Source organism: Numenius arquata, chromosome 3, assembly GCF_964106895.1.
Source record: "Numenius arquata chromosome 3, bNumArq3.hap1.1, whole genome shotgun sequence".
Lineage (NCBI taxonomy): Eukaryota > Metazoa > Chordata > Aves > Charadriiformes > Scolopacidae > Numenius > Numenius arquata.
Genome location: NC_133578.1, coordinates 25,039,780 through 25,111,868, shown reverse-complemented (window position 1 = coordinate 25,111,868; position 72,089 = coordinate 25,039,780). Strand labels below are relative to the sequence as shown.

General features: G+C 37.6%; 1 protein-coding gene across 2 annotated transcripts; it reads left to right on the top strand.

Annotated features, from left to right (window-relative positions):
* Positions 1-23,034: 23,034 nt before the first annotated feature.
* Positions 23,035-61,984, top strand: LNPK (lunapark, ER junction formation factor). 2 transcript variants are annotated; one of them, XM_074145216.1, is made up of 12 exons: positions 23,035-23,116; positions 25,549-25,590; positions 26,798-26,985; positions 30,408-30,466; positions 33,682-33,722; positions 40,392-40,472; positions 40,561-40,612; positions 46,777-46,986; positions 52,155-52,260; positions 52,959-53,029; positions 54,161-54,331; positions 61,014-61,984. In XM_074145216.1, exons 1-12 carry the CDS (start codon positions 23,090-23,092, stop codon positions 61,202-61,204), a joined length of 1,239 nt encoding a protein of 412 aa, XP_074001317.1. In that variant the 5' UTR covers positions 23,035-23,089; the 3' UTR covers positions 61,205-61,984. The 2 variants fall into 2 exon arrangements, with proteins under 2 accessions (XP_074001317.1, XP_074001316.1); XM_074145215.1 differs by having other exon boundaries at positions 23,090-23,116; positions 25,546-25,590.
* The last annotated feature ends 10,105 nt before the right edge of the window (positions 61,985-72,089 follow it).

The window sequence follows — 72,089 nt, the reverse complement described above, 5'->3', positions numbered from 1 at the left end:
GTAGAGCCTCCCTCAGCTGGGCCCCAGTTCAAGCTCTCCCTGGATGACGCCTTGCACCTTTGCAGCACCATGTCCTGACTCCTTTCTGGTTTCGGCCAGTAGAAAGCTCAAACTCCAGTTATCCAGTGTTGAGAACCAAAGTTGTAAAAGAAAACTCACTGCTGGTAACAGCTGTATACAAAGCAAGAAACAGACCTCAACGTGTAAATGCGGGCATCAGTTCATCCCTTCATCTGCAGTAAGGATTTACTTTTATTGACCAAGGTTACATCTTCAGCTCCATGAATGAAGAAAAGCCTTCTGACCTTGGATCTTTCTCTGCATAGGTGGAAAAAGATCACTATCCCTGATTAAAATATTTCCCCCTCTTTACAGTTTCTGTCAACCACTCCACAATGGAAATCCACATGGAGGGAAAAAAGGGAGATGGGGGGTGGGGAGAAGGAAGGTGGTGGTACATAAAGGGAGTCTGAGCCCCATGGTGTTTTCCTGTGGGACAAATATTTCACTCCAGCAGAACATGCCTGTGTGTGGAAAAGCTGGCAGGGAAGAAAATTTCAATTTCAAATTCCCCTGAGCAATCAAAAGACAGATGAACAGAAACAGCAAGTGAAAACCAAGAGTCTGACTTTCGTTCAGTTTTGCAATAAAAGATTTTATAGTGGAATCAACCAAGATGTATATCAGAATTAAGAATCTAGCTTTGAATGCTTTTTGCTTTCCAAGAATCAAACACAGTTCATTAGTATTAATAACCTTTTAAAAGTAGTTGATTTTTCCCAGGTATCTCTTTCACGGCAGATGAACTTCTTCTGGTTTCATTTGGAAAGTCAACACATGCCAGTGATACATATGGCATGCACGTTTGAAAGAGTATTTTACAAAACAGCAGTGATGTGTGCTTGCCTTTGCTTTCTGAACATATGTTATCAGTTTGCTTCCTGGCTGTCTGTGTGACATTTTTAGATTTTCTAACTAGCCATTAAAAATCTAGACAAGCCCTGGGTCCTTTTCTCTTTCAGGTGCTGATTTCTTCCTGGTAATCTTCATCTGATTATTATTTACTCACTCTTATTCCTTTAACAGTAAATTCTGGTTTATGGGAGTTTATTTGCTAACTGAAATTAGGTGATGTATGGTTATAAGGCACAATAGGCTGGGAGATTAAATATGCCACATGAAGAATTATTGCAGCATCTCTATTTCCTGTAAGTTCATCTTTGACCATTAGTGTTACTGTAATTCATATTTTTAAAGATCCTGGTTTATTTACACTTACTACTGCCATAAAGCAGCATTTAAAAGCCAGCTTTCTATTATTTTTTCCAATGTAGTTGTGATGCACTGATACCTCACTGTGATACCTATAAAAAGTACTATTCAGCATGTTGTCGGTGTTCTACGTCACAGCGCTTCAACATCTACCTATCCTCGTTTTGCTGGCCTTCAAGTCTTTCCCTGATAACTTACCTCCTAGTTCTTTCAGAAGTTTCTGACCCACCAGATACTTGAACTTTCTTTTTCTTATAAAGATTGAACACTCTTAGGACAGTATCTAGTGCCATATGTTGTTCAAGACTTTTTCTCTGATGGTACTTGAAATGGAAGGACTCTTCCCAAAGTACTTCCCTGAGATAATAGTTCCCTTAGAGAACATTGTGTTTAATAACTGCACTTCAAAATGATTTGGTATACTTTTTCAGGAAATGCAGAAGGCCTAGTGCAGCTTTATTGCATAGGAGCTCAGTCTGTTGACCATAATAGGAGTTCCAATTTATGGGCAAAAATGCTCTTAATGACACATATGATTTCAACATACACATTTGCTTTTGATTAAACTCTGTAACACATCGGTACACCCATGTAGAACTGACATTTGTCTTTATGAATCTCATGTAAAATGACACTTTGAGTCATGCATAAGGAATTTACAAGAAGAACATGACAAAACAATGTCCTTTTTGTGAATAGAGCCCATATTGTAAGCTTTTATTGCTTTACCAGTAATACATAATTAAATATGTCTACAAAGTCTGGCTTTGATCCTGGGGTTTTCTTCCCTGGGTTTAAGCTAGATACAGTTCCTGTATCCATGATACGACTGCATACTAGGTATTGTTTACGTCCAGCCTGTACTTTTAAAATCAAGTCTCTTGTGAATTCATCGTTTTCCAAACATAATCTCAAAGAACTGTTTAAAGCTACAAGACATTAAGAATTAAAGTCAAAAGCTCTAAGAAGAGATTAAGAGTGGAACTTGATTGCAGATGGACAGCAGCAGATGAGACACATCTTAAAGAGCAGTTCACAGCTGCTAAAAGGCAGTATGTACCATGGAGCATGTTCCAGCACAGCCAGGTTGAGCTACCTACTCAGAACTAGCAAACCAGGGGCTCCTCCACCGGCACAAGAGAGGAAGTTCATCCTCAGTGAGGTTATGGAAAAGCTGAGCAAGGAAAAATTACTTGGAATTCCATAGAAATAGAATGGAAGACTTGTTAAAAAAGAATTTGTTCATGAATCTTCATCCCTTCCATGCCATTGCTTTGCCAAATTCTTCTTAGACTGAAAAATTATTAACAGCTGACACTTTTTTTTTGGTTTTAGTTTGTCCTGAGCAATCTCTTGACTGAGAAATTCTATGGGGCAAATTAGAACAATTTTGGTTCTGACTAAGGCAACTAACTCCATCTTTCCACAGTGAGAAGTGGCTTGATTTTAAGGAGTATTCAGCATCTGGAGTTCCTTCATAAAACTTCTGAAGGTAATAAATACCCATTTATTTTCTTGACAAAATTTAGTCTCCAGTGCCTCTGTTATATTTTGCTTCAAAATATTTATTTTCTAAGGCTGATTGATTATAACTATTTGATTCAGACTTCTTGAGCAATTAATGTCACTTAGAAATTGATATCTCACACGTACACTGACTGCAGGTATTTTGCAATATTTACTCCAAATTTCCTGTTTTGCAAACATTCCTAGTAGGACAGTTAAAAGAGCAAACAGAAGAGAGGATGTAAATGCTGCCAAGGAGAATTTGCCCAAGTACTGGTACATCTGCAAAATCCCCCTCCTGCTCCATATTTTCAAGGCTGCAGTGTCTTACTTCTGACTTCAGAGACAGCCAGGCTTTGTATGGCAAAATGGGGAATAGGAAAGGTGATGGCAGTGAAACTGAGTAAGAGAGACATCTGCGTCACATGTATGGAAATGGAGACACTTCTGTATCATTGTAGAGCTTGTTTTTCTTGGTTGGTTGGATGCGTGGGAAGAGCCAGAGGCTGGGGAATTCAGTAGTACCATCACAGGTGAAATGCTGAGTGTTCATAGCCTGTTTTTCCTTCTGGGAAGACTGTGAGAGCTCTTAAGGAGGATCTCGGGCTCCTCAGAGTAGCAGCCTTCTTGCAAAGAAACTTTACCAGCACAGCCTCTTTATACAGCAGGAAATTCAGGAGCGTTTGATGAAGTTAGTAAAACTTTCATTTGTTTTTATGTTCAGTTTTTATCCCATATTCAGGTTTGGTTTCTAATTTCCTCTGAAGAGACAACGCACAGCACCAGCTCTATTGGTCTACGGCAAAAGATGGAACCTAAAATGGTGCTGAAGGCTAAGCTTGCAGGGAATCTGATGGCAGAAGAGGAAACACAGATGAACAACTGAAAATTAACTCATGACTCCAGGAAAACACCTGAATTTGCACAGTTACAGCTATCAAACTGTCTGCACGTGAGTTTTAATCTTCATTTTAAGTACTGCAAATAGTACTTCATACAGCTAAGGTTTCCAACACCTCCTAGAAGACCTCATTGTCCATTGTCCCTGATATTCAGACTTAACACTGTTCACACCAAATGCTTGTGTATCTGCCTTTGACCAATGTTTGAAAATTTCAGCACCAGAAGTTAAGCTATTACATTAATGAAAAATATGTTTTCCCTAGAGTAAAAAATAAAAACCCGATCCTAAAGCTTCTTGTTGGATGAACAATTTAAGACTAGCAGAGGAGTTGTTAAGTTAGGGATGTGCTTTTTTTTCCCAATTTTATTAATAAATAAGCCTCTTATTTCACAGATCCTGAAAGGCAATTGAATGGTAAGGGCTTAGTAGATAAATTCTTTAAAGATCCCATCTGCAGTGAACATACTCCATTGCCCCACAGCAGATGTGCTCGCTGCACTGCATCTATACATTTTAAAGAGGGGGTTTGAATATAGTTTCCCCTTCCCTTGCAATTGTCTGTAGCTGTAATTGTGAATCATGTGGATCCAGGCCACGGGACTGAGACCTGAGACAATGTTTCTCTTGAATTCCCAAGTTCACAGTATCTGTGTAGACAGTATGGACAGGATGAGGACATGGGAGGACTATGTGTCCTATGGAGGACTTTGTGTGTAAGAAGGTTTCCTGGTTTGAGGTAAAATAGAACCAACTTTCTGTGCAGTAATTTTACTTCTTAGCTAAGCCTTTTCTAACTCCCTGAAATTAATGGCATACTGCGCAGAAAACTGTTTGTTCTCAAGAGTGATAAGACCTGTGTTTATAGTCAATGCCAAGGAATGGTGTGCAGAGAGACTCCTGCTTATACTTATTGCTATAACAACCGAGGTCAGCTCACTTTGTTATTTGTCCCATTGGAGGGTTGGAAGAGGAAAAGCATAGAGGGGTCACACCTGTGGGGAGGAGTGGACAGGACAGGTGACCCAAAACTGACCACGGAGTATTCCATCCCATCTGCCCCATGCTCAGTATAAAAGCTGAGGGATCAAAGGGTCAGCCCTCTGTCTTCAATGGCCGGTGTCCGAGGAGGACCCTGTCTGTCCATCTGCCTTTGAGCCTCATCCGTGTGCCCCTGACTCCAGAGCTGGAATTCAGTTCCCAGCTGAGTCCAGTCTGGGACTTTCCCAGTGCCTGCTGGTGACTTCATCCTGGGAGCTTGGTACGGTTTTGTATATATTGCATCTATTTTCATTTTTTCGGACAGAGCATCTGTTCAGCTGAAACCATGACCGAAGGAAAGTTTGAAGTAGGTTTGTTTGTGATGCCAAGAAGATTAAGATTTAAAAGTAATCTGAGATCTTCATGTTTTCTCTCAAATGATTGTCCTGATAGTCTATTCAGATTATAATGCTTCTTTTTTTTTTTTTTGCTTTTGCTGGTTTTCCTTTCCATCTGCATCAGAATCTTCTAAGTACAGCCAGAGCAACCTACTATCACACATAGTGCTCCCTCCTGACTGCATTTCTATGCTTATTCTGTGCTTACATTTTCCTTATTTTTATTTTATCGGATTTGCAGTGCTTTTAACTTTGTTAAATCCTCAAAATAGGGATCTCCCATTTATCACTCTTTTACTTAATAAATAAAATGCCTTATATTGCTGATATAATGGGAAAACAATCTTCTCACATTATAAGAGAAGCAGAACAAACCATGTGACCATTCTATTTTTAATAAATCCCCTTTACATAGTTTCTTAATTCTGTAGGAAGCTGCTCTTGGTGTTATTCCCTCTAATCCCTTGAGCAACCAGATTATTTGTGTGTTGTCATACTACCCTTTTTTCAGTGTGTAACTTCCTTTTCCAACATTTTGCTTCAGTTTTACTTAGACTGCATGCAAAATGTTCTGATCTCTGCTTTTCTCCTTTAATCCTTCCAGTCCCTATTATATTGATAAATTTGACAATTTACATGAAAACTCCAGTAGTCTTCATATCTGGCATTTCTTTTGCTTAGGTGAGTATTTTTCAGGGTCCAAGGGAGCTGAGCTACACTTGTACCCCTCCTTCACTTCATCTGGAGAACTGAGTCTGTGGTCACATTTCCCCCTTGGACTTTAGACACCATTGGCACAAGTACTTTTTCTTTACCTTCTTCTGCACCAAAGCTATTACAGGACTTTTCTCATTTCACAGACTTCAGTTTCTCATAACCCTTAATTCTCAGCTTTTGTGGGAAGCAGGCTGGATGCTGGAAATTGTTAGTAAGTTTAGGGCTGACTTCTAATGTGTTTATATGTAGGTAATTTATTCCTATTATTTTAATTAAAGCTATGTTTCCTCTTCTTAATAATATCTTACCATATTATGTACATACAGTGGCCATGAAAAATAAAATGTGATAGGCTAAAGTTTGCCTGGGAACAGGAGAAGCAATAGACTATTCAACTGAGAGATGTATTATATAGTGAAAAGTACATGATTTAATACTAGCAGTATAAAAGAAACTGCACATAAAGTTGTCTCCTTCCTTATAGAAATCCGAGTCTACAAGCAGCCTGTGTGACATCTTAACATTAGCAACTGAAGTACGTGTATGAAGCGTGAAGGCTAAATACTTACACTTCCAGAAAGGCCATGGTTTTCTCAGAGGACAGAGAAGATTTTTTATTGCACTAATAGCTGGCACTTAAAATTAAGGAGTTAATGAAATATGGAGCAAAAACTGAATTAGGTATTTCTGTAGGAATATTTATTTTGTAAAGACTGCAAACATACCTGTGATTTATCCTAGATAACTCACACTGGAACTAATAGTTAAGCCTTGATCTGGTATTTTTTGATAGAAAAAAAAAGAACTCTTCAGCTTAATTTGAGTTTAGGTACTTCAAAGTGGGTATTTGCAAACTCAGAAAAAAAAGACCTTTTCATTAATCCGTCATTTTTGGAAACAGTCACACTAACCCACAACCACATACAAATACAAAAATCCTAATGGGACTATTTTCTTACTAAGCCTGTAATAGTTTACATTCACCTAATGGCCTGGGGTTATAAGCAAACTACTCAATTAGAGAATTTAGGCTAGTTGCCCACATATTTTAGAGCAAATTATCCCTTCACAAATGCAGAACCCCCTATATAAAACGCCTAAACAGTATTTCCTGTTAAAAAAAGCAAAAATACTATTCCCTAAATTCCCACCTTAAGCCTACTAAGTATTTCTCCTTATGCTAGTGTAGCCATTTTATGGATGAATATTTGTTTTTGCCTCACATACCTCAATCTAGACTCTTTTGCTGGAATGTTTTTAACCTTCCAAGCAGCTAAAAAATGCTAATGCAACTCTTTTTTTTTGTCTTGGAGTAAGATTTTAAAAAGTAGTTTCCCACTCCCCTTATTGGTGATACTGGAAGGCAGAGGTCTTCTGAATACCTGGCATTTTGAAGCTTCAGGGATAACAAATCTTCCTCTTCTAAGGGTACTTTGAATTATCTTTTAGCGCTTACTATTTCTTCTACTGCTTCTTTCATTTAAAAGAGAGGTCGATGCTTTCAGCCTATAAACACCCATTAAAAGTTCCTCACCCTATTATGCTGAGCTGCTGCTCCTAATTGCATGCAGCTGGCTGGAACATCGACTTCTCATTTCAAAGACAACGATTTTAAAAATATAATGAACCAGGTATCAACTCCTTGTAACATGTTTGCTTCTGAAGTGGAGATGTGTGGTTTTGACTGTGTACAGGGGACGAATGTCTCCCTCGCAGTGTTTGATCATAACAGGGCAAGTCCAGCTCAGGCCCAAAGTGGGTGATTACTGTTATGGGTCCAATGGCACCGGTGTGGTTTTGAGGCTGTGGATGAAGGGGTTGCCACCTCTGTTCCTCCCATTCTGCTGTCTGCTTTCACGGTCAGGTGAAATGACTTTCTGGGAGATGCAAAGTGAGCTGAAGGAACTGTTGGTTCATGGATCTGCAAATGCTTGAGACACAGACCCTTTTGCAAATGAAAATATTTCATGTGTGCCGTGACTGCTGTCACAATTGTGAGCACCACTGAAGTGCCCTTTCTCTTGTTTGAGATCTGGAGTAAAGAATGAGGGTGTTGCTAAGCTCTTGCCTTCGTGATCTTTTTGGAAGCTTATGAAGGCTTTTCCCATTATCTCAGTCAAGACAGAAGCTTTGTCCTCTAGCACAGAGCATGTAGGTGGCCTCATGCAAAATTCTGCTGAAGCCAAAGAGCTGGTTGTGTTCATCTGAAGACAAAATTTAGCTGAAAATGTGAAAATGTGTAATGCGATTTAAGTTAATAGCTGAAAAGCCTTTAGTAAAGCAATGAGATAGTGAGGAAACACTTGAATGTCCAAGGAAGACTTTAGAGCAGATGAGTCTACCATTTTTTACATGCTTAACATTTTCAGTTCTAACTGCCTCCCCTCAATGCTTTCTGTAGTCCACTCATCCTTAGAAGTAGAATCTGTGGGATTTCTTCACTATGGCACCCAACACAAGCTGACACTGGAAGGTGTGGGTGTTATAAAATTAGATGAACAGAACAATCTCCTGGACCAATGCACAGCTCAGATAATACAGCAGCAATGATAAAGAAAAAAACACATACGCTGTCTTGCGACTCTGCTAGTCTGCAAAAATTGTGAGGGGCAAGAGTAGAAAGAATTGATTAAAATTGCCAAGTAATGAAGAAGATTTTTTGCACAGACATATCAGAGGGAGTCAGGTCTTGGACCTGCGTTCTGTGTGGACCGCTACAACTGTGTAGAACCCTAATAAAGCTTTTGGGAAGCATGCAGCTAAAATATCCCATTTAGACTCTGATGAAGGATTAGGGTCTAATTTCATGCGATGCTCAAAGAATAGAGAAGATGTAAATTCTAAATTAAGGAAAGCATGTGTTAAAGAACAAAAGATGATGCCAGTGTAATGAAACTAATAATTACGCACAGCGTGAAGAAGCAAAGAAATATTTTAGATACGTCCAAATTAATTTAGCAAATAGATGTCAATGCACATACTTTTGATGGCAATACTAAAAAAGTGTCTTCGGGAGAGCTTTAAAACAAGCAGACTGCAGGTGGCTATTCTACGACCAGGCTGTTCCTGCTCTTAGGGAAATCAACAGAAATTCCACCAGTTGGGAATCATATACTCAAGAAAATTCTTAACATCACCGGAAAAATAAAAGGCAAATATTCTTCATTTTTCTTCAATGTGCCCATTAAACAGGATTTCTTTTATTAAGATGGAATTTCCTTATTAAAAAGTACAGTAACTTACTTGCAAAGCTAAGAATAATATCAAAGGAGTATGCAAGTATTTCAGGACTCAGGATCAGACCAGAAATTCTGGAGCAAACTGGGTAAAAAGAAAATGCCCAATCTCTCTGTGTGATAGAATTTGATTAAGGTTTATTGGCTTTTTACTACAATTTCCAATTTGACAGGCCCTACTAAAGTTAAAATTGAATCTCATATACAAAGCTTATGTGGTTATGTTTGTTATTAGCATTGTCTTCCCCAGAGATATTTGGATTTTGTTTAACTGAAAAATAAACAAGTTAAATGCCGAATTGCCTGGCTAAGACAGTTATATGATGTGGTCTTTTACTTTCATTATAAAGATTGTGAGTTTTGGGATACATGTTTAGGAGTTTGTGGTTACTTTACTTTAAATATAATTCTGTGGACTTATAATGTTTTTGTTCAATGTTCTGCTCTTTTTATATAAAGTTCTGTGTCCTGGCCAATTTATGGCCAGACTTATCCAATAAACAAGTTTGTAGGAATGCATTTATAGATTGTTAGAAATATGTGTGGTGCCTGCACTTCTCTCTGCAATAATGTAATGATTTATTTTTACTGTTAATTTTTAGTTATATTACAACAAAAAGGTAAAATAATTTGCATACATCAGAAGTTATTTTCCTAAAAAATAGAAAAAATAGGAAGATGCATAGGTCAAGATTAAAAAAGTAGCTAATGAGTATGGATGGATTCCTCTGCTTTTGACATTTTAAAAAGACTTGAGCCAAGCTCAAGACATTTTAAAAAGACTTGATTTCAAAGGTTAGTCAATTAGTTCTTTCTGAAAATCAGATCCCTTGCAGTATCTCACCTGAACCCACAAAACTTTTCTGAAAGTTTTCTTTATAAATCAAAGAGTATGCAAACAAGCCAAATAGGAAATCTTATGATTTGTCAATACATATATCAGATAGGCATAATTTAGTACATTACAGAATAGGAGATGGATAGTTGCACTGTGGAAGCTTCCAGGAATCCCAGGACCCAATTTGCTAGCCAGGGGTCATTCAAGCATAAAACAGAGATGGCACCAAACTGTTTATATCTTAAATATAGGGAAAGAAACAAAAGGCAGGTGGGCCATCAATAAGACAATATTGTTTTATTAGCAATGTGCCAAATATTGTTATTTTTCACTGATCTTCTCATTCGCTCTGGTGAAAATGAAGAGAGGTTGTGAAGTTTTGAAGAACAAATTGTTAAGACAGGCAGCTAGAAAAATGAGAATAAGTAAGTTTTCATTGTACATTAGGTTAAGATGTTTAGGATTAGCATCTATCTGTCTTAAAGTGAAGAAAATGAAATGAATGTGTAAAATAACTATCCTTCATAAAGAATTAAGGTCACCCGCAATCATAAAATGTATTATAGTAGGTTTTTTCTGCATTTCTGGCATGAAAGAACTGATCTAGTATTGATAAATGTATATTACTTAATAAAATAACCCAGACCTAACAAAAAAAAATATTTTGCCCTAAAGCAAAACTCCTAGACTTCACTACATGTTATTTCTATTTCCTGGTAACCTCCTTTATTCTCAACAGGACTCAATTTGATGTGCTGCTTGTGCTGGAAAATAAGCCTTTTCTAATGCATTTTACTCTATTTTATTTTGCCTGAAGAACTGAAGTTTTATTTCAGAATTTTCTCTTCCCCCACATCACATCTGCACTTTACCTTTGACTCATTACAGCTTTATCATTGGCTTTACTTTTCACTGGCTGATTACAGGTCCATTGGTTGATAATAGGTCAGTTTATGACTGGAATGTGGAGAGTACCCCAAAAACATGCAATAGAAACCAAACTCATTTCTCCAAAATTCCAGTTCCCAAATGTGTTTTTAGAATTCAAGAGACGTTAATTTTATCTAAGCACCTCTGTGTAGCCAAAGCAGGCTTGGAATGACTTTGAATCCTATCATTTGAAGTCACTGGAGTGATTACAGTAGAAGTTCTGCTTTTTGTCCATCTCCTATATTTATTTAATGAAATAGCTTCATTTTAAGAAGGGAAATATTTTTTTACATCCTTCTAATATAATTCATTCAAGCTCTGTTTTAGACATTTATTAGTATGACATGCTACAAGAAAATCATGTTGCCTGGGAGTTTTGCATGTGAAGGGACTGTAAACTCAGTTCTTAAATTATCTAAACTTGAAGCAGTAATAGTTGAAGTGAAGGATACTCAGTAGCTGAAATATGTTCTGAAATTCTGAACGCTTTTAGATTTCACATTCTTTGAAAAGTTATTTGAAAATCACATGTGCGAAAAGACTAACAGAGGTTATACCATTAAACATGAACACAAAGCAACTGTTCATTGTCCTTCAGCTTGCAAGATATATATTTGCTTTCAAGGGGAGCTCTAATATTTGTCATCTTTAACTGAATGAAATCACAGATACTTTTACATGTGGATTTTATTATATGAATTGGTTTATAAGCCTGCTATTTAACATGATTATATGAATTACGAACTGTGATTTTATTTCTTTTATAATCTTTGTAGAGCTTGCCATTATTTTTACATGTCTATGTCTGGCATTATGCACCTTTGAAACTGTGCCAGAAATATTTATTGTCCTCTTTCTGGCATTCTGGGACTCCGTGGTTCCGTTTGGTTTCCAACCAGAACAAAGCTTATTAACAGATTCAGTTCTCAGTACTTTGCTGAAAACAATTTTATATGTAAATTTAATACTTCATTAAAGTAGGCTCTTGTAACAAGCAGGAGTATGTACGAAATGCATTTAACGTAGGTAATGTTCTATCTACCATTTTGAGCAGTTATCAAAAGCAAAATATATGTACTAATTAGAACTTTCCTTCTCATTGCCTGTCTCCTCCAGCTTGACTAATAAGCAAGCACTAAAATGCACTCAGGTTGAACAGAACCGGGACACCGTCCCCGCACTTGCCTGTGCTTGGCACACACACGCAGCGCCTTGGAAGGGAGGCTCACTGCAGTAAGAATAGAACATTCTCATTCGCCCCTTGAACCACATTTACTTGGTTCCAAATTCCATTATTCTTAATCAAGTAAAAATCCTCCTAAGGTCAACAGGAGTTTCATTCAAATTACTTCATAATTTGGCCCTCGTTTTGTTGGGTTAGTTCCCACTTTGCCCAGTAGGCACAACCATATTAAAAAGGCTATTGGAAAGCATTCTTTATTTTATTTAGCTTCAAGGAAATAGATGTTAATAAAACTTAAGGATGTACTTATGTGTTTATTAAAGAGAAGGAATCCTGTTGAATCAGAACCCTAATTTGTTTAAAGAGCAAACTGCTCCAGGAAGCAAAAATAATATAGCTGACTTAGGTATTAGTACAGCTCAAGTACTTTCAGTGAAAATAATCACGCTTTCATTTGGAGACTAGGGAAAATTGATGCAGTATGGTTTTTTACAGAACATTGAGTTATTGTTTATACAGTCATTTTTCTAACTATAAACATATATTACTCATTATAACCATTAAAGAGTCAGAAGCCTGAAGTCATGCCCATCAGGGAAGGGAATGTACTTATATGTGTATAATAACTGCTTCTAAAACTTCATCCATGATTTGAAGCATAACTTATCTGAAATGGAGGCAAAACCATCTTTCTGCTTCTCATGTGACGATTTCACACTAGGATTCTTCTGTTTGTTCACGAGATCCTAATGACAGACTAAACACATGCATTTCAGAGGTTTATGAGAAATCACTTTCCTGATTCATTGTGCCACAAAAATAATCCAAAGTTTAACCATGTTCCTAAACATGTCATAGGAGATTTATAGTACTGAAATGAAGCTGAGATCGCCATTCCCACTTTAAACTTGAGAGTCTTTCAAATATGGAAAAGTTCACACTATAGGGTACCACCCAAGAGGCTTAAGACACTAGGATTTTTTAATTTATTTAAACTTTTAAATGTTTACATTTTGCCACAGAACAATAATATAAATAATAATAGTAATAAAAATAGTCACAATTGTAGTAATAATGACAATAATATATCAATAATAATAGTAACAGCAACTGTGACAGTGATAGTGATAGCAGCGGCAATAGCAGTGGCAATAGTAAGTAGTAGCAACAATAGTATTAGTAATGATAATAATTATTATTAATCAAAAGCAAAGGTTTTAATCACAAGAATAATTTATGGATTGGAAAAGTTATGTTGGATTTTTCTGATGATTGTATGCAACTGTTAAAAGTTATCTTTTGACCTGATGGATTACACATTTCTTTTTGAGGTAATAGTTTATCAGGAAGACTCAGATGCAAAAGACTTCATGAAAGTGCTGGAGCACTGAAATGCCCTACAAGATAAAATACCAAAAAGCTCAGGGAATAAGAGTCAGCTGGAAGAATACAGGCATCTGGCACTGCAAACATTACAGCTGGATCACAATACCAAAAGAAGCATATATTATATATATATATTATATATATATTATATATATATATATATATTATAACATACTCTGCGAGTCCCTTGTAACCTGAAATTCTTTCTTTAGGTCTTTTCCTAGTCCCAGTCCTAATTGACACTTGCAACAAAACAAGACAAGAAAATAGTCTGGAGCCATCATAATCAGGCATGTCAATTAAGAGTAAAGTGCAGGCCGATGTAACTTTTACCACAGATATGCCCACATGAGGAAGTTTTAGTTACATATGTATTTTCATGTATTGGTAAAAATGTATTGGTAAAAAATAAAATGTTCCTACATTGTTTTATCAAATAATTAACTTTTTTTTTTTTTTGACCAAAGCTGAATTATGCGGGAAATTCACAAATGTGTGTTAATTACTATGTATTTGTCATTTATGAAATGCCAGTGTGTGCTCATTCTGTTCGAGATGCAGAGGAAACAGAGTCCAGACCCCACGAAACACAATCCAGCGTTGGCATGATTCAGTTTTGGCTTATGCTAACACCACTGGCTGCGGCACATTCAGCTGAGGATGGGATGTAAGGACATCACGTAAGGATGTTTGGGATGCGGCAGCAAACCAAATGCTGTCACCAACTCCATTCGATCAACGGAGGTTGAATGGCTTTGCAGGTGGAGAGCAGAGCTACAGCAAGGAGTGCTGGGACCGCGTCCTGAACATCTGGGGCTTACTTTAATCACTGAGGTGCCCATGAGGCACGAGTAAGTGGCCTGAAGCAAAAGTTGTGCTCTTCAGGAGTCCCCTGTGGTGTACAGCAATAAGCACAGAATGGCTAACCAAAACTGAGGCTGTTGAGAGAGATTAGTTGTTTAGCTTAAATAAGTAAGTTTTAATTAGGATAAATTACTTAGGTTTATAATATGGTGTGATTTATGCTGTTTGCCTAGCTTTACTTAGCATGAGTGGCTAGATGTAGGCCAAAATAGAGTTAATTTTCTTAGTAATTTTCCCAGCAGCTGGTACAGTGCTGTGTTTAGTCTTTTACTATGAGAAAAATGTCAATAACACACGATAACACTGATATTTTGGTAGTGTTTCTCCCCAAGTCTGGGACTTTTCAGTTCCCCATGTTCTGCCAGTGAGAGCAGGTGCACAAGAAGCATAAAACCAGTAGATAAAGAGGCCACAACCGTCAGCAGAGACTGTAAATCAACAAGGTAAGAGCAGTCAATGGCCTGCCTGGACACAGAAAAAGAATCCAGTAAGGTGTTAGAAGATCCCACACCAAAAATCACCATTGGACTAAAAGAGGTGCGAAGAGTGTGTGAGGGGCAGCTGTGTAGATCACAAGGGTATAACTGCCCAGGGATTCCTTCACTCAACATCCCTCTCCAGAGGCACCCAGTCAGCTGATCCTGCTGCTGTATCTTCCAATTAAATTATTTATTTTTATAAAATCCGATGCCTGAGATTCTGCTGCGGGAAACCTAGGGTCTAGCCTGAAGGAGGAAGCATGGCCAAAAGAAAGTGCGTGTGTGTGTGTGTGTGTGTGAGGAGTTGAAAGGGGGACCCAGCTGGGTCACTGGAGTCACCCACTGCAAAGGGGCTCTGGTCTGAGCTGTTAAAGACTCGGGTGGTGTGAGTGCAACTCAAATGGTATGTGAATGCTCAGGCAGCGTCTTCTCTAACAGGGGCATATTACTGCAGCTCTGGTCTGAGCAGCACAGCGTACAGCAGTTCTGTCATCGATCAACAGTGCAGTGAAAGAGATGGTAAGATGGTGGCACACACAGAACATAGTCAACAGTGGTATGGGTAGTGGAGTTTGTCATCTTAAAGCTATCTACATATCCTCATTTGCTGCAATCACATCCCCATTTGACATGTAAACAATGGTTCTGTTTCAACATCTAAAATTTCCCAGGATCTAAACGAGTTAACCTACATGCCCCGACTAGCCAGAGAAGCTCAAAAGGATCTGCTTTGGGAGAACACTGAATATACTTTGGAAGTCTAAATTAAAAACCTCATGTAAATACAAATTAGCAACACTAAGCTTCTCTAAATCAGATAGCATTTTCCTAAGGATGTGTAGACCCGTATATTTATTTTGAAAAATAAATTGGACTACTAAGCTACATATATTGCTAACATATATGAGTGTTACGAATGCCACCAAGGGAAAACTCAAAGGCAAAAAAGTCTTAGGGTGTGAGACCAAAACATTTTATAAGAAGTTTATTACTGATTGTTCAGTGTTCTGCATATAGAGGGACTGAAAGTGCTCAATGCTATCTGCCATGCTGTGGAAAATTCTGGAGATGTACTCTGCTGTTAGAGTGGTTATGAAGAATCAGATTAAACATCAATCCCATGGATAATGAAGGGTTTTGAAGGGAATTTATTTAGAGTTTTAAATACTCTGTAGGGGGCAGTTTTGAACCAGATGAATGAAAATTTTAAGCTGACTGATTCACAATTATGGTTTTATATTCAGTTTTATTATCCTCACCAGCTACATGGGCATAATTTTCTCTTTAAGGTAGATCTTGACTCTGAAGCAAACAGGTAGCTGCATGCCATCATATAACATCACATAGCTGGGAGACTTAATCTGCATGAAAAGTTCAATAATGGTAGTTAACGATAGATTCATAATTGTATAGCAGTGATGAGAGCTTTATGGAGGAGGCTTGCATAAAAATCAATTCTACAACAGGGCTCAAGGACACAAGGAGAGTCTGGGATTTCCCTCACAATTCTGCTTCAGCCCTGAATCAGGGGCTGGATTCTGTGGTGACTTGAGAATGTTTATGACAATTCTGGAAAAAAACAGGGGAGAAGCTTCTTGGAGATGCCAGTACTGGCTGCAGCATTTCAAAAAGCCTTTGAATATGGTGTCATTATTATTTGGATTTATTTTAAGTAGATACTCTGCTAGACTACGGAAAAAGATGTTAGTACGCTTAAATACCAGGAGTGGACTACAGCTGTATTTCATCTGAGACTAAAAAAGCAAGACATCCTCTCAGCAGAGGGGTAGTCATTGCTCCGAGGATTGACAATCTGAAGTGAAAGAGGCTCAGTCACTGAGCCTTTTTCCTCTTGGAAGGGAACAGTCTAGGTCTCAATGACCAAAATTAAGCTGCAGATGTAGATGACCTCTGTAATTGCATTTCTAGAGCATTTCTAGTATAGTCAGTGGCTCTGCATTGACTGCTGTTATTTTGCTTTGAACTTACTTGAAGTCCATTCTAGATCCTGATTCACGGTTAAAGTTTTTCCTTAGCTGATATTGTAACTAGCTAATAACGTAGAGCAGCAAGATTCACCCTACTCACTGGCAGAAGCTAAAAGGATTAATTTCCCAGTGTCAAAACTAAGAATGAATGCCTGGCAGATAATCAGACTCAGCAGCTTTACTACTGTCCTGGTTTGAGGTAGAGCAGAACCAACTTTCTGTGCAGTAATTTTACTTCTTAGCTAAGCCTTTTCTAACTCCCTGAAATTAATGGCATACTGCGCAGAAAACTGTTTGTTCTCAAGAGTGATAAGACCTGTGTTTATAGTCAATGCCAAGGAATGGTGTGCAGAGAGACTCCTGCTTATACTTATTGCTATAACAACCGAGGTCAGCTCACTTTGTTATTTGTCCCATTGGAGGGTTGGAAGAGGAAAAGCATAGAGGGGTCACACCTGTGGGGAGGAGTGGACAGGACAGGTGACCCAAAACTGACCCACGGAGTATTCCATCTGCCCCATGCTCAGTATAAAAGCTGAGGGATCAAAGGGTCAGCCCTCTGTCTTCAATGGCCGGTGTCCAAGGAGGACCCTGTCTGTCCATCTGCCTTTGAGCCTCATCCGTGTGCCCCTGACTCCAGAGCTGGAATTCAGTTCCCAGCTGAGTCCAGTCTGGGACTTTCCCAGTGCCTGCTGGTGACTTCATCCTGGGAGCTTGGTACGGTTTTGTATATATTATGTCTATTCCATTATTTCATTTTTATTATTAATATTCCATTAAGGTAGTTTAGTTCCTTCTGAACTCATAAAGTGGGGGAGAGCATCTGTTGTCTTGGCATTGGCCAATTTGGCCTAAACCACAACCACTACTTAAAGCTTGAAGCTGATTGTGTTGCCTGGAAAGGGGGTGGGATATTTTGTTTGATCTCCCCTAGCCTAAGAGCTTTGCCTATTCCATTTGTATTTAAATTATTTTTAAAATTGTTGTACTGGGTCTGGCTGGAATTGAGTTCACTTTTTTCATAGCAGACTGTATGCTGCTATGTTTTCGATTTTGTGACTAAACTAGCACTGGTAACACAGCAATGTTTTGGCCATTGCCGAACAGTACTTGGACAGTGTCAAGGCTTTCTCGTTTCCATGCTATGCTCCCTTAGTGAGTAGGCTGGGGGTGGTCAGGAAGTTGGGAGGAGAAACAGCCAGGACAGCAAACCTGAATTGGCCAAAGGGATGTTCTATACCATATAACATCATGGTCAGTAATAAAACTGGGGTAGCAGAATAAGAAGGTGTGTGGGGGTTGCCTTCCAGAGTAGACAATTCCTTGGACACTGGCTGGGCATCAGTCCTCTTGTGGGAGGTGGTATGTTATTTCCCTTGCATTAACTTTTTTTCTTTCCTTCACCTACTAAACTCTCTTTTAACCCAACCCATGAATATTCTTACTTTTACTTTCCCTGTTCTGTCCCCCATCCCGCTGAGGGGAGTGAGCAAGAGGCTGGGTGAGCTCACCACAACTGCCCCCCCCCCCCAACATTTATAGGCCGTATTATGATGCGTTGTTACATGAGCTCAACAATGCAGGGCCGGCTGGAGCTATACAGCTGCCGCCTGTGAATTTCTATTTCGGGGCACTCTGAAGGACTTTCCTCCACATCTGTGCAGGTGCTCCCACTTCCGTAGCCAGAGCGGTGACAGTTCTGAGCAGGGCACTGAAGACCTCGTGCGAAACACAGTGCAAAGAGAGTAAGTGTTCTCTGTTCCTCAGTCCTCTCAGCAGGGGACAGGCCATGACGGGTGTCAGCTGAGACAGGACACCACATAACACAACTGATGAAGTGGAGCAGCAGGAGAGAGGGCACTGTTATTCCAGCTATATAAATTTAAAAATATAATATAGAGTGCTGCTTCTCTACAAAAACGGTTGCCTGCTGGAACGAAGGGGATAGTGCGGGGCCTCCCGTGGTCCTGAGGCGACTCCAGCGCCTTCAGCACCGGCTTCACTGGCAGCGGCTGGACATGTCAGGGCGCTGCCGCAAAGCCTCACACGACAGCCTGACCCTCATGTTCCTAGGCTTTGGTTCTAAAACACTCTTTTTTTAAAAATGTAAATATGTATCAGAGAGCGCCGCAGGACAGGCTCGGCCTCCCCAGCCCCACGGTGGCGGTGCGACAGCAGTGACGGCCTCTGACACCCCTCCGCTTCGACTCGGCTGGGCTGGGCACAGTCCCCGGGGTACCGTGCCAATGCCCGGGCGCGTCGGGGTCCGCGGAGGGACCACCCTCTCCCACCCGCCCGCCGCCGCCCGCCACCGCCCGCCGCCTCGCGCAACGGCCCGGCTCCTCCCCCGTTCCAGCGCGCCCCGCGGCAGCCAGGCACCGATTGGTTGCCGGGGGCCGCGCGGGGCCTGATGGGAGCGCCGCCCCGGTAGCCGCGGCCCTCCTTTGGCGGGCGGCGGCGGGATGCGCGGCCCGGCCCGCGGCAGGTACGTGCTGGCGGGGAGGAGCGGCGCGGCCCGGCCCGGCCCAGCCCAGCCCCTGGTGACTCGGCGGTAAGGACTGGCTCCGCCGTGGGCGTGGCGGCGGGAGAGGGGCTCGGGCCCCGTGTTCCCCGGGGGGCCGAAGCGGAGCAGGGAGGGCGGCCGGTGCCCGCACCCTTCCCTGCCTCGCCTCGAGCGGCTGGGGGGGAAGCGGGGCGGCGGCGGGCCGGGGCGCAGGCTGGGAAGGGGAAACCAGCGGGTGCGTGGAGGGGGCGGTAGGCACCTTCCCCGCCCGCCCGTGTGCCGGGGCGGCGGCGGCAGAACCGTGGGGTTTCCCGGGCTGTCCGCAACGGCGGGCACCGGCAGCCGGAGCTGATCTCTGCCGCCGTCCTCCCTCGGGCTGGCCCCCCGGGCCGCCGGCGGCTGCGCTCGCAGGCTTCAAAACACGGCTGCGCTTCAAAAAAAAAAAAGCGCCCGACCCACCCCCTCGTTGCCCCGTCGCGTCCGAGTCATGGTGTGGGAGCTGATTTGCCTTTTTAATTAAAGCTGTCCAAAGCGTAGGACCTCCATAGGGTGCTTCCAGACAGAAACAGCTGAAAATGAAATGTGAAATGAACAAAATTTGCTCTGCTGGTGTTAACTGAAGGGCGCTAGGACAGGCCAGCGGCAGGTGATGGGTGATGCTCTGGGTTTTGTCTTGCTTGTCTCCTTGTCCACGGTGTTCACAGCTGGAGAAACTTTTTGTGGTCACTGTGGAAGTTTCTGAGGCCAGTAAATCGTGGGAGAATATTAATTTTGGCTGGAAACTTAGTGAGCAGAACTGAAGATTCATTTTGAGAGGTAGAATTTTAATTCTTTGTAATGGTAATAAAATATTTTCATAGAACAAAGTCACTAATGTACAAAAGATCTCATTAAAGAGCATTCCCCCTCCCCTCAGGGGAAAAGTCTATGTGCCTGTATGTAAAGCCTTGATTTCAAGTTTCTAACTCCCTCTTTTCTTTTAATATGACTTGACTTGATGTTATTCAGTCTTGAATTTCAGCATGTTGGTTATTAAAATTCATTTTGGAGACTTTTTTTTTGGAGAGCTTTTCATCTTAAACATTAACAGTGAGCTTGAAGATATTTGAGACTGACTTGATAAAACTGTAATGAGATCATCAAACTATTTTTTCCATCTGGATGAATAGGTTGGTGGATGACTTCTGTAATTGTGCATGATTCATCACTTTCTCTTTGAAAAACTTTTTCTGCTCTGGTACTCTTGCTGTGGCTCTTCTGCTTTGCTTTTTATTAATTAAAGTTTATATTTTGGGGGGTAAAGGAGATGCTATCAGGAAATTATTTTTTTTGAGAGTTGGGTAATAGTGTTTTCTTAAGCTTCTACATGGAATGGCTTTTAACGCCTCTGTTGTCTATTTTAAGCCTAGGGATGGCAAACATTGCATCTGTCTTATTTGTATATTAAATCAGTGATAATATTTGTGGAAGCAAGTCCAATTGCAGTAGCGCTCAGTGAGTGGAAAGGACAGCTCTATGCTAAAGAAATGCAGGCTTCAGATGGAAAAAGTGCTGTGTGATAATTTGATGGTTAGAGCATGGGAAGGAAGGAGGACTCTTGCCATGAACACTAGGATATTAGTGGTAGGTATGTGGAGTGGCAGGTGAGGAGTTTGAAGCAGCTGAAGATAACTCGTAATGTCATGTCAAAAAGAAGAGAAGGAAAGGTGAGAAGAAAAACATCTGAGGCACTCCGTAGAAACTATAGAAAATTCTTCATCTCCTAAGTAAGCATTTGGTGACTAAACTGTAAATGTGAGTCTAGTGTCACTAATCCCTTAATGCCTCTTTGGGGAAGGGTTTTGGTGGTATTACTGACTTGTCCGGCAGCGTATGTAAAGCCTGTCAGCATCATAGTTCATGTAAAATTATGCACACGATGACACTTGTCAAACCTGTTTCCCTTCCAGGTATTTGCCAGATATTTTGAAAAACATATGTAGAGGTGGCACTGTGAACATGTTACTGACAAAGGCTGGTGTCACCAATGGCTCACAGATAACCTATGCCCAAAAGATCCTGTAACACTTCTACTGCAGAGGTTCTCAAACTGTGGCCTGCAGGAAAATGGCACACAAAAAGGCTGCATAAGCATCTCTGTGTGTCCTGAACTGGGAGGTACTGTTGCTCCTGACAGCAGTGGCAGTGCTAGGGAAGCAAAATAGTTTTGGGAGCCTTGTGCTAAGTTAACAAACGTCTTGATGGGCTATTTGACATAGCTTCCACATTGTTTTGCAATAAAGATACTATTTGGAGAAATGTTTGTGGTGAAAGTGTGTGCTCGGATCCACTGCAATACTTGTCATGCAAAAACTCACTTCTAATTGCAAAGTGACAACTGTATAAAATTGTCAGTGTTAGGGAACACTAATATTGCATGTTTGAAAAATAAAAATACTGCTGCTGTTTTCCTGAGTTGCTATAGTAGTGATTATTTTATTTCAGAGAATTTATTTCAGAGTCCAAGGGGTAATTGTGGTTTTTCTGTAGCTCCCTACTTTGTGCTAGTAATCTGGCATCAGCAGATTTGTCCACCAGTTCTGGCTTCATTTTGGTGGCATTTCAGGTATGAATTTACTTATCTCTAAGGATTGGATTTTGAAATCGTAGGGCCTATAGTTCTGGATTCTGAAGCCCTTGGATTTCTTAAAAGATGAAGAGGTTATCATACTACATTAGCGTTCGTGCTGGTGAGCAAAGTGCATCCTATATTATATTAATTTGTTCTGACAGTCTCATGCAATTTGAAAAAAATTTGAATTGAGATTAAGTTTCTTTATCCTTCAGTTTTTGGCCAAAGGTAACCTAATAAATAAGATGGTAATCACTTATATTTTTGCCTATCTGGATCAGTGCTTTGTTTTAGTAAGTCTTACTGTTTCATTCTAATGTTAAAATGGTTTGAGCCCTAGTTGGGATTGAGCTTTAGTTTACTGTTGGGGTTGCTATGAACTTGATCATGTTTTCATTCACTGGGTGAAAACTTGTGAATTAAGCGGCTGGAGAGAAATTCTGCCATCCTGAGGTTCAAAGTCAATTGGTTCCAACTACCTGCTGGTGGAATGTTGTTATGCTTTTCTTACAGGAACCTAGACTCAGATCATCAAGTTAATGCTGTTCATGGATTTGAGCTACTTCTGCATCTTTAGAATTGTTTTAGGGCCATTTGATATGTGGGTGTCTGCACTGTGTGTTGTGTGCAGGGAACACCTACTAATGTAGTGCTTTCCTAGAGCAAGTGAAATCTCTTTGAAACTGATCATCTGAACTTTAAAACTGATCATACAAAGGAAGAACAATAGTGCTATCCAATACGTTCCTGTTGATGAGAGCTTGAAAAGGAAGTAGATTTCTTGGAGATGAACTTTCTCATGAATAGTAAGATATTAATGTTGGATAGCTGGAGTGACAGCTAAAAAGGGACATTGAGAGTTAGGCTTATGAGCGGCAGAGGAAATAACTGGAAATTAGTTTCTTAAATAATCCTGCATAATAATAAGTCTTTAAAATTGTTTTTCTACTGGAGGATTTTGGTGGCTTTTTTTTTTCAGTTTTTTTTTTGCTTCTGTTTTTGAGGACTCCCCTCTGGTTAAGTATTTGCAAAGTAAAAATAAGTTTGGCCACATCAAGACTGATCAACTGACTTACAAGATGGCCTATGAAACAGAAGACTGGATTTTAAAATAACATATAGGTAGATAACTAGGCAATGGCTTTATGTGATATTTTAATTTCTTCAGATATTGGAATAAATTTGTGAATCTTTAACCATGCTGTTAGATTGCTCCTAAGTGTTTAATGCTTCACTTCTAGCTGTGAATTCTTGTAGAAGATTGATAGCTCTGGCAACATTTGTCCACAATAGAAGATGGGTGGATTGATTTCAAGATGGAGGGTAAGTAAAATTGTGTAACAATATAACAGTCTTTAGTCTAGAAGATGGGAGTATGCAGGACATGTTTCTTAATGCCTATTGGTTGACTGTTAATGCTGGTTGAACGTTAGTGCTAAACTTTTTCCATTAATATACCACGTTAAAGTCCAGTGGTGAGACATAACGACCAAAAATATTTACCAAATCCTTAAACTGTGCAGCTGTCCTTTATTTCTTTTGCAGTACCAGGCCTCGCAGTGGTTTGGTTAACTTATAAAAATACAGTTTTAACTCTTTCTGTAAATCTAATCTAAATAGTTCTGTGGGTCTTTATGGGGGTAAATACAGCAGCATCTATGACTTGAAAGATTGGTGGCTGTTTTAGGTCAAAACGGATACATTCAGAATACCGTTCTATATCTGTTTTAACAAACTTTTTGGTAGCTACTTACACCTATACAAATCTATCTTCCTAATTGTTTTTACTGGTTGTATATTAATGAATGATGTACTGAGTTTGAGGAAGAGGCATGAGGTTTTTGACTACTATCCTGGCAGGTGTGAGTTGTTTGAGTTCGCCTTTGAATATTATCAACTGATTTCAGAGCCTCCCATACAAAACTCCTTTGAAGGCAAAGGTTTAGGTGAAATGTCAGTTTTGTGTAATAGAAAGAAACTCACTTTCATGGTCATGCAGCGTGGGCTGTAGTCTTTGAATTTGTGGCCTGAAGGGTGGGGGAAGATAGTGGCTTCTCAGAAGTTAGGAAAGATTCCAAGTTGCTCCTAAGGCAAATTTTACTGGAGATGATAACAGTTATTTGCAGTTGCTTATAATTTATTTAGAACATGTGTCTTTGTGTGGAATGAATAGTAATAAAATGCGTAGGTTTTCAGGTTAGGGCTTCCTGTATATATTCTCTTTGTTTTGCCTATTCCCTCCACTCATCAGTTCTCTCCTTGTTTTACTTCCCACCCACATGTCCATTATTGCTGTACATGCATTATAGGTTTTCATCTTTTTGTGGTGTAGGAGAGGAACCTTCAGTTAATAGTAATATCAACTGTAAAAAAAGTGATTCATTGCACTGCTTTCTATTTGTTACTATAAAAGTAGGAAAATGTCATACCTTTATGTAAAATAGATAATATATTAATCTATTATCATAGAATGCCAGGTTGGAAGGGACCTCAAAGATCATCTGGTTCAACCTTTCTTGGCAAAACCACATCCTAGACAAGATGGTCCAGCACCCTGTCCAGCTGAATCTTAAATGTGTACAATGATGGGGACTCCACCACTTCCCTGGGGAGATTATTGCAATGGCTGATTGTTCTCGTTGTGAACAATTTTCTTCTTGTCTCCAATCAAAATCTCCCCAGGAGTAACTGGTACCCATTAAACCTTGTCTTTTCCATGTGACTCCTTGTGAAAAGGGAATCTCCATCTTATTTGTAGCCACCCTTTAAATACTGGAATGTGGTCATAAGCTCTCCCCTAAGCCTTCTTATGTCAAAGCTGAACAAACCCAGTTCTCTCAGCCCTTCCTCATATGGCAGATTTCCCAGTGCTTTGATCGTCTTTGTGTCCTTCTCTGGACCCTCTCCAGCCTGTCCACATCTTTTTTCTATAGCAGGGACCAAAATTGAACACAGTATTCCAGGTATGGCCTGACAAGTGCTGAGTAGAGTGGGATAATGTCTTCTTTATTTCTGCTGGTGATGCCCTTGCTGATACAACCCAGCATTCTGTTGGCCGCCTTAGCTGCTGCAGCACACTGTTCACTCGTATTAAGCTTGCTGTCCACCAGGACCCCCAGGTCCCTTTCCACAGAGATGCTCCCCAGCCAGGTAGATGTCACCCTGTGCTGCACTCCTTGATTATGTTTTTGCAGGTGCAAGACCTTACGCTTGTTCCTGTTGAACTTCATAAGGGTCTTGTTAGCTTACTGTTCCAGCCTGTTCAAGTCTTCGGCAGGGTGGGTCTCCCTTCTGAAAGTGTCTACTTCCCCGGTCAGTTTGGTGTCATCAACAAGCTTTGTCAGGGTGTACTTGACCTCATCATCCAGATCACTTATGAAGACATTAAACGGCGTTGGGCCCAGTGTTGATCCCTGGGGGAACCCACTTGTGGCAGGTTGCCAGTTTGAAAAGGAGCTATTTACCCCCATGCTCTGGGTATGGCCTGTTCCCCACCCACCACACAGACCACTTGTCCAGACCCTAACGCGTCAGTTTCTTTAGGAGGAGGCCATGGGGAACTGTGTCAAAAGCCTTGGAGAAATCCAGCTAGACAGTGTTCACTGCTCACCCATCAACCAAGCAGCGTACTTTGTCGTAAAAGGCATATGAAGCATATGAATAAGTCGTCTTGTTAGAAAACCACTAATGTACAGTAATCCTCAAAATATTGACTTTTGTCAGATTAACATCTTTGTTCTCTCCTTTGTAAGCAGGCAAAGCCTTCCACTGTAGAAGTATTAGAAAAAATTGATAAGGTATGTATTTGCTTTTTGGTGTTTTGTTTGATTTTTTTTGTTTAGAAAGATCCTTTTTGCTGGCTGTATATTTCTTTTACATTAGGTAAAACACTGTCATAGAATTTTAAATTACTTTGGTAATTATTCCAGCTGGATGTACTAGAGATTCTGAGTTTCAGGTGGACTGCTACCTTTTTCCCCCTTACTATTAGTCATGTAGAAAAAAAACATACCATATAATAGATAGTAAGAAACTGCAGTTTAAATATTTAATTAGAGAGCCTGAAATGGGAATGGATGTGAAGCTGGCTTGATTACACAATTTAATTGTAACTAATGGTTAAACTCCCATGTAATGGAAAATGTCACTAATGCAAGGTTCCATTCATCAGGCTCATTAGAAAAGCTTCAATGTATGGCTTTAAGTGTAAGAATTGTAGCTGTAGTGGTTGTAAGTAAGGTCAGGGGCAGAATAACTGAATAGATCATTCAGTAATCAATTCTGATTTTTTTTTTGCCAGAATTTGTGACAGATGTCTGTACTCTATGGGGAAATTAACTGTTTTGAAATATGCTGTTGATATTTTTTGTTTTCCTTTTAATGAAAGCGTGAGTACTCCTGTTGTCACTTGAAATGCAGTCAAAATGATAACATAGTGGAGCATTGCTTAATCGCTTATTAATATGCCAAAATAATCATTCAGATGTTCAGGATTTTACTCTTAATGTGAGGAAAATACTGAAATGAAACCGTGTGAAATGGTGAGAAGAGAGATTGCTTCAGCAATTTCTCATGTTAGTAGAAAAGTATTAGAATCATTTGAAGTTCTACAGGTGCCTGATGAAAGTTTTGGGATGCAAAGTGTGGTTGGTAGGGATTTATGTGATCGTAAAGACTGCCATTCATAACGTATTAGCATTTTCAACTTGTTCCAAACATACTAACACATTACAAATAGGAAAAAAGTGCTGATTTGTAATATTTCTTCCCAATAGTGATATGTTACTGATAATACGGTGCAAGTGGCCCATATAATAACATTAATAGGGTTATGTATTTATGCTATGAAAGCATCTTTAGCAAATACTGTTATTTATCAAAAAGCTGCTGACTTTTTTAATCAAGTATCAAATTGATAAGGCTAATTTTAGCAAACACTTCAAGGCAGCTTAGTAAAACCACCAACTAATTTCATTAATAAGGTTGAACCCTGTTTGTTTACAGGAAATACAGACATTAGAAGAATTTAGAGAAAAAAATCAGAGGCTACAGAAACTATGGGTTGGAAGGCTGCTTCTCTACTCTTCACTCCTTTACCTTATAACCTGCTTAATTGTATATTTCTGGTGTCTTCCTGATGAATGGACAGCAAGGTTGATTATGACACTTCCGTTTTTTGCATTTCCATTGATGTAAGTAAATATACCTTTTTTTTTTTTTTAAACTGCTGTCTCTTTAATAAAAGGAGATGGAAAATACATCTCAACAGAGGTTTGGGTTTGCTTTTGACAATCCTCGAGTTGTCATAACTTGCTGAATTTTTTTTTTTAATAAATCCAAGTTGTCGGGCAGGTGCTTTCACTGAGGGAAATGTCTCTCATGGGTCTCGGTTTAGTGCAGAACTAATCTTACTATCAAAAGATGTTAACATCTAAAGTTACTTGACTTATCAAAATTATACTAGGGCTAGGGAGAGACCTGTATTTGAACACCTGCAAGGCAGTGTAATATAAGCAGAAGAATGTTATCTGGGGCTTTATTTCTGCTGCTATTTGGAAAAATATGTCGACTGTATCAAAGTGACTTAAGGTATGTCACCTGTATGTAAAATGCAGTAGATAAAATTGGGGAAAAAAATACAAGAATGAATGGAGAGACGTACTTTTACATATTAGGTGACTGTTAACAGAATTGACTTGAAACATCATCAACCTGAATACGTTGAGGACTAGTTTTACATAATTAGCTGTTTTTCTGGAAAATCATTGACTTGTCTTCTTCAACCAGAAAATATCCTAACATCATTGGATGTGAATAGGAGAAAATATTGTCTACTGTTTTGTTTCACTGAGCTGATTGGCTGCTCATCCTCACGAGTGGCTTTTGATTTCTAAGATAACTTTTCTAAAAATAATGAAATGGGCCCCCACCCCACTAAACAGTGGCTTCCGTGCCTCCCCTTCCTCCAGACCATCAAGGAGGAGAAGCAGCCTAGTGAGCATCTTTCCTGCTGATGGGGAGCACAGTGCATTTACTGATTGCCTGAAATGAAGATCGTAAATACTGTCCATACTGGCACAGCATCTTAGTATGAAAACGTGAACTTGTCAGTCCCCTAGCTTTAGACTTGAAAGATGAAGTCAAATGCAAATATTTCAGGCTTTGCAAGTTTGATTAGTGTGAGTCAGCTTAACATAATATGCAAAAAAAAAAATACTTGAAGATGCTTTTTGTACCTTATGCGCAACACAGTATGATGTACTAATATGCTGCTGTTACGGAATCCCATGGAGAAGATACATGGGCAGCAATATCTTGACTGGAAAGGATTAATATAGAAATTAAAGCTCAAATTAATCTTTGGCAGCAATATGAATTGATTTTGTTCTTAAGGACAAGGACTTGAAAGTCTTTGTTGTTAGCATGTGAGGCTTGCTCATGTTAACAGGGCAGGCTTTTAGTAGTATCGCCAGCTTCCCTTCACTTAGGTATTTTAGGATTAGTATAGAAATTAAAACTTTTATTACTTGAAGGTGATGGCTTCTAGCGCTGTGGTGTGAATTCTCACATTGGATTTTTATTCTCTAGTTTTTGTCCTTTAATAGTTGAGTGTATTTTTTTTTTTTTGGAATGGTGGGTTTCTATAAAATTCTGAATTGGATATCGGCTTACTCATGTTTAGAATTAGACTGTTGTTCCCTTATGATTTGCAACTGTTTATCTGATTTTTCTCTTAAGCCATTCCCCTTCAGCTTTTTTGGTGGTTATGAATGGCAAGTAACTGCCAGCTTGTCTTCATTCTCGGTCAAGAGATGACTCCATGTTGAATGCCTGGTGCCACCCAGTAATACCTCTAGAGATTTTTCAGCCCTAATCAAACTGGAATATGTCTGCCTTTTCTAGCATGCAGTCAGTCACCAACTTATTTATGCCTTAGGTCATCCCTTCAGGATCTCAGCAAGTTACTGATGCTGGTAGAGTGAGTTAGGTTCTAGGAATATATAGCATTGTTAATTTTAAATGTATATTGAAACATCTGAAAAGTTGAAGAAATATGCTAGCACATTAGAAGAATGCTCGTCTTGAAATGATTTTCATTTGAATTGGATTCTGTTTCATCTTGCATGTTCTGATTTTCAGAGAAATATGTTTTTATTTTGTAACATTGGTCTGAAATGGTCTACTATTAAACTTTCAGCTCAAAGCTCTTAAAGAAGAAATGTTTTTTATTTCGTGAAGCCCTACCATATATCTGTTAGCTTAGAATACAGCTTTAGGTAGACAACTCTTCATTAAGCATACAATAAAAAAAAAATAATGCTTTTGCTTGTGTAACATAGTCTTTAAGGCAATTAAAACCCTGTAAAACATTAATTTCTTTTGATCCTTATATGAAGAGATACATCTTGCATTGTGTAAGTGGGCAAAGCCATTTGTATTCTTAGAGTAGCTATTACAGCACACCTTTGAATGTGGAGTAGCGTTAAACTTCTTTCTCTGTTTCTCAGACCTTGTATAGGTTACGCTAGCATTCCAGTTGCCTTGTCTAACTTGCCTAACTCAGGTTGTGGTGTTGATACTTGAAAGCATTTTGAGCTGGGCAGCCATTATATAAATGCAAAACATGTACTTATGAATTAAGTTGAAACTCTGTTTGACATCTTACAGCCTTTTGCATGCTTTCTTATGTTAGCTTTTATTCAGAGAACCTTTCCAGCCTTTAAGAATTTCTTTTTTTTCCTTAAATGAAACATTGCCATTTAAGGCTTTTTTATATAGTTCTTGGCACTAGGAGGGTTTTGAATAAGATGCTTGGAAGAGTTTGAAGTATGAGATTTGCCACTTGGCTTAGGCTGATTAACTTGCCAGGAAAGGTGTCAGCTTAATAATTATAAGCATTTCTAAGCTTTAAAACAAATAAGTCCTGATGATTGAGGAGAGATCTTTCAAATGTAAAACGATCATAGATCAGTTTATCTTTGTCTTGAGCACAGATAAACTGACCCATTGTTTGAGCTAAGTCAGCTGAAACCCTGCAGAAACTGAGTGGATTCAGAGCTCTGTAAAATCATCAGGAGTCAGGTCAGTTAACTCTGCTTGGAAGAGCATTTGTACAGTAGCTGTATCTCATGGTTTTCATTGGTATTGAATTCTTCCCACAAATCTCCTAGGTCTTAATTTTGGGCCTTAGCTGGTAAGCTTGGTTTTCTGGATAACATGCATCATAAATCTATCAAATAAGAAGTGATGACTAAGTAATTTTCAGCTAGCTACACATACCTTGATTTTTAAATAAAGTTCCCACTGAACATTTTAGCAAGCGATGATCTTACTTGCTGCTGCTTCCTTAGTATTTCTACCTAGAGTAGTACTTCGTTAAATTTTAATAGACAGGAAGATTTTATTTAGGTCAATGTTGATGTCTTGTTGACAAGATGTTGATTTAATTTTTAGTTTTCTGTGTAAATATTGTTTGAAGATTTGTTCTTTATATTTGCAAAGTTAAATCTCATCTGGTAAGTCTTCTGCATTAGCTATTCTGTTTGCTAAATGACTTCAGAAATGGTTACTGTAATATATTTTAATTAATATAATTCTTCTTTCTGTTTTAAAGAATCTGGTGTATAAGAACACTGCTCATTTTTTTCTTTTCCAAAAGGACAGAAAGGAATAGTAAGTATTTTTTCTGGGTGTTTTTTTTGAATATGGAGCTAGTTGGAAATGATGCTTGCTATAAAAATGTAAATATTTTGGGTAATTTGGCTTCCAGGAAAAGAGTTGATGCTGAAATGGGTAATGTTAGCCAAACTGTTTCAACCACACAGTTCTTGAAAGAATGGGAAGCAAACTGCTTAATCTTTTGCTTCACTTCGAAAATTGTGGTAACATTTGACTCCCATCTTTGCATGCTTCAAAGTGTAATGGAGTAAAATGTACTGTAGGAGTGATGGAAAGGAAGTATAAGCAATAGTAGCAGTTCCCTTAATACTTGCATCTTGCAAGAATTCCAGCAGTCTTGATCTTTTATCTTTATGTATAAGAGAAGAGATTTATAGCAGATGTGTTTAACGTGTTTGTGAAGATAGCTTTTCTCTACCAAGCTCTCAAAAGCATGCTTACGTTCTCCTGAGTGGAAAAGGGATAAGCAGATGTTTTTGTGCTCTTTTGAGAGCTAAGGAAAACTGGGAGTCATGTAACAAAAGAGTAATGCAGGTGTTCAAATATATATATAAAGTTGTTAAAGAACATGCAGATTCACTCTAATGCAAAATTTAAAAACAGCGTCTGTGGCACATGTCTGCAGTAGTTAGAATTCATTTCAGACTTTCTTTGAAAGCAGTCCAGCCTGTAACAATATCTCATGGTGATGTGAGCAATAATACAGGAAAACCTCAATGTTGCACTATGCTTTATGACTTGCAGAACAACATGATGTATTTAATTTGTGACAGCTTACGAGTTAAACATCACTTTTGGAATTTTTCTTAAACTTAATGTTTGCATTTGATATGCAAGCATAGGACATACATTTTTATGTAGAAATAAAATTGTCCATATATTCTGTGGTGCAGTGTGATTCATTTCTAAGGTGAATATATATTTGCATTTCATGGCTGGATAAGAAAAAAAAAATGTATGTATGTTTTTTTCTGGTTTGCTTAAGTGTCTTTATTGCTGTTTTTAGCATACAGGCAAGTCCAGTGCTTTTGTTGAACCTGTGTATAAAGGGTTTTAGTAGATGTTAGAACATGCCAAAAGAAATTATTTCTGCATTGTTCCAGAGATTGGGTAAAAAGAAAGTGTTTAGCCTCAAAGATAAAAGTCTTCTATTTGGAAAAGAGAAAACAAACGTGCAGTGCAAGAGTTACAACAGTAAAGCAGGAGAAAACATAGCTGAGAGAGCAAATTGGCAACTGAATGGCTCAAAGCTGGCCTTTTACTCTGGGATAAGTTAATATAACACACTGAGTTACTGGAGACGGTTATTTAATACTATAAAGCTCTACACTGGATATCCAGCATACACCGATTCTGGGAACCATGCTCTGAATGAGGACAATTCCTAGTGAAATGCTAGGGAGGGCGATGCAGAGAGATGACAGCATTTCAGTTTTTAAGACTGGTCAGGCAAACAGCTGTTGAGGAGGATTTAGGCTGATCTGTCCAAAAGTGTGGGAAAAACGAATGAGGTATCTTGCAGGTATTGACTTCTCTACTATGAGTGTGGGTTTGTTTTTTTTTCTGTAGCTTTAATTAAGATGAGATATATTGGTTTCTTGAGAGTATTTTGCAGTAATTGCCATTTGGCCATGTTTGAAGGGGCAGGTGTTTCATGAGGTTCTTGTTTAACACAGGAGGTAAAGTGATCAGAAACAAACTCCCACACTTCCAACTGATGGCATTGCGTTGTGGGAGGCGATGCTTGAAGATGTTTTAGGCATTTCTGTACCAAACCCAGCTTCTGTTACTTAAGAAACTTGATAGTTGACCGTATTGTGCCATTTGTTTGTCTGCGTGATACCATACTGCTCTGCAGTGTGTTTCAAGATGTTAACCTGTATGGGGCTACGTGAGAGGCTGTTTTCTAATATAAATGTAAAATTTAGTGGAGCAAGATACCTTATTGATAAGAAGATGCACAATTCCTGGAATTATCTATCTTCTGTGGTCCAGCCCAGTGCTAAATATGATCTTGTTCCATATCCTATTTGTGTGAACTAACAATGGATTGTTGTAGTTACCCTTTCACTGCATACACTTGCAAATATATACATGCCCAGTTCTAGTATTTTGCACATTTAATAAAGTGGTTTATCAAAATGGGTTCCTACATTTCTGGAAAAGTTCAAGTAATTATGTGTTCCCTTAATTTCAAGTAACTAGTGTTCCTGAAGTAACTTTAAACAGTGTACAGCATACTTACATACTTTTTTGTATCTTTATATATATATTTAGTTTGTTAGTTTTGTTTCTTGTCATGTTATGAAACTTTTTCTTTTTTTTGAAAACTGAAAAATGGGTAAAAATAGCTATATCTTACAAGAAGTGAAGTGCTGGTGCCCAGTAGAGCTGAGAAGGGGAAAAAGTTGCAAAGTTTTTTGTTAAACTCGCTGTGAAGCAGGTAGTAGAAAATGGACTTAATACAGAAGATATTCTTTTGATAAGCGATGGTTTATTACAGTGAGCCATGAGTGCCAAGCTGCAAGCATTGACTTAAAGGAAAATCCTATGTGTGTTTGACCTTTCTTCTTTCCCTTCCTTTTAGAGTGGTTCGATACTCTGCCTACTAGTTGTAACAGACTCTTAACATTTAGTAGCAAAATGACCTTCTGGTAGCTTTTCTTACAAAACTGGAGGTTTTGCTGTAGTCTGAAAGTGTTGAAAGGGTGAAAGAGATTGAGATTTGAAGCCCAGAATTGACCTGGCATTTGAAACTAGCATATGTTAAGAGGCTTATGTGAAATACTGAAGCCAGTAAACCTGGTACTCAGATATATTAATATTCAGGCCTCAAGCTTTTTTTCTGTAGTTTGACTTGTGAGATTGAGTGTATTTGGTCCATTGTTGTACCAGTTTTAATGTAGGTCAAAGCAGGGCACTGGCTAGAATTGGTTTGCTTAATGAGGAAATGGTACATAAAACTTTTTAATAGTTATAACTCTAGAGTGATAACAGTGGGCTATAATTTATAAGCTGTTTCGGTATTTAAAATGATTTATTTTCACATAAAAACTTTAGTTACTTTATGCAAAGTTTACTAATGTTGCAGGGTTGGTAGTGATCAGGGTGTATTTTTTTTCTTAATTTCACAAAGCAAACTCAGTGTTTAAAGTGGGCTGAAATTCTCTCTTATATTTGAAAACTAATGTATTGTGTCCTTCTTTTAGATGATGCACTGGAAGATTTAAAGTCTCAAAAGAAAAAAATAGTAAGTAAAACTTCACAAAAAGCTAGTTGTTATGGTCCACTGAAGTGTTTTTGCATCTCTACAACTTGAGTTTGATTGTAATATATAGATCAAGAGTGGAGAAAAGGAAGTTAAGCTATTGCTATTCCCCTGTTTTTGTATGTTTTCTAGTACCACACAAGGTTTTCCTTACCCCAAAATGACAAAGGACTGCTTGCATATGAGAATCCATTGTCTCCTTGTAACCTACTGTTTTAGTGTTGCTAGATCTATGGATAGTGATTCTGCTTTGTCAGAGAATGAAAATGTATGCTTTAACCTACTCATTGCTGACTACTTCTTTTATTTTAGCACTACAAAGTGTTAGATGTTGCACTGATTTAAGGTGATGGAGTGCAACTGTATCTTTAATAGTTAATCTGCCATTTAATGTCTTGTTCATAAATAGTACAAGGGACTTCCATCTTGTCTGGATTCACTTTTTCATTAAGTAACAGATTATTGTTTATATCTTAAATGCATCACCCACTTATTTCCCATCTTTCTCCATCTTAATTTTGTACTACGTGTTTTCTCCATTACATTTTCCTCTAAAAATGTATCTTGTCATGTATCGATCCTGTCAGTTGTCTTGAGGTCACTTATTTTGTGAGCTGTGTGGATGAGTTAACGGTATAAAACAGGTATTTGCTTCAACTGGATCAATGCTTAATCTCAGTAAGACAAACTTAGGATGGAAAAGATTCTGGGTCCTGAATAACTTGCACTTTTTGTGAAGTTTGTAACACTGAAAGCTGCTTCCTCTCTACTTAATCATTCCATAAGGAAGTTCTCTGTTTACTCATTGTTGGCATCATCTCCTGTCTTGCAAGGCAGAACTTAAAAACTACCATCACCAAAACCCAACAAAACTCGACACCACCACCTCCTCCCCCTAAAAAACTCCAAAGGCTGTGTTATGAAGCTTTATTGTTAATGAGTTTTCCAAAGTGTTCACCTCATGCCTTCTGAATTTTGTCATGGTAGCTAAACTAATAGAAAACCTGCAACAAAGCTACCAAAAAGGAGCCAGGTAAGAGCCTGGTATTATATGGCCTTTACGGGGGAAATGGATTTCACTGATCTTCCATTCTTTTTTTATCACTTTTAAAATGTGGAAGTAAAAATGGTAACCTGTAACCTAATTATGTCATTGTCCTTTGGTAAAGAGGATTTGCTAATATTTATGTCTGCTAATCTTTATGTTAAGGAATCTGTTAAATGGAAGTGTCCTTTAGTTGGAGAGGTGATAAAAAGGGGTTGGAGAGGCTAACATTTTCTGAGAATAAAATAAATGAGTATAATAACTACATTTTTAATTAACTTTATGAAAACTGTTGAACTGAATTTAGTTCATCTCTCCAATTTACATAGTCAATGAGTAGCTTTGGAGGGAAAGTTCTTGGAAAAGAAAAAGCACAATGGAGAGCAAAACAGCTTTTGGAGTCTTAAATTTAAAGCCTTAATTGCAGTTAAATAAGTTTATTTTTCTGTAATCAAGAAAACCTTCCTATTTATTCTAGAAGAAGTAGTAATGCTGATTTTTTTTTTTATGTGAGAAGCACTTTAGAGAAAAGGTATTGAATAAAAGATTAATGAGGAAAAAGCTGGTTTATGAAGGGGAAAGCTTTTCTTTTGGGAATTGATTCTGTTGAAACAAGATGTAAATGTGTATTTTCCATATGCAAAAAATAAAAAAAACATTGTAGAGGAGTGGGCAGTAGTTAAAAATAAAACTGTATGAATGCTATGTGAACAATATTGAAATTATACTCTAACTATGGAGAGTTTAAACCTGGAAATATAAATTGCTATTAATATATACGCATGTCATGCTATAATCATTAAAGGCAAACTTCTAAATAGGATTAGTAAAACAGAGTTCTGGGAAGTCCAATAACCTGTCATTCAGCTATTCTTCAATTGGAGGGGAATAAAAAGTCCACGATTAGTTCCTGATCTTGTGGGTGCCTGGTTCCTAGCAAGGAACCAGAAGCAGAAGACTTACTGCAGCCGCTTGATTCAGTGCAGTGTTGGTATTTTTTACTCAGGAGATCAACTCAGGAGTTTCATCATCATTTAAAGGTATTCAATTAAGCAATAAAATTAGATCATCATACATGAAACCTAGCATGTTGAAATGAGCTGAAAGTGGATGCAGGTAATGAGACAGAATATAATTTGTATTTCACATAAAAACACTCATAAAATTATATTCTATAATAATTTGGTTTTGATAGTATTCAGATTTCATTTTGTTTTGCGTTAACTCTAGGACTTTTGGTAAGGGTTTTTGTTTTACCAAGTAAAATAATGGGAAGGGAGGAGGGAGACGTTTCCCCCCCCCCCCCCCCTTGGATTCAGATTTGCTACTGAGTTTGCAAATAGGATTAGTTACTAAGATTGTGATCCTCAAAGTATCTGGGATAAGTAAATTATGTATTTCCTGTTTATTTGTAATGCACACTGTTGTCTAGCCACTGTCAGCCTGTCACAACAGCTATGGTTTTTCATTTTATTGCAATTCAGATACCCAATTGCTGGAGAAAACTTCCATTAAAGACAATTGTCCTTTTGAAAAATGTTATGGTACTTGTTTTACAGGCATGTGGTCCACCTTTTCCCTAGTGACATTACTTACATGCTGAAGGGTACCTATAAGGGATTAAACTCCTCATCTACTAGATACAATACCCTGGTGGCTGTGCAGTGAGCTGCTTAATAGAACTTCAGTTTTGTTCAAAAGATTTCAGTCTTTGGTGACATAATTACATAGATATTCATGTGGGTAAAATACTAGACAAACAGAAATACCGGTATTTCATCTGGAAATGACCATTAATATTGTCTGTCCTGTACTTCAACTCAAAATTTCTGTAATACTTATTTTCCACAGAACTGACTCTCTGTGCTCTGTTTTTTCTGGGTGAATGCTTTAAAACATGTTGAGTGTTTCTTTATGGATTGCGGTAGGAATTAAGTTCATTACCTATAATTAAGGCACTACTTCAAGATACAATCAAGGAGGGACAAAAAAGTTGTAAGGGATACTCTGGTTGTGTTTGTGATTGTGTTGCTGTAATTTTGGCCTTAGAGTCCTCAGTTAATGAGGATGTCAGCCCTTAAGCCTGAATGTGTATAGATGAACAAGTTCAGAGGGTTAAGCGTATTAAAGCAAGGGCACAGGACATGTATTAAGCTGGTCCAGGTGGGAATTAGTGGAGATTTTACCTGGAGCGGCAGTCTTAAAGATGGGATAGTTCTTACACGGAGAACAGTCGTGAAGATAGTATAGCAATTACTTCACTAATGTTAGAATTAAACTTTGCTGAAGTTTGCTCAGCTATTCTGTTATAGTAGGCTGAGCGTAATATTAGACTTGGACAGACTTCCTAGCCATTTCAGATAAGAATTTAGAAAGCTGCATCTGTTAATTTTCTAGGGAAAAAAAAAGTCTGATTTCGAGACTGCCTTGGAGTTATGTTAGTAATAAATAACAAAATTCATATGTTGCATTTTTTTCCAAAATAACTGTTTGTTTAATGAACTTTATACCTTCAGCCTTCCAGGCATAGAAAACTGTAGATGTTTTGGTTATCTTCAGTATGTGAAAAAAGCATCTACTAGGAGTTGATTGTTGTGTAAGCCCAGTCTACCCAATATAGGCTGGAGTACTGCAAATGTGTGATTGGAAGCTGAAAATACAGTTGAAAATCATGATGAATGATTGAATGAGGTATTTCTTCCATGCAGTGTTTAAACAAAACAGTTACTTTGGTTGTTTTACTGTTTGCCTGGATCTATTGAGAGTGCACTTGATTATTGTGGCATAAATTATTTATTTCCTATTTTAAGGAAACTTTTGCTATGTGTACTTGTGTATCTTACACGGTAGACTGAAATGGATCTTGTAGCTTTGTGTGAGCATAAATAGCTCGTATTACTTTTCAATATAGGCAACTGATGTCGTTGCCACAGGAATTCTGTTTGGTTGCCAGTTGGAAAGGAGGCCATCCATGCAATTATTCATAGGAGAGAATGTGGTACATGACCATGCTTCTTTATTAAGATGTGGTTGATTCCATGAAATGTTTGAAAAATCCATGATTAGGCTGGTATTAACTTTCACATAGACTTCACTTGTGATTCTGGTTACTCAGCATTTAAGCTTGATAATAATGGACTATGAATTAGCCCTTGGCAGACAGTAGAAAATGTTTTTGTGGGAAAAGTTTTTGGATCTCAGAGAAGAGTATATTACAGAAAAAGAGCAGAGGGTGTGGAGCAATTTGCTGTGTTAGCGAGCCAGCGCTCAGCACTAGGTTAACCTTTCCAAGGTTATGCTTCAAGATGGTGAATAATCCAGAAGTCAGTATGTTGATTTGCATTTATAAATGTGCTTGCTGTGGCAGTGCATAAGCCAGTTTCTTTGGCTATGCAAACGTATGGTTGCTATTTAAATTTTATGGAGGCCCTTATTTGTTTCTAGTAACTATACTAATTTGCTTAAAGAGTAAGAGAACTTTCATCCGTGTGATTCCTTCTTTGATATTACTAGCCAAACTTCAATTGATTTTAGAGAAGTGTATCCTAGAAGTAAAACCATGAGAACTGTGAGTGTGCTTATAGAAGTCTTGACAATTTCTAGATATTCTCAAGGAATGTGTAAAGAGTCAGTTGTGAAATCGAACTCTTGTTCTATTCAGCTGTACTAGAATTAAAAAGCTATCTATGAATTTCAAAATATGAAGAGTAATTTGTTGAATTATTCTTCACATTATATAGTTATTGGATAACTTTGACATCTGAATCTTGTGATGAGCTAAATTTTTCCATTTCATATCCACAAATAACTACCATCCTATCTAACACTGCTATAGCAAGAAGTATGTTAGATAAGGAAGGTGTCAAGTCATGGTGGAGTGTTCTGTTTTATCCCCATCCTAAAGGTCACTTAGTTCTGCAGAAGAGTGTTTCTCTTTCCTGTGTGGCTATAAAGACATTTGTATACATTATATGTTCATTGATGTAAAGTTACTTGGGTTTTTTTAATTTTGATTTGAGGGCCAGATATTGACACTGACTGTTAACACTTCCCTGCTTTGTAGCTTCACCTCACTAACCTTACTCCTTCATATAAAGATCTGCCTTATGGTTTTCACTTTCATCAGCAATAAATACTTTATTTTTCCTATTAGGCCCTTAATTCTGATCTTATTGCACTGTGTGGCATTTGTTTTACGAAGTTAGTGGGTTAACTCCAAAGTCCTGCTGAAATACAAGTTTAGGAAATTGATTTTTACTTCCCTCTTCACTCCCTTTTGTTTCAGCAGTCCTTAATTAACAGCCTGGGTAGTATTACTTGTCTTAAACTTCTGGTAGTGGGTGTAGGAATGAGCTGTTAAATGAATACTGTGTATCCTTTAAATTGAGTGTATTTACTTAGCTTGTGAGGCCTGTTTATAATTCCGAGGTCTGTCAACTCCTACAACACCTGTATACGCAGAGTGGCCGAAACTTTAGTTTCTCACTAGCTAAATAATGGTATAAAACTCATGTTAACATGCACCATAAGTTATTTTAGCAGGGATAAACGAGTTTGAGAGAACTTAATTTTTTGACCACCGACCTTTTCAGTTTTGCAGTTTATGCCAACAGCAAACTTAAGAACAACCAACCTCCCCCTTTAGTTGAACATGGCCATTAGTCAGCATATCTAGGAGAAAAGGTTTGCCTAAGATACTGTAAAATACATTATAATTTCTATACTTATCAGCTCTTTGTCATAACTTCAGCTATCTCTGTTTTAAAGTTAAGCTGCTTCTCGTGTTGGCTGTTAACCACCAAAATGATACTTTACTAGTGATTACTTTTTTAATTAAGCCCATGTATTAGCTATAAAGCCACTTGAGTGCATTGTAAATAAAACTCTGTAATAATGAAGTGGTTTAATTACACTCCCTAAAGTATGCATAGTTCTCAGTAAATTTTTTTATTTAAATTCTTAACATGTTCCCTTTTTTCTGAAAAGCAGTTTGAATCGCTGTAAAGATGGAGATCCAGCCTTTAAAGTCATTTGAGCAAATTCCGTGGCTGTTCTCTAGTTAGTGAGTTTTCACAGCATTTGCAGCAAGCTAATTGCTTCTGCTAATAAATAATCTAAAATCAATGCTGACAGCAGTTAATTGGCACAGAGACTTTATTCTGTAAACCACTTGGCTAACGACCTTCCTTAAATTAATAGCATTAAGTGCTATGAGGAAATAAATCTAAGGAATTGCCTGTCATTCGCTTGTCATGTCTAATAACTTCCAATAATGATGGCTGATAGATTTTTGCACATTCCATTATTGAAGTTGGTGCATGTAATTATTCTCCTCATTATATGTAAACAATTAGCAATATTTGGTGTTTCCTTGCAATAAAGCTGTTAAATATAAGTAGCCCATTAGAGTTTAGAAACTATCTTTGAAAGCAAAGTTTAATTTCCATGGAATATAGCAAATATGCAGGTGTCTGAACGTGCTACTGGCTCATTGGACTGAGCTTCACCTTTCTGTAACATTAATAAGTTGCTTGTAAATAGGAGGAGATGGGGGGGAAAATACTTCGAAGAATTCTGTGTTCATGTGTGAAACCTTTTGTTTCCAGCTTGAGGAAGTAATGGAGAAGGAAACGTACAAGACTGCTAAATTAATCCTTGACAGGTTTGATCCAGAATCAAGTGCAAAGGTAAGAATCTCGGTATTGATACTCGTTTAATATGAAAGGTACTATGGAGCCCAACATTCAGATAATATTATTTGTAATTAATTGGCAGGAGGTTGAACTGCCATCTGCTGGAACATCTGCAACCCCAAGACCTGGACAAGGTAATAGCCCTGTAAAGTGGCTGCTCTTTAGCTTAGATACTTGTCTCTTGTAGCAATTTCCACTCTAGAAGTCTCTCTATGATAAGATTTGTAGATCAATTGACCTTTATTTAGGGTTAATAGACTGTTTATTAGACTATGCCTATTACCTTTCTGTATTTTTCAGACAAGGGATCTGTTACTGAAGGCTGATGTTCTTCTAGATAGCAGGATGTTTAATGCTGCTTGTTGCTAAAGCAGAGACAAAATTAACTTCTTGTGGCATACTTGCAATTTTTCTAGAATACTAAGGTGCTTTCAAATCTTATGTAATATTCACTGACTTAGCTTTTCAATTCTGTTTCTATTTCTGGCTAGTAAGACCTTTCGTAATGCAGTGCTTAAACTATTTTTATATTGTGGATGGGGAGATTCCACAAAGCTAGTGCAGAAATCAGGTGTTCTCTAGATGCAAAGAATGGACAGTTTATGTTACTCAATTTAAAGGTGCTATTGAATAAAATAATAAAAGAAATAGGAAAAAACTTGCATGCTTTTCAAGGAAGCCTTGTTTCTAGATTGCGCACACAGGTTTCAAGACTGAAAAGATCTCTCCCCCACACTCTGCCAGTAGAATGTTTGCATTAAAAATGTGGACTATAAATTAACAATAGTTTGTTTGCATAATTTTTTTTAAGTTTTTCTTAAGGTTGAGTATAATATGCTATAGTTAAACTGTAAATGCTAGTATTAATACAGTATAAAGGCCACCTTGTATTATAATACTGAAAATACCTATCAAGGGTCTGTCTCAGTGTGAGTACTATTTTGCTGTTATAACCAACTTAGACATGTAGGGCCTTATGCTCAAATTGAACTGCAGAATCTGATGTGCATAATATTCCATAAAATAGATTGCTTTAGAGCGTTTTTTAGAATTGCCAACTTTGTCTAATTCTTGTGACTAACCAAACTTTTACTTGTCTCGTTTTTTGCTCTTGGAGTTCTGGTTTTGATGGGTGTGCAGCAGAGCACCTGGATTTACTAACAGAGGTGTTTATAAGCTGCATGGTCAAATCCACTGTTTTGTTCTTCTTGCTTAGCTTCAAATTGTCATGAAAACATTTTTAGCTCATCCTTACTTGTTGACATTGACAGTGAGTAGCTGCAGTGCACTACGTTAGCAGTTAAGCTTTTATCTCTTCTGGTGTCCTAGGCACAACAGCTTTTTCTCAAGTTTGCTCCTCACCTGTCTCTCCTATCGTTCCATTTCTGTGGCATTCATAGTTTTCTTAAGGCTGAAGGGCCATTCTGACACCCTGTTCTGTCTTAATACAGCTCATGTGTGGTTGCCAAGAATTTTCTGTCATGCCTGTAATATTTAGGTAGGCTTTTTTTTTTAACTCTTTATATTCATCCTTCTCCTTGAGATATGTTGGAAATCACTCCAGAAGAAGGGTGACAGATCTGTAGAATGCAAGTAATGCTGACCAGGGGATGAAACTACCTGGAAATGTGTGTTTCTATGTAGAGACCTAGAGATAACTAGCTATAAATAAAATAGACAATAAGTCTTTATTCACCCTGGCTTTATTAAGGGATATCACCAGCATTTTTGAAACTCCTGAGAAGTTACATGATTGTTCTCTTCCCCTCTGCCCGTGCTGTGTTAGTAGCGATGGTGACAAGCGAGTTGCTCACTCTCTATAAGTTAACTAGTCTTGTGTATGTTTGGGTTTATAAAGCACAATGTGCGTGCCTTTGATCCAGTGTTCTGAGTTAGTCAAAAGTAGGTTAGTTGGATCCAGAATATGGTGTGTTGTGTTGTTGTTTGACTCAACTGTTAATAGAAGGGCTATGAGGAAGAGGTTTTGATAGTTAGAAGTATTTCTGAGAGCCAGCCACTATAGACTGTTATCTGCATTAATAAGTGTGGTATAATGGGAGTAGACTTTTAGAGTGAAACAGTTGTTGCTGAGGAGTTTGCCCACACAATATATATATATATTTAGGGTTTTTTATTTAGGGCTAACTGTAAATGGTTCTCATGGATGGGGTGGAGGGCATCTTTCAGTTTAGTTTCGCTTGAGAAGTATGTAAGTGCTGCTTTCTGATGACTGTGGCGTGGTGTGAACCAAAGACCTCTAACTGGGGACTCCATTGTGAAAATGTAAAGTACACTTCTTATTCAAACATGAATCCACTTCTTTGGGTGCATCCGCATTAAAGTAAGTAATTTACTTTATCCTGAATAAAAGTGCAGTTTAGCCTTGGAAAGAGTTTTAGAAAATGAATTTTGTACGTTATCATGGTTTGCAGTTGGATTCGATGATCTTAAGGGTCTTTTTCAACCTAAATGATTCTATGATTCTATATAATTTTGTTCTGATAGAGCACAGATTCCTTTTTTCTCTTTTTCCAATCTGTTTTCTAACACATTGAATTTAGAATTGATGCTACTTTTTGTCCATGTAAAAGTGGATATTCAGACTATTGTATTTTGTAGACGCATTATAGCTCAGGAGGGACACTGTGTTTGGCTTCAGCTTCTGAAATTGTAGAGACTTATTTTCTAAATAACCTGTTCTTTGTATCTGTAGTAATTATTTCAGTTTCTATCTTAAAAAAAAATTAATAGCTTATTGCTGTTCACACTAAATAATACCTGCCCAAACCAGATATTAGCTTCTGTTCTGTGCAGCATATAACTTAATGTAACTAGGTGACACCTTAATGTGGTCGTGGTGTATTTTGGAATATGTGGTAGGATTATAGTGACCGGGAATATTAAAATATCTGTTATCAAGTTAACATTAAAGCTTCCTTGATCTTCTCTTTGTTCACTTTGGACACAAGCTAGCCAGGCAGCAGAACTCATTATCTTGAGCTCTGTAATTGAGTCTTTTTGAAAAGAGGGTAAGTAATGACCAATGTGTAATCAGATTGGACAATGTTGTGTATGAGGCAACTTATGAAAGGTTAGTTAGTTGGTATGTTTTTGACTTACCAGTTGAAATGGAAACTTGCACATCATTCTAATTAGTACAAAGACTTAATCAGCATTACGTAATAGCTGCCTCTCAGAAAAACAACTTGTAGTGCCCTAGTTTTCATATGTATTTAGCTCTTTATGCAGTTTTTGTGGCTTTGACGTGCACTTCTTAAATAATTTTAGTTTTAACTGATGATTCAGATGGATCTTGAGTTTGGCCTAAGAAAGCACCTGGAAATCCAGAAGGAAAGTAATTTGAAAACTTAAGTTCAATCTATACAGGAGTGTTTTGAGGGGTAGAGATAATGAACATGTAGTTATTCAGTACTTAGACTGAATGAAAAAAAAAATAGGGTAAGTATGTATTGGCAGTGGAATAAATATTTGTCAACAATATCCTGTTGTTGATACCTGCTCCCTTCATTGTGCTAATACAACTGTTAGCAGGGCTCTATTGTAAATGAGATCACTCCATGACCTGAATTAAAAATAATGCAGTAACAGATGGTTGCAAGCTGTGCCATGGGTACAGGCATTGAGAGGAAAAGGAAAATTCTTGGTTGGTCTTTGTCACTAAAACCAACAAGTTAATGTGAACTATACTTTGACCTACATTGTGCTGTACCTCTTTAAAAAATATGTATTCTTCTCTACCAAAATCAAGGAGTTTTAAAGTGAGGGAGAAATAAAATAGTTATGCTTGTAAACATGAAAGATACAGCTGTCTCACCACTGGCAATATCTTGATATTCTTTCAGATCATACTGAATCATCCCTTGCAAATAGCAGCCCTGTGAAGTAATGTGTCTGCTTATGTATTTGTATTGTTCAGTGCCAGTAACTGCAGAATTTGGACTCCAGTGTGCTTTTTAAGTTAGTTATTGGTTTTCATACAGTTGTTTTGCAGATGCACGAAAATCATTCAGGGGAGAAAAAAACCTTGGAAAATTGCAAAACTTCATTAAAACTACATCAGCAGTACCTATATATTGTGTCCCCTCTAAGTGGAGGGGGGAAAAAAACCAAAAGCCTTGTGAATAACCTGATATCATTTTGTAGAAACTAGCAACGAGTCTTGCATTGTTACCTTTGTAACAAGACTGAAAATGCTGAAGCACGTCTCTAATACTGATTGTAAAGTACTTGAGTTTGGCATCTTTGTAGGAGCAAAAATATGGGGGAGTCTCATTAAAGTAGCAGTAACTTTTTAAAAATTGAAAGCCTTTTCAAAGGAGGCTTGCCAAAAATGACCCTTCAAAAGTAACAGGCAAAAGGGGTAAAGCTGTTGCAGGTGGCATGGAAATGTCTTAAAAATAGTGTATTATGGGCTTAGAATAAACATGGTTATATCCGTGACCTATCAAAACAGATTCAGAGCCGTTAAGCAACCAAAACTGACATACTTAAACCGCATGATATAACAAGACAGCCTTCAAAATGCAGAAGTAACATCGTATGTAGAAATTAGTCATGATCTCTGACACTTTTATATGTAAAAACACAATAAAGCAGACTTTTTAATGAAAAAGAATGAAGAAAGCCTTAGCAGTGGATTAAAATGTCTTTTTATAGATACTTAAAATGATCTTGGAACAAGTCGAGTTAAGCTTCATATTTATTACTCACTTTCTTTAAAGATCTGTGGAGCTGAGAAGAGTTGGGAAATTGCATACCTTTGGAAATTGCATACCTTTAGCTTGATTTTTTTTTTTTTTTTTTGGAACTAGTACATGAGCAGACTCTGTAACATGAACTTGAACATATGGATAAATAAACTGTGGGGCAAAAGTGATATATCGTTTGTAGATGAGTCATTCCTGTTGGTCAGATGGCATGGAAAGGATGATGCAACTATTCTAATGTATTTAGACTTGAAAGGTTGCTACTAATGTCTCTCACAAAAACCTCTCAAAAAAATGTCAGTTATGAAGTTCGTCATAAATTAATTCTTCATTAAAATAAAACTTTCAACACAGGAGCAGTTTTCAAAATAGAAACAAGTCACCCAGGAAGTCTTAAAGGAATTTCTGCAACTACCTCACCAATTATTCAGGTTTCCAGATTCTTAAAGGTTTAAATAGTGAGGGGACAAACTTTACTTGCTAAAACCAAGTTAAAATACAAATCTTCATACTCATTGGGTGATGTAGCATGGAGGGTAAAGTTGTGGGAAGTAACGCAGTCATGCACATGAAGGTGTGTCAGGGGAAAACTAGTGATTTGTTCTGCTCCGTAGGAAACTGAACTAGGTGGATTTTTAATAAGACTTTGTGCAGTTGTGGTCTTCTAAATTATGGTACCTCAGGGTCTTTTATTCTTCTTGTGTATGTTAATCCTATTTATATGTACCGATAAGTAGGCAAGGACATGTGCCCATGTGTGTTGCAATTTCGTGGCACGAGGTGTTGGCAATTTTCCAGCAGAACTTTTATGTTTGACCTAGTACTCTAGTGATAGCAACTCTTTCTTAGCTAGTGTAAGCTGATGTCACACTCCCCGTCTCCTCCAGCCTGTACAGAAGCTTAACGTGGTAGTGTTGTACTTCCGAGGACAGGGATCGTTCCTTCAGACTTCAGCACAGCCATCTCCCCATGGCTGGTCGCCAGTGGACCTGTAAACTGCCTGCTAAAGATATAATATCTTCCAGCCTGACACGCAAAGTCAGCAGATAAAATCTCTCTAATCTTGAAACTCGAGGAGATTAAAGTCCATTTCTAATGTTAAATTCCATTTGTTGTGAAGGAAGACAAGCCATCTTGTTCAAACTAATGTGAATGCTAGACACTAACTATGTAGGGTATGATTGTCTTACATTGTAGGCATTCTTGGGGTGTACCTTTTAGAGACTAAGCTGTCACTGTTAACCACATTTAGTGAATCTAGCTGTTCATATCTCTAACATTCTGCCTTAGATAACAGAATCGTCAGGTATGTATCTGCTAATTTTCTTCTAGAAGAATTTTACCCGAGGTATTTAACAGTTTATAGTTATTGCTATTAAACCCCACACAGAATACTGCATTTTATTTCTATGGCACGGTCAGCCAGGCAGCTAGTGATCTTTAGTTAGAGACCTTTCTGGTTTTGTTTGACTCTCTAATTTGCTGATTGGAATAATGATATGAATGTACTCTTAGTAGTCTCTTGCTTATAATGTTAGATGTTAAATTCAGTATGCACATGTTCTTCTCAGAAATTCGTCAGAGGACCACAGCTCAAAGAAATGCTTCTACACCCCCACCTGCAACTCCTAAACAAGGCTCTCCAAAATCGGTGGTTCCAGCATCTCCTAATCTGCAGAGAGACACATCAGCTCTGAGTGGACCCCCAGAAAGAACTGCTGTGCCATCCTTGCAGTCACCAAGACGCCCTGGATCCCCTGCTACTTCAGTGCCTGGAATGGGTAAACAGAGCACTTAATGTTATTTACAGTTTATATTGTTTTCTCTGGTTACCAATAAAATAGGCCATTTTCAGACGGTATGGAAATGGCATTTCATTTGGAAATAGCAGAGCAGTTATCTGATTAAGCAGGAGTTCCATATTCAATTAGCCATAACTCTTTACAGCTGGCACCTTTTGATGCTGAAACCTATTGCCTGAGCTCATTTAACTGTTATGGCTTCTTTGTTTAAATGGCAATAAAACTTTGCAGTATTCTGTAGTCAACAATATAGCATACCTTTTTATGTTCTTAGTTTAGAAGAGCTCTACACTTATATAAATCAGGTACAGGGGAGAACACTTTCAGAATACATTCATGTTTCTCACTAAACCCTGCACATATTTTTTTTAACATGCATCTTGACATTTATTTAAATTTTTACTCTAGGAGGTACAGTTGTGCAATCTATAGTCATAGATTAAAGTGTAAAATACCAAATGCACCAGAAAAGCCATCTATGTGGTAGCTGAATTCTTCTAAAATTGCATTGTTATTTTGGTACAGGAGTCGAAAGTTTAGCAACAGATTGAAATCTGGTAGAAGTGAGTGCTCCTTAGAAATTGGTTTCATATCCTGAAATTTTTTTCCCTTGATTTCTGGCTTGGTGTTCAGATGAGTTGGATGTTATTAAATAGAATATGAACTAAATTCTTTAGGAGGAATAGCAAAACTTAAGAGCTTTGGGGGGGAGCCGCTCGTTCTCATTCTCCTCGTGGATGGTAAACCTGTGTATGGGTTAGTGCCAGGCCTCTTGTTTGTTGCAGGATGTATGGCAAATTGGATCACAAGGCAAGAAAGGAGATGAAATGCTGTCTTGAAAATAGAAGGGATGCAACTTGCCAAGAATCCTCTGGGCATCACTGTAGTGTGGAGTAGTTCTTTTGGTCTTTATACAGTGATCAAAAAGACTTTTCTCTGCCCTGTGTTACTTATTTTTAACTTTGTTACTTAACTCTTATAAACTGTATGCACCTGATTACAAACTTTCATGGTACAGTCTAAAAGTAGGACTATACATAATACACTGACATCCAGTCTCTTAATGAACGGTCTTGGGCAGCTGAACGTTAAAATGCCTGGCTGTATTGTTTAGTGTAGTGGTCATGAAAAGTCGTGATCTCTCACTTCTCTGCAGAGTTCATTAAGCCATTTTTTTGTTATTAATGGTTTACCTGTATTATGAAACTGCTAAATTTGTTTTTATCACTGAACTGCAAAGACAAGCCATTAGTAAGTCTTGATTATCTTGAAGGACCAGAAATTAGCTCCTTGCACCAGGAAATTGGTCATTTGGTTACAAACCAAGTTTATGGAAATCTGCTTACTGAAAATTCCGTAATGAGTTTAAAATTCATGCTCCTTTTGTCAAAGAAGCTGGCTATATAATAAAATAGTATCAGCTATATAGTAGTCTTATTCTTAGAGGAAGATTTGGGCACACCGAATAAGCTGGATGAAATTCAGCCTTTACTGCAGAAATGGTTTAGAGGAAGAAAGAAAAAAAAAAAAATGAATGGGCTTGCTTGAAAGGACAGTTGCCAAGCCTGATAATTAAAATATTTAATGTAATTTTTGTGATAATGTTTTATAGGCACATATATTTTTTTATTTTGCTAATAACGGTATTTTGACCAAATGTGCTATTTTGTTGTAGGTAGCAATGGAAGCCATTGCAATTGTCAGTTAATGTGGAAGCCCTGATTTCTCTTGAGTTTCCCCAAACCTCCCAGGCATATAAAATCTCAGTCATGTAGCTGTAGTGAAAAGTATGTAAATTCAGTATTTATAAGAGTAATATCATTGCATCTAAGTTTTATGCCTGGCTTGCAACAAATATGAATAGCCTTAATTGTATCTACTTTAGAGAAGATTAATATTTCATTTTCGTTATATTTTGTAGAGGAGAATCAATTTAACATGTATTACCACAGAGCTCCCATATGTTTGAAAATTAATAACCAGCAGGTAGTTGAGAGTTTGCCAAGCTTTGCAGAAATGACCAGTCTTTCTACAATGATTGCTTTTGATGTTTATATTAATTACTGGTGTCCATAACAGCATGAGAACTAAGATGGTTGGGTTGAGTTATTAGTAGGCGAGTAATTGAAGTTGTTCTTAGACCGTGTTGTGATGTTTCATTCTAGGTAACTTTATTTAATTTTTGCCTTGTTCATTAACTTCTAGAAACTTTTAGTATATTGGTGATATACAGGTCATATGAAAATTTGATCTTTTGAATACAGGGCTAAATACATGTTTGAATGTTAGCCAGGTATTCACAAAATTATTCTAGAGTTTGAATTTTATTGCAGATTATATCAGTGCTTCAGATCTTTACTTCACACCTACGTTGGACATTGTCCATTCACTTTTTTAATGGATGTATTTGGTCTTTCAGGTTTTTGTGAAGGTTTAGGAAGTGTATTTTACCTCAATTCTTCTGTTGACTTTTTCAGAATCTATAAAATGAAGCATTAGGTCCAGTTTATGTTGGATTGAATTGTTTTCTGCCTTGCTAGTGTGAGAGTTTTTAGTGTGGGTTCCTGCTTGTTGACAGAATACAGGGATAGCTTGGGAATGCATTCACTGATTGGTATCTCCTGAATTCAGTTCTCCTGTTGGTGAAAATGAGGGTTACTTTAAAAACATTTGTGTTGAGTGTGAAACTTTTTTTTGTGCTTGTTGAAGGGTTGTGAATTGCAGTATTTTCTGATCAACTCTATTGTGCTTGTAAAGATTAGGTCAGTCCATTTAGGTCAATTATCCAGTATTGATGAGAGGTGTTTTGAAAGGCTGTGCTGTTAGAAATATTGCAACCTTAATGGCAAGATTAGTTTCATTGCGTGTAGTGCTTTGAGAGCACACAGCTGAAAATGTTTGATTCCTACAATGTTTCTGATGATTGCTGTAGAGGATGGAGGCGAGTTGTATGTGGCATTCATCTTGAGGTTTACCACAATGTAGCACGTTCTGCCATAAGTTACTTTTTCCTTTGTTGCTCTAATCTGTGAAAGTTAAAAGGTAGAAGGCTCGAGATGTTAATTGCTGGCTGTTAAATTAAACGCTGTATTTAAATTTAAAGCCCATCTTGGATTAGTTTATCAAATACTAAGACTTGCTGTGTTGTCTTTGCCTGCGTATACTCTATTTAAGAGGTAAATGTTACTTCTGTTCATATGTTTATGAAAGAGTATCAGTTATGTTGGAAGAGAATCAGTTATGTTGACTTCGTGCATTTCCTGGTGCTGTTCCCAGCTAAGGCACAGCAAGAAAGCTAACGCTATCTTCTGAGAAGCCTGAAGTCCACTGTTGTTGTTTCCCCCTCTTCCATGGTATCTTGCAAGTAAATGTCCTTCTGCATTAGTTCAACTTGCTAACAAACTCTTTGTTGTTTTTTATTTGGAATTTTTAAAAATCCTTTTTGTATCTTCAGGCAGTGGGTTTAGTTTGGTTTACCCTTTAGCTTTCTTTTTTGTTTATTAGGCATTTATGGAGGATTCTGTGAAACGTATCTTCCCAAGAAAAATACCAGACACATACAGCAAATTGAAAAGAGAATTGAAGGCTGAATCTGGGTTCACTAAAAGCCTGCCTTTTAAGCCATGCCCTCTGTCTATCTGTGTTTACTGGCTATAGCGAGAACAGTTACAAGCCAGAACTTTTCACTGAGGAAACACTAGTCGCTTTTTGTGCCTTGAGAATTTTACTTCTAAGAACTAAGTATACTTAGTTTTAACATGGCTTCAGACTACCATATGTTCACCTCAGTACAAAACCTGCTAATATCAGTTGAATTTTTTTCCGTCTGACCTTAACCATCTTGAGCTTGAAAAAGACTTTTGTGTTGTTACAAGTAATGTTGTCATTAGGTTAAACTGAGTCTTTCAGGTTTCATAACTGTCTTCAGGCAGCTGTAAGCCAATCTTTGTCCCAGTTTCAGAGTTCTGAAAGGGGCTGGTTTGTTGTCCTACTCAAACATCCTTTTTTGTGGCCTTTGAATATAATTCATAGAGGTCTTACAGAAATACATTCTAAGTCTTTCCCCCCCAGGTGCTCAATTAATTATTTTGCATTCAAGACTATCTGTCTAGTATCTGTTTGAAAGTACTGTCACTTAATACCTACTGTGCTTGTGTAAAATGTCTCTTGCCCAGGAGCACGGCTTTGGGAAGAAATTTCAGATACTTAGTTGTATTAATGGCCACATCTGAATGACTCAGACTTAGTTTCTTACCAAATCATGTTTTGCTCATTATGCCTAGCATCTTCTGTTTTAAGGCCAGAAAGGAAGGTAGAAATAAGAACTCAAAGTTACATAAAGGGAAATTGGCAGCTTGCAGTGGTCTTGTACAATAGACCAGAAGTCTTAAAACTTTGTGGAAAGACAAGTTTGTGGCACTGCTCTACTTTAACTGCCATATGTAAACAGAGGTGAAAAAGGTGGTACCAACTATTGCTGTTACCTGTTCTTAATGGAATTTTAGCCCGATAGTAGTTTGTTAAACACATGGGATATGAAGAATGATATCTTAATAGTGGCCTTCTGGCCTCCTTGTGCACAAATCTGAACTATCCAACTTTCAATTAAACATGGGATTGACAAGTGCCAAAGGGCTAGACAGGCTTAATGTGTAGACTGAATGCACTCTGAAGGCATGCTTATGTGGTGTACTAATTACACAGGAACCAGTGGGTACTTCTTCAGTAACATCTTTAGTTGTTCTGCTCTTTCAATTTATTTTACCGGATTCATTGGTGTAAACTTGAAGTGTTGAATATGCAGAGTTGAAAGTATATGAAGATAACTCAAGGAGTTTTTCTTTGCTTAAAAAGCCTCTATGAGTAATCATTAAATACTGCTGATGCCTTAATTTCTTTAGAAGTTATAAATCTAATTATGTATCCAAAGTGTAAAAGTAGAGTGATTTAAGCTTATAAACTGAAAGAGCAGAAGAGGAACTTTTGTGGGTTTAAAAGTCTTGCAGCTTTCCTAGTGGACTAAGAAATATGGCCGTGTATATTAAGTAGGTGCAATTATTTTACTACGCTAGCACACGCAGTGAAATATCACGTTATATATAATAATATAACTGAAAATAATTTTGACATAACTCATGTCTTTCTAGGTCTTCATCCTCCAGGCCCTCCTTTAGCAAGACCTATTCTTCCTCGAGAAAGAGGAGTTGTAGATAGAGTTATTGAATATTTGGTTGGCGATGGTCCTCAAAACAGGTAAAATGTTGCTAAAGGAAATACCTAAACACTTAAGAGATAGGAAGCCAGACATGTCAAGTTTAAAAGAATTGCAAATTAATTTGTCTGAAACTTTTGTAATTAAATGGCCCATTTTCAGGTGCTCTTTCAGGTGCTTCACCTGAAATTATGTAAGAAAAATGGTAATATTTTGACAAAATTAGCCTTTGCTTTGGGTTTTATTAGTCATGTGATACAAAGAGGAAAAATCCTTTGCTCAAGTGGGTGAATAAATTATATTTTGAAATTAAAAAAAGTGATTATCTAAGTGATTATCTTAGCATTTCAGTTTTATTACCATTATAGTGCTTTCAGATTGCCTTCAGAACTGTTCAGATGTGTAAGAACTTCCATGTTAACAGTGGTCACTTTTCATATTGACTGTATTCTAATGAAAGAAACTTAATTTGGATGTTATTTTCTGACAATGATATTAAAAATGTGTTGAGCCATGAAGATTAAATTGTAGCTAAGAATATTTCATTGGTTTTAAACACATGTTAAAAACTATTATTTAATAGACATTTAGTTTGCATTAAAGGGTGATAATTTCACTGTGGAAGTTACCTTTTAAGAGTAAATATCAAAGCTATTAGTCAATATCTAGGGTAAAATGCATATCACTTCAGTGTGTTATTACTTAAAGGTATGTAATTATATATTACTCATTTTTCTAGGTACGCCCTTATATGTCAGCAATGCTTTTCTCACAATGGTATGGCTTTGAAGGAGGAGTTTGAATACATAGGTAAGAGCTAATCTGTGGTAGACTCTAGTAGTTGGCTTATGTTTCTTAACTAACATGCATCATACTTCATTTTGGTTGCAGTTAAGTACTTAACTTACACTGTGAAATGCCACTTCATACGGGAACAGTTTTATGGTAACTTACTACTCTGTATCGTAAGATTCACTTCAAGACTTAGAGAAGTACTTTATTGCAACCTTCAGGCCAAGGATTTTATGTGTAGAAAACTATTCAGTAGAAAAAAGCCTCCTCCGATACATCCCTGAGAATCGCTACTGGCTATGAATGGTTCTCAGAAGGGCTTTATATTGAGAAACTGTCTGACATTGAAGTGTGCCTCTTTTACCAGAACTTAAACAAAATTTTACTTTGGCAAGAAGATCTTGGGGAGGTATCGGAAAAGGAGTGGGAACAAGCCCTAGGGGGCTATATGTGAATTTATGGCTGACAATAACTTAAGACAGACACAGCTCTTTATTGAACACAGATGTTTTATTTTGCCTCCTTTCTACCACAAGTGTAAGCCTGATGCTTAAGAAATGAGGGAATCTTAGACAAATCTGTTTAATTTTGTTTTGCTTAATTTTATGAGTAAATGTACAGCATTGTAAGAATAAGCTTGAACTTCTTCAGAACAAAACTGCCTTTTCTTAATTAAGCACCACTGGAGCACAATGCTCCTCAAAAAGCAATGTGAGATATACCTTGCAGAACCCATAGCATCCCTTTATTCAAACAATGTGGAAAGTGGCATCCTAAGGGGGGGAGGAAATCATCTGCCAACTTGATCTTTATAGGAAAGAACACAAGAACAACATGTGGCAACATCTTGTGGTACTGAATTGAATTATTTTGTTCATTGTGGTCAGATCTTCCACAGTGGTGGCCAGTACTCACAAGTGCAGCAGAGCTGAAAGCAAACGTGTTTTTTAAGAAGCAAACATAGGCTGAAGTTAAAAATGGAGCTATAGGAACAGCTTGTTTAAGTTTGTTGGAGGTACTCTAAGGTACTAATAGCCACTTATTTAATTCTGTTTTTTAATATTTTAGACAGTCAGAATGTGGTGTAGGAATAAAGGCGAAATGTGAAATTAATTAGTGAGGTTACTTACTGGGTGCGCTTTTGTGTAGCATTTAGGTGTGCCTACTGCTTTTTCCTGAATCCTGCAAGAAAAACTAGACCTCAGGCTCCACGACTTCCAGAATTCAGTTTTGAAAAAAGGCAATCTCCAGAATTGCGATCCCAAACTGAGCCTCTAGAACCTAGAGAGAGAAAACCACAGGAGACTCAACTGACAGAAGGTATGTGCTAATCTTATGAAATCTGCTCTTTTCTGTAATGTCGAATGAAATCCCTCCCCATCATCTGGCTCTCTGTCTAGATGAGTTTTTTGGTAAGAATAAGAACAACTGAAGAACTCAAACACTGGAACAGGTTTCCTAGAGAAGTGATCGATGCCCCAGGCCTGTCAGTGTTTAAGAGGCTTTTAGATAGTGCCCTTAACATGCTTTAACTTTAGGTCAGTCATGAATTGGTCAGGCAGCTGGACTAGATGATTGTTTTAAGTCCCTTCCAACTGAAATAGTCTGTTCTATTCTATTGTAACTTCATAGTGGGTGCAGTTTATATTTGTTTTCAGTTCTCCTTGTCCCTGCCTCTGGCTTAGCTTGTTGATACTATTGTCTTCTGTCCTGAACACTAAAATTTCTTCATGTGAGACAATATGTCTTATGTAAATGATGGCATAACAAAATTTTTCACTCTGTTACTGATAAACAGATAGAAACACAGCACTATAAATTACAGAAATTGTTAAGAAGGGAATATGTGCTGAAGTGGTTAACTTTCACTGTGTTCAGCAGGTCATTTGATTGAGGTGTGTTGGAATTTCTGCCTTTGTTCCTCTTGCTGTTTTCCTCAGGGCAGGAAAATCTAGTAAAACTGCCCTGTTTAAAATCAGGGAGTTCAAAGACAAATTGTCAATTTTAATTTAACGTAGTTCCTTTTGAGACATTTTATAGTCTGCAGATACAGTAGGCGTCTGGTGTACAGCCAACAGGAAGATGCAGTGTTTTAAGAGACTCCAGAAATTAGAGTTTCAAGCCAGAGAATCTCCAGTTAGATGTTCTATTGAGTACTTGATGGGATTTTACATTAGATTAAACAGGGATCATGGGGGGAAGCTATCAGCTAGTGTACAGCCCCAAGATTCAGGCTAGAAACATGTCAACTGTGGGAAAGTATCAGTGTCACAGAGTGTTTCTGCTTGATTACCTTTAGCAAGGAGTACAAAATAGCATTGTCCTTTACTTTCTGGCATGAGAAGGCTGCATGAGACTGGTAGGAAAGTCATATCTAGCTGTAGCCATCTCTGGGTGTGGTTTGGTGTGGGAGTGTTATAGGGAAAACTCGGTTTCTTTTCCTGTGCCATAGTCTGCTCTTGCTTCATTAAAAGGATTATTACTTGCATGAAAGTAAGACTGAAGTCAGATGCATGAAGCTAAGACAATGCAAATGTCAGCTTTGCCCTCAAATGATCTAATCATCTTTTCAGTGACTGGAGGATAGGTAAAAATCAGTTACAGGAAGACATAATTTGTTACTGGGGTGTTCAAAACTCTTCTTAGTTTCCTCTGAGTCAAATGGTGAAGCCCTTAAAGATGAATATTCAGCTCTTGGAGGGGTATGCCTCGAGCGCTTCTGAGTATTATCCAGAACCGCAGGTTCGTTTTGGGAGAGTGAGGTGCTAATTAAGCTTAATTAACCTGGTATTATCATTGAAAGAAATGCTTATCAAACTATGCCTTTAATGGGTCTGAGCTACTGAGTCAGTTTACAGATGTTGAAAAAATGTAAAACCTTAAGAATTAGTGTTATATTTTTGTTATGCATTTGAGATGTAGGATTTTGAAAGCGGAATTTTACCAAGTATTCCATGATAAAAATAGGATGGTTTCATAGCAGTAAATGTGATTTTACCAATTTGCCTTTAATACTGAAAATGACCTGTTAGTTGTTGGTGGTGTCTTGTATTAATGTGCTGCTTTGTTTAAAAGCAATGACAAAGGAAACCACTGGAGTTTGTCCTCTAGTTCTCTTTTCCTGCTAGGAAGTATATAGTGAATTTTTTCATAAAAGGCACAGAAATAAGTAACTGGTACATTGACTTTTGGGTTTATCTATCTTAAATATCTGTTGTTTTCTAAATATTTCATCTCCAAGATAATATAAGCAATTCTTTTTTGATAATTAGTAAGCAGCTAGAAATAGAGCATGTGCTAATATTTTATATAACTAATATCTCAGAAATGTCGTCTTGATGTAGAAGAGGCCAGGCCTACCCTATCTGTTTGTCACTGTGCATTAACTGCCTGCGACTTGCCACAAAGTAATCTCTTATGAATGAGAAAATACCATTTTCAGTAAATCACTTTTTCCATCAGAATCCTAATTGGAAACATAACTGCTTACAGGCAGTCAGGCTTTATTAATAAATTAACTTATTCCTTGATTGTAAGTTTAAGCTATGAAGCTATCATTGAGGTATAGCTCTGGGGAAGGCTTTTCTTCAGCATGGTAATATAGCTGCTGTCATAGCAAGAATAGAGAATATCTTCACTTACAGATGTAGACAAACATTAACATCAGGAAACCAACTTCACCACAATGTTGACAGCACAGGGAGATCCAGCTCTTATCTGTAACTCATTTAAACTGTAGCTGTATAGCTTGAAGAAACTGCAAGCTAATGTGATGCAGAAGTGCTATAAATATTTTTTACCAGTCAGCTACTTTTACTAATGAGTAGAGCATGAAGCTGAGTCTTTTTTCAGTTGTGTGCTCATGCAGTGACAAGCATGTTACATGCGACTCCTGTGGATAAGAGATCTGAAGAACAGTTATGGGGAGTGCTGTTGACACTGAACCTTGGATTTTTAATTCTCTGGAAATATGGAGTCATCAGCTGTCAATCTGATGCAGATTACTGGCACAAACGTCATGCTTCCCTGTTCAGCAGAGTAACTTGGGAAATTTTAGTACTAGAATGAAGCAATATACTTCAGTTCTCTTCTTACCTTTTTCTTAAATGGCTTGATCTTGATTTTTTTCATCAAAGGCTAGTCTGTTCTCTTGTGTACTTAAAAAAAAAATAAAATAAAATTAACGTTTGGATCATACCGAAAAAGCCATCAGGAACCACTCTTATCCTCTTGATTAATTTGGCCTTGTCTATATTTGGTATTGTTATGCTGCGTTCTTGATTCAGGTTTAGCATTTGGCAAACTTTCAAAGGTTTAAACAAAATTTGACTGCTTCAGTGTTTTGTGGTGAATATCTGGTGCTGATGTTCAGAGGTCTTCATTAGATGCCTTTGAACTTCAGATTTTGCCATGCTGGTCAGCAATTCATGGAGACAACTTCCTGTGTCTCCAAGACTTTTATGACATTCCTTGACCATCTTGATGAAATATTTTATGACAAGTTAATGCTCTGTCACTTTTAAGGATTTTTGGAATACAGCAACTGCTGGTATGTTTGCAAAGGACTTCCATTTAAAAGGTAGATGCAGAAACTTGATTTGTTGTTCAACAGAAGGATTCACGATAATGCTATCCTCCGGAAATAAAGCTGCTTCAAGTGTGTGCTTATTTATGAGTTCTACCAGAAGTAGAGCTTGGCTTTGGGCAAATGTTATAGATGGAGCAGAAACTTGATCTAGGAATAAAACTGGCTGAAGGCAAAGGACTAAGAAATAAGCTTGAGTATTTGTTCTGGTCAGAATAGTCTAAGTGTAGGAATTTTTTTTAAAAAAAAAAAAGAAAAAAGAAGCAACCAAACCAAAAAACCTGGACTAGAGGCATGTTCTGTTTCAGAGATTTGGCTTGCCTTTTTACCAAATATGCCCCACTTCCATAGGACAGCAGGAGCCTGCTATATTTTTGTAAGCTGTTCTTTCTTTGCAAAGATGTGAGTTTGTCTGCTGTGCTTTTCCCTTAGTTCAGCTAATATGGCTAGAATTCAATAATTTCTCAAGCAAACATGGGTCAACTTACCTTGAGTTTAATCTCTCGTAAACAAGTTTTTTATTTAAAAATGTATTATGTTTCCAGTCTACCACAACTCAGTTGGTGCTTGCTAGGATGTCAGGGGTACAGGGAATCAAATGCTGTGCTGTTATCGGGCTTCTTTTTCAAAGGCTTCACAAAAGCCATGAACACAGACTACTGTGAAGCATGTTTCTTAAAGATACTTGAGACACATGGCACTAAAGTCTGCCTTAATGGGGAGCTGCAGTAGTAAAGAAAACTTGTCCCAAAGGTCTTGAAAGTACAAGTAAAGTAGCTATATTTTAGTGCAATTTTACCGTTTTTTGATGAATTTCTGCATAACAGACACATATCTTCCACTTAATTTAATAGTGATGCAGTATTGTGACTTCAGTGGTTATGCAGCGAAATATTTTCTGCAACAAGAAGATGGGTAGCTGACCACTTACAATGTAGATGTGCTTTCTAAGTACTAAGCATTAAGCAGGAGTGTTGGGGGGAGGGAAGGAATTGCTGTAGGCCAGAGCAGGTTCTTTAAAGTTGTGTTGATAAAGCTCTTAAATTTGCCTCAGGCCAACACAGGGCTGTTTGCTGTTGAGATCATGCCTGTGTAGCTACATTCAATCATGGATTAATCATCAAGGACACTAATTTACTTTTGTCATCTTTTTAAGTCTATGTTCAGAGCTTTCTGTTGTTGTAGCTACTGCTCTTACAATAATTTAAATCATGCAATGCTGAAATCAAGTTGTCTTTAGGCAAGTTTTCCATGAATTGGTGTATTTAAAATGGGATCACTGTATATGTTTAATGAAGGTTGGTTCATGTTTATAGTTGGAGTTAGTAGCATCCCTTACTATGCTTCCCCTGACTACTCATTTAAAGGACCTACTCTTTATAAGTTCATTATAACTTTGTCAGACTTAATTATTAGAGCAAAATTTACCATGTAAGTTTGTTTGTTTTAACTTCATATTCTGGAGAGTTTCAAGAGTTTCACCAAGTTTAATCAAGAGCACGTGAAGGGAGAAGTCATGTAACACCTGACAATTTTTTCTTAGAGAAGCAGTGTCTTCATACCTTTTAGTAGAATGTGCACTTCATCAGGTTTTCTCCTTTTAATTAGAAGCTTCTGCTTGCTTTTACTAGTGGCTGATTGTCCCTGGGGCTGTCCTCAAACACTTCTTAAATGCTTGGCATCCTCCTGATCGGACTGAGTGAAGTTTCTTTACCTCAATTAGAAAAAGAACAAGTTCCTTCTGCAGAGTGCTAAGCATCATTCAGTTGAGAACTGCAGAACTGAAACTATAAGTAACTAATAGTTGGGCTATGCTACAGATGAGTTGAGGGCATGGAGTTGTCTCTTTCTCACATTCTGTGCTTTCTTTGGCTCGAGCATGAACAGCAGCAATAAAGAAGGAATGTAACTCAAGTGTGGAGGGACTGTAGCAGAAAAGGCATAAACTTATTCATAGAATTTGAAGCTAAAGAAAAAATGCAGAGATGAGAGACAGAAAACTGACAGTTGGGAGATAAAGATTGAGCACAGGCTGGGATGGGATCAAGATGGAAATTGAAGAGCAAGAAGGGAGAGTGGGATAGTCTGGAAAGAAACTGGGAACATTAATTTGTGTGGGCAGAAATAGGAGGATTGACCATCTGACAGATGGTCCCAGAGAAATTTTGGAAAAAGAAGCCAGTGCAGGTGTTAGAGGCACAGCCTGTAATTGAGAAAGCAAGGAAGGAAGCTGAATCAGGAGGTAAGTCAGCTGCAAACTTGCTAAGATGGAAAATCAAGTCAGAAGAAGGAATGGAGAAGCTGGGCTGCACCGAGCAGTCTGAAGTGGAGCCTGGAACTAGCTAGATGGAGCTGTGTGTGGGAAGAGAGGTCTCAAGTTCTTGGTGATAGATGGCAGTTGTACCAGGTCTGCTGGACAAGGGTGTGCAGCAGCTACTCTTACCAGGTGTGACCTGAGAAGCCAGAGCAATGGCTCTGAAACTTACAGTCCTGTTTGAGTTGTGTGAGTTTCAGCCTGAAGCAGTCTGATTGCTTTCAGACACCCAGTGTTTTGATAAATATGAAATTACAAACATTTGATAAGATTAACATTTTTGAGCTGTAACTTTGCATCAGTTTTGCAAACTTTGCCTTCACAGTGTGTTAATACTTTATAGTATTGACTAATACTAGTCAATAAGCTGCCACCAGTAGTCTCATTCTACAGTACCTTTGTCATTTAAGTGCAACACTTTGTGTCCAGTTTTTCATTGCTTATGCTTGATTCAAAATGTGACTGTCTTAGTTCTCATACGCTACTGAAATCCTGTTGTGAAGCTAGAATTTACTACTTTAGAGGTAGTATTTCTTATAAATATTTTTGACTGGTCTTCAAAATATGCCTATTATCAAAGAAACTCCCATTCCACACTGAGAGTAAAGATACTCATGTGTATCCTTCCTACACTTCCTGTGGGAAGATTGAAAGCAAGCAGTTATTTTCATTGGCTGTTTTGAGGTGTTGAGAACTAAATTAGAATAACCTTTTTTTTCTGATTTCCACCAATACAATGGAAGTAAAACTTCCATTAACAAGCACAAAGAAGCAGAGTTACCATCATGTCTTATTTCTGACACTCTCACATTACTGAACAAACTTGGATTCTGTTGAGGGCGAACATATACAAATAATACTTAATATTTTCATAGTGGAACCTCAAGTCTTTTCATAGTATTTTCTTTTTTTTAAATTTTGCAGGTTTTACCCGTGACCCTCTTGTTAGAAAAATAATATAGTTTTTAGCAGTTGAGAACTTCATGCTGTGACTAGTCAAAACCTGTGTGCGATTCCAAAATGTTATTTTTCTTGCCTTTTAAGAATATTAGCTACCTTTTAATTTCTGGAAATGGTTATTTCATAATTTTTTCTTTTCACAGAATCTGAAGAAGACATGGCCCAAATTGTTGAGACAAATGAGACAGATGATAAAGCACCAAGTCCTGAGCAGCTAAATGATAAGCTAGCTGAAGAAGTCGAAGAGGCAGAAAACATTTCAACAACTGAAGACTCTATCTCAGAGTCTATTTCAGCTGAACCAAGTGAAGAATCTTTAATGAAAGCAGAATAAAGTACTTCAAGTGCCTACTGTAGCTAGTTTTTAGCTTTGTTCATGCCTGTTGTTACTATTCAGGTGAGCTGTTTTTAATGGTACCACTTAAAAATCTCGCTTGAGCTTAAACTGCCTCAACTGCCACAGTATGTCAAAGCTATGTGTAAAAGTGGGTATTGTACATTAAGCATGTGTCTTTAAATAAGTTAACACACAGAATGTATAGTTGGTTGAAGTCTAACAATTGTAGCCATAGTTCAGTTTGCATATTTAAAAACTTAAGTATAAGCTTTGCTAAGGGTGACCTATAATTTGACATCTCTTGAGCTGTCACACATAAGAGCAATTACTGGCAGCAACAGACCTAGTAAGTTTGGTCTAGTGAACTGAAGATACTTTTTAATGCTTCCCTGTTAAAATGAATTAAGTACATCTTAAATACACAGATGTTTACAAGCTAAAGTGTCATCCGACATTTGACTTAAGCGTATGGAAGTGTCATTACAGTGTTGTTAATGTTATTCATTGTCTAACTTTTTGACAGAATTCAGTTAAATGGCACTCAGATAAATGGCATCTCCTTTGGTATTTGCATTGCAGATGAACCAGAGGCACATACATACAGAACTGTTTTGTGTTTACATAAAATATAGAAAGTCTCTGCACTTGATTGTACTTGAATACAAAGCACTATTTATACCTGTACAATAATGACAAGATAAAGTGAATTTTGTGCCTTTGTGTATTTTGTTAAAGGAAAATAAAGACATCTAGCAGCAATCCTTGCTCTGTGATTCCTAAAACTGAAGTGAATTTCTGCTCTGCTGTATGCAGCTATTCTACAGTTACTTTGTGGAAGTTCAGAAGGAATATGACAACTTAAAAAGGAGCATGTCTATATGCAGCTAAGGTGGCTTTGACAGAATTGAGGTAGATCCCTGATCAGTAGGGGAAGCGCATGTGCGTTTGCCAAAAGACTTTCCTAACTGTGCCTAAAGTCTGTCAATACTATTTATTGTTAAAATTGCAATGAATACTTGCTGCTGAATTACTAAACTGTACTTTTTTTTAATTGTATACCTTTTCAAGCTAGGGACACTTGTTATACGTTTCCTGTTAAATATAACAGTTGGGAACCTGGAATAGAATTTTTCTGGTGCCTGGAGGTGAGGTACCTAAATCAATTGGATTTTTTTAGAAATACATGCTGATCATGTGTAACTTGGTTGACTTAATAGTAGTTCTGATAAAACTTTTATCGTGTGTGATGTTCTCTGTGTACCTCACTATAGCGAGGGAAGGAGAAACTTCAAAACCACTTTTTTATCCATCATTTTGTTCCCAAAGTGAACTGGTTTTACAGTGTAAAGGTGGCAAAAAGCTAAATCTTAGTAACTCAAACGCCCTCCACAAGAAAGCCATGTTTCTAAATACGGCCTTGGTATACATGCCTTTATATGAGACATAATTATTATGTGAATAGCAATGATTAATTTTGCAAATATAGGCTTTATTATCTAATTCTTTGGTGTTAGTTTAGAAGTTCAACCCTTACATCAGCCAATCAAGTTTGGTCTGTATTTAGATAAATGAGGAATTTTTTTTTTCTGGTTCATTAACTAAATTGCAATTCATATTTTAATTGATAGTCTTAATAGGCAGAATGTAGGCATATGATTAAAGGAGTGCTTGTAGGTGTTTGGCTATATTTATATAAATAAATAGTAAAAACAAGTAACTATCTTCTGTGTGACTATCTTAGTTGGGAATACAAAGAAAACAGTCCCTTTTCAAAACATGTCTTACGGTACAAGAAAAGTACAGGGTACCAAGTGATAGGAGAATGCATTCTTTAATATTTTAAGAGAATATATTTTATATTCCAGAACTTCTTTAAAATAGAAATAGTTTTGCCTATTTGCCTAAAGGTGACAAAGCTTACTCATTATTTTGTAAGACTTTCAGATGTTAATCTCTGTATTGCATTTTTTACCTCACTAATGTATTTATTTAAAGGCGGATTTCTTTGGAGAAAAAAATATTACAGAGTACTTCAGTAATTCAGCACAGTAAGTTGTTTGATGTATTTACATTATAAGCACTAAAACTAACTAAAATTTGATGTTATGATCCCTCATACAGGGTATGAATGCATGAATTACTGTCACTTCAGAAGTTAAGATTACTCGAGTCCCATGTGTTATTTCCCTTTAAAAATTTGTGTCTTAAGTGTCAGGCATTTTGTGGAGTAATTCTAGGTCCTTCCCATGATGAGCAACTATTGAGCTGTAATACATATTGTATCTTGAATTGACTAAGAAAAGATCAACAGATTATTTGAGCTATATATTAGTCTTTCATTAGCCTGGAAGATGTCTATTTTCAGATGTCCTGCTTTTGTCAAGGAAACTGATGGTTGTTGGGAATCTGAATTTTTTTTTTTTTTTGAAAAAGGAGGCTCAGTAACTGGTGTGGGGTGGAGGGACAGGAAAGTGTTACTTCTCCCAGCATTCTTAAATGTGACATTAGCAACTTGCCACAGGAATGATTGATACTTTCTGTTTAATATGTCACTGAAGGATCAAGTAGAGACAGTCAACCCGATGTGAAAACAGATACTTATTAAAATGTGAAAACCTAGCTTTATGAGACCTAAGACTACCTAGAGTTTTTGAGGGGAAGAGAAAGTGAGTTTTAAGCACATAATAGAGTTTTCATGGAAGACTTTCATACTACAAAGAAGTGTCCAAGTAGTAGTACCCCTTAATTACTTCAGAAGGCTTCAAAAAGATGTTAAGGATGTAATGGTATTTTGGTAGAGAGAGATCTATTTTTAAATTTCTCATTTTTCAGGGTTTTAAAGCAGCTATAGTAAATGAGGATAGAGGGTTAATTAATCTGTAAGTGAATTCAGGCTCAGGGAGATACTTACGATAGTACGATAGTAATATACTCGGGCTTTCCTCAATTTATGGTAAGCATTCACATGTTACTCCTGCCAAGTACGTGTGTCCCAGTCCTGATATGAATGTGAGAAGCTGTTTCTGCAGCAGTTGCTTCTTGGCTTCTGTCTGCTGCAAGTGTGGCAATCGTAAAAGAAGCCTGTCCAACAGGAATTGAACTGAAATCCAAAAATACCTGTCAGTGAACAGCAGTAGCCACACTTAGTCACGTCTTTAACACCAAATTTGGTAGGAGTATGTAGACCAAAGAGGTACAGCAGTTGTCAGTCTGCAATTGAATTAAATGTCCTCATCTTTTGAGTCAGTGATATGAAAGAAAGTAGGGGGAAAAAAAAAAAGTGCTATGGTTCCATGTTTTATTATCTTCTGACTTCCTAGTATGTACTTGAATCTTAATTTTTTCAAAAGTACTTAAAAGCCTGGGTCCTGTGAAAATCTCACACCTGAGAGATGTTATACAAGTCCCCTTTTTTCCTGTGGTCTGGATGAAAAGCAAAATTGAGTGGGGTACTAAAGTAATACTTGGAAAGCTTATTGGTGTTGTGTTTTTATTGCCTCTGAAATATTGTGAGTAATTGCAGAGATCCTTTTATTCAAAAGTGGTTTATATATTAGGAAGGAATTATCTGGGCTATGTACAATCTGGCATGAAAGACAAATGAGTGCTCTAGTTCAGAATAAATTGGAATGAGTCAGTTGGTCAAATTTAAGTTTTACTGAGAAGCCTGCAGAACAGGGAAGTAAGAGTGTTACTTCAAATTCTAATACTTATTCGAAAGGAGAACACAATTGATTACCCTTGGACATTTTGAGAGAAATAGATCATTTAGTGGAATCTCGGTATGAAGATAGTTTGTCTGAAGAAAGCTGTTCAGCCTGCATGCAGGAAAAGCAGAAGCTGACAAGGAAGGGCAAACGAAGATGATGCAGAAACTGGTCTAGAGGTTATCAAAAGCACGTAACTAGGGGCGTGTATGGTTGCCTTGAAGTCAAGAACAAGAAGGTTGAACCCCATGTGGTGCATGAGTAGAAGCCAGTGGAGGGATTTAAATAAAAAAAATGACAGACTGAAACAGACTGGTGGGAGTAGGGGGGAGGGAGAGTGATTTTTGTCAGTCAGAACAAGGTCTTAATCAAGAGATAAAGAAGGTAAGAGCTTGAAAAGATTTTTCAGATAATGTCGTGGGGTTTGGCCATTGCTATATGGCAGTATCTACCCCAGGTTAATATCATGTTCTTATGTCAGAAATAATAAGGATGTATTTGACAACCATATTGAAGAAACTTGTTTTCTTTTTAGAATTGATTCCAGAATAAGCGCATGACAATAACTTGGTAGAATAAGACTTTTGCTATTACTAGAGATGGTGGTAGCCAAGTTGCTCTTATCCTTTTTATTGAAACATTAAAATGTAAAAATTTTTCTCCTTCTAGGATTAGTGAAACTGTAGCAGTAATTATAGGCTAAGAGAAATGCTTCTCTGGTGCATGGTTCTGAACTTAGCAATGTTTGTGCACTTGTGGATCTGTGCTGATGGACAAGGGAGTAGGCTAGAGGAAACTTCATTATTCGGTAGTGAAGTCTGCTGTTAAGAAATTCAGAAGTCTTAATCTTCATAAAGTCAGTACAAGAGTACTGGATGTAAAGGAAGTTCTAAATAAGCTGCTTCTGGAGTGAGGTTTTGTTAGGTCTTCCACAATGAGGAAGACTGTCCATGGGGTAAGGAATGCCTTCTCTGTGAATGTTCCCCTAGAACAACAGCCTTGAAGATTCATTTTGCATCTTTGTTGGCAAATAGTCATTTGACCAGTTCACTGAGTGTTCTTAAGCAAAATCTTTAGGCCCTCATTTCCTTCCATGTCTTGGAGATGGATTGGTTTTTTTGCCTCATGTCTCAAAGGTGTTCTTTCCTGTCCAGTCACGACTGGACATGCTACTAACAAAAGTTAGTACCTTGCATCTCAGCATCTCATGTTTCAATTACTTTATTGAATTGATGAATGCAAACCTGTCCGGATTTTTGGTGTAGTGAGCCTTTGAAGTTTCACATATGTTTGTAGTGTATAGGAGACTGTATAGAAGACACATCCCTAATACAAACTAATTTTAAAAAAAAGGCTACAAATAATCAAGTGCATAAACAGTAGGAGGAAACTATGTTTTCCATGAATAAATTCAGACTGGAGGTTTGAAATTTCTTATTAACTTGGACAAATAGTCTTGCAGGAGGCATTAGGTTTTAAAATGGAGTTTGAAAATGAGAGGGCAATAGGAGATTACTCTGTGACCAATGGATTCTTTCTAGTGGTCTGCAGCTTTCCTCTTTTTGCTTAAGAAAGTATTAAACGACTGGATCTGTGTGATAGTTTATGGAAGAGATTTTTGGCTGTTGTCAGAAAGTTTTGATTCACTGAAAGGAAAGTGTTTGTGAAACTTAATCACTGATCTGTGGCAGCACTCCTCTTCCAGCGTGTGGTCTTTAAGTGGAGTTCACAGGTCTCAAGTTTGTGGAGGGTGAAGAAGGTGAGGAATTACGATGAACTCTTCTGATGCTAATGTTCCTATGTGGCTGATTGGCACAGGGCTGTTGGCTTCCAGGTCTTGATGCCTAGTAACGCACCACAGCTTCTGTCAGAGGACAAACGATAAACTTCCATAAGAAGTGTGCCATACTTGAGATTGTATCTGGAAGTCTGAAATTAAGTGTGATTTATGCTCTGGCTTCTGGCTCTCTGGAGGAAAAGGGTGGCATCCCGAGTAGGTGGGAATTTCTTAGCGCTTGGTCTTTACTGCGTATTTGTTTACACAACAAATGGAATAAGTTACAGTAGTGTTTAACAATAGGAACTGCTGCCCTCAGCATTAAAAAAAAAAAAATAAATTGAGTTGTCTCTTAAGATCCTGAGCCTCAAGGAATTTGACTTCTCTCCACCATTGCTTTTGATTTGTGAACCTCTCTGGGGTCCTGTCAGGTCACATTCAATCTTTTCTCTGCAAGAATAAGACCTAGAGAGGTATGTGATAGGCAGGATAGAGAGAAGGGTTTTAAAATGAAACATATTGATTATACAATCATTTGCTCCCAAACCATGGGGTTTTGAGATTAAAGCAAACACTTCTAAGATTCTTGATAGATTATCTAAGTTGGCAACAGTGCAAAAGCTAAAGCACTGAATCATAATATAACCCTTTCAAGGTTGCATAAAATCAATTTGATCATGACTTCATTTTTGCATAGAAGGGAGGGAGGGTCCTGACCGATTCTCATAACACTAGTTATTCCTCACTGTAGTCGCTGTGGGAAGAAACCTACTTCAGGACTGCTTCTGTACGTACCTAGTGCTGCGCTGCTGGGATCCTCAGTGAACAGTTACTAATGCTTTTCAGGAGGGCTTCATAAACCTTTGCCACTGTGAAATCATGTATTCTCCTTTTATTGTGTGACAGGAATAATTTGCAAAAGGGAGATTGCAACTGCCAGAGAGAAATACATGCAGCAAAATCCTGAAATAATCAGATATAGGAGAAAACAAGGGGTGCAAATACTGGAGATCTGGCAATTTTGGTTGTTCAATTTGTAAATTCAAATTCATCTCTAAATTTGTAACTTATATTGAAATAATAATACTTTCTCTCTTTCTCTCTCCACTTTGCTGCCTAAATGAAAATAGAGATGCTGGATTTGTAGAAAACTCAAGCAACAAAGACCTTCCAGCTCTCCTGAAATGGTCTGCTCTCTAATTCCTTGCATCGCCTCAAGGAGTTCTACTCAGTTGATGAAACTTAATTTTTGACTTGTTCAGCACACAAAGAAAAACGTTTTGCAAAAACACCAAGAAAATTCATTTTAAGAAAACTATTTTAAATGCAGTTTTAGAAGAAATCTGAGAGTTATTTCTTAAGCAATGTTTGTACTTCTATCTTGTATTTTTTGTATATTGAGCTTGTATATTTTGTATATTGTTATTTAAACAGGAGATCCTGTATATTTATAGCGTAAATTCTGATTGTTGTAATAGGTTTGTTGTTGCTGTAGTAGCTTTGTTGTTGCTATAGTAAAGGATATGTGTGTTTATGTACTATAAATAATACCTTTAATTAGAGGTATCATTTTAATCCTAGCTGTGGCCTTGACCAGTAGTTACATCACCTGCAGTTGAAATTCCATTAAAATCAATGGGAAAGACATTAATTAGTGTGAATTCTTAGGGTCTGATAGACTTCATGAAATGTCTGTCTTAGCTTTTCTGCTTGTAAACAAGAAAATACTAAAACTTGTGCTCCCCTTTTTAAATTTGGTATTTTAAAGCAAATTTTAAAGAGTGTGAAATTAAGTGATCTAGCTTATTTGAATATATGCTGCTTTTGCTGTGTATTCTGATTCTGGCCCTGATTCTGAAAAAGCTATTGAAGATTCATCTGATCAGGATTACAATGATGGCTGGGGTAAAAGTTGCTCTTTTTGCATAGGTTGCTCTTTGCATAGTAGTGATTTATAGTTTTAAGGTGATAATTCTTTTTAGTAGTTCATTCTGTGCTGGCTGTACTCAATCGACTTGGATTTCATAGATTTTTTGTTTGTTTTGTTTTCTTAAAGGCCCTCATATGTTAACAAAACAAGGATGAGGATGCCTCAGCCCCCCAGTTGGACTGGCATATGTAGGAAAAGAAAGTTGTTCAAGGTTGAGTAGGTTCTGATAAGACCCATTTATCTGTGCTAGAACCAATTGTGAGAACTCATGGCACGAAGAGCCAGCTGCCCACCCTCAAAGGTCAGGCTGGCACACGACTGCAAAATTCTGTGTGCAGTGAAGTACAGGCATGGAAAACCTGCCTTGACTCAGTATTAAAAAAAAAAAAAAAAAAAAAGTAAAAAATTGTGTGGCAACTTCAGAGGGGACTGTGGAGTTGTGAAGATGCTGATTTTGGCCTGTGCTTCCGTAGACACATACGTTTCAGGGTGGGTATTACAGGTTTTATTGTATCTAAATGGTGATTTATGTCCTTATTCCTGCATTATTGTCCACAAGGTACTGCCCTGTGTCACAGGCCTGTATTACCTAATTTTTTCAGACTGTTTCATTTTCATTAGTACAGCTGCTTTAGCTTGTGATCAGTGTACTGCACCTCATTGATAATCTAAGAGAGTATTAGATGCACAGAAGTGACACCTAACCCTGTCAGTCTGGCTTGATTGACCCCTCAGCTTCCGAAACATGGGTTCATTTTTTTTAAAACCCAAGTTAGCCCGACATCCATTTTCACACACATTCTGGGCAGTTTAAAGGTTGGTCGGAATCGAATATTGCTCTTTCAAATTTGATAATGTATGAGTACAGAACTGTGACCTTTGATACATAGTAATACATCAACATGACACCAGCAGTAAGTGCAGCAATTACCTTTACTACACTTGAGATTGGTGTTTTAGTTTCATCTTGTAAGCAATTATTTCAGGAAAAAAAGGATGCCTCTAAGTTAAATATATTTTGCAAATAGTGTAAATGCAGAAATTAATCTTTGGGGACTTTTTGATTTACAGGTGAATGTTTTCAAATGAATCTTGGCTTTTAAATTAACATCGGTTCAGTGGTAGAAAGGAGTCTTGTGCCATTGGTTTCTTTGACAATACTTTTTTCTGGGAGAGTTTATTTAACCCTTTTTGTTGTGTTCTAATGTAATCTAAGTTTCATATTCTGATATATGGCTAAAACCTGATCTTGCAAGCAGTTGACATGTCACTGTATTTGTGTTGCTCCCATGATAATACTTCTAAGAGTTGGTGACATGCATGATAATAATGCAAGTTTACGTGCTTTTTAGTGCTTTTCAGAACATACGAGAGTATCTCAGAGAGACCTACGCCACTTATTGATTTAAAAGACTGTTTTAGCTGCTCCAGCAATGTCTCATCTTTTTCCTGAGCCAATCAAGATACATTTGGTTTAGTTTTGAAGCCTTCTTCCTCACCTGTTGTTATAAATTATTTGGGTAATGCTAGTGCACAACCACTATCTGGTAGATGCCATAAAACCACAAATCAATACTCCTTGCCAAAGAGCATAAAGCCTTGAGAGGACTGATAGCAGTTTCGGTTCTGTGGACTAAATATCAGAATAAAACTACTGTGTCATTCTGATCAAGTAATTGAGTAACCATTGAATGGTGACTTTCTATCAACACTGCCTGTCATGACCAGAAATTGAAGGAATAACTTGAAGTAGAACTTCTTGTTCTTCTAAAATATCCGCTTCCTCAGCAGCCAGGTGCGGAGCAGCGTCGGCATGAACTTTAATTCAGGAGCTAGGAAAATGTGTATTTTGTTTTATATTGGGGTGAAATCAACACCTTTTGGAATAGTTTTCTTTGAGCTGTCAAAAGTCTGAGCCCCTAGTCCCCAGTAATGTTTGGCTGTGCTGGGACCTTGGCAGAGGAGGCAGCCGACCTGGGTGACTGATGTGGGATGGAGACTGAATGGAGCTTGTCTCTCCCAGATGAGCAGAAGGGTGAGTGTTTTCTCCAGAGTAGGTTTTTCTTTTGAGCTCCTGGCTGTGGAGATTGCTTATTTGCTGTACATACACAGTAGTCATAAATTTCTAATAAACCTAAAAACTTTTCTAAGAAAATTTCATTGAAATGGAGGGGTCTCTCGAGCAGATTTTCTCACTGCTTTTCTAGCAACAGTTAGAAAATTCTTGATTATCTGTGGTGTCGTTTCTTCACTGGAAGAAAAAGCTAAACAAATACATTGGATAATCACATAAATTACTCCTAATCAAGCTCTTGGCTACACAAACTATTTTGCAAAGCCACAAGGAAGGTGCTGCCTGGGACATTGTGCAAACATGTTTCTGTGCTGTTTCTTGTTGCTTTCAACCTGTGTCATATAAGGGCACTTGGGCCCCTATCTACTTCAAAATAAAAAAACCCCCAAACCTCAAGATTTTTTGCATACTTTCATTAATTTTTAAATGCTCATAGTACTAACTTATTTTGGAAAAAGTACCCAACCTCCCTTTGTCCAGCATTTTCCATACAAAGATCTAAATACTGTGTATATGGAGATCTTGAATCTATGCTGCTGACTTAGCAGATGAAGGTGGTTACAACAGCTCAGTGTGGAACTTTGTTTTTCAACTGGGGCTCTGTTTGTAGGAAGTTCCTTATAGTGAAAGGATGCCCTTGTGCCAGTAGGTGACTCAAGGGGTAGAGAAGTGCATTTGTGTCTTGGCTACAGCGGCAACCACTGTGTCATTACATGTCAGTATTTGTTGGTTGCTGTTTGCTTATGCTGAGTTTATTACTTCGGGTAACAACGTAGGCATCTTTAGTTTTCTGTATTCTATGTTATTAACCACTTTATTATTTTAAAGAACTGAAAACACTGGTGTTCCCCAACAGTAGATTTTGTTTTATAGTATCTGGAAAATATTTCCTTTCTCTCATATTTTATAGAAGTGAGTGAATGTAATATTTTTTCCACCATTCCTACTACAGCAATATGACTAGAATTAATTATTTTTCAAAAATGCTAGGATTTTTGTTTGTTTCAGCTATTTGGCTACATCTGTGTGTTGCTAGGGCTTTTCTAAAGAGATGGTGAATGACAGCCTGGTTGCAGAATGTATTTTCTTTTTAAAGAAAGAAATTTTTTTTCTTAAAACTTGTCGATTTGCAATGGTGAAATCCTCCTGGAAGGAGTCTGTTGGATTATTGAACACATAGTGGGCAGCTAAAATTTTGGGATGCTTAATGGAAAGTACTTAACTAACACTGTGTGCAACTTACTGTGATTACTCCGGATCTATTACAATATGGCATTATGTTATCTAGTCATGAAGTTTGATCTATTTGATTTTTAAAATCTCAGATTGTGTTATGAGTAAGTGTTATGATTCTGAGAGCTGGAATATTGTTAGCTGTTGTGAACAGTGCTGAA

What these genes read in the sequence shown, in the direction of transcription:
- LNPK (XM_074145215.1), top strand. Translation starts at nt 23,090, where the DNA reads ATGGGTGGATTGATTTCAAGATGGAGG. An exon ending in ATCCAGAATCAAGTGCAAAG is followed by an intron (nt 40,473 to 40,560) that starts GTAAGAATCTCG and finishes ATTAATTGGCAG; the next exon opens with GAGGTTGAACTGCCATCTGC. An exon ending in GGAGACTCAACTGACAGAAG is followed by an intron (nt 54,332 to 61,013) that starts GTATGTGCTAAT and finishes TTCTTTTCACAG; the next exon opens with AATCTGAAGAAGACATGGCC.